Source organism: Lepisma saccharinum, chromosome 7 (genome assembly GCF_977018435.1).
Source record: "Lepisma saccharinum chromosome 7, izLepSacc3.1, whole genome shotgun sequence".
NCBI lineage: Eukaryota > Metazoa > Arthropoda > Insecta > Zygentoma > Lepismatidae > Lepisma > Lepisma saccharinum.
Genome location: NC_139235.1, coordinates 33,868,699 through 33,940,787, shown reverse-complemented (window position 1 = coordinate 33,940,787; position 72,089 = coordinate 33,868,699). Strand labels below are relative to the sequence as shown.

Below are 72,089 nucleotides of genomic sequence, written 5' to 3'. Positions count from 1 at the left end.
CAAAAAAAATATGATTTAACATATTGGTTCTGGTTAACAGTGACAAATCAGGCTGAATCAGGAGCTCACGTGATAGAGCAATGGCACAGTATGCCCGAGACCCAGGTTTTAAGTCCTGTTCAAGCATGCATTTTTTTATTTAAAATTCTACATAGTACATTTCTTGTGTTTGCTAAACTGTAAACCAAGGAATATATTGTATTTTTCTTAATTCTGTACAGTACTTGGAATTTTCCAATTTTTTTAAAAAAAGTACCATGATCATACTAAAAAATAACTCCAGGTTTTAAGTCCTGTTCAAGCACGCATTTTTTTTATTTAAAATTCTACATAGTATTTGCTAAACTGTAAACCAAGGAATATATTGTATTTTTCTTAATTCTGTACAGTACTTGGAATTTTCCATTTTTTTAAAAAAAAAAGTACCATGATCATACTAAAAAATAACTCCTTTAGTAATATATCTACATCTCCTTGGTGCCTGTGGCCTGTCAAAAATTAATATGGTGTATAAGCAGTGCTCAAAAAAGTTTTCTTCAAAGCTAGGTGCCAGCTCTGAAAATCAGGCGCCAGGAAACTACCTACTAGCAATTGTGCATAGTACAGTGTGTTTCAAAAGTCGCACAACCCAAATTTTGAAAATGTATATCATGAAAACCGTAAGAAGTATTTACACCAGGTTTTCTGCACTAAACTAATCATGTACGCTATCACTGGGTTAATAAATTTATGTTAGCATGTATCCAAATAAAAGCAATTACATTATTTTAAAAAATATTGTTAATTTGCTGAAAACATCTGAGAATTGATTTTCAACAATATATACCAACGTAGAAATTTTCAGCAAAAATGCAGGTTCGACCAGGACTCGAACACGGGTCTCTGATATACCGTGCCATTGCGAGCTACTGAGCCAGCGTGGCCTTGCCTGATTTTTTGCTGTTGCTGTTTTACCTGCATGGAATCTTCTCTGCCAGTGCTACCGCAACGGGATCTGTTGCCTTTGAAACGCAGTAGACTTCGACGTTGCCTGGTTCCTCCCAGCGTAGAGATGTCAATCCATTAAATTAGGCACACACAGGAAATGTACTACGTAGAAATTTTCAGCGAAAAATGTATTAACATCTCTACGCTGGGAGGAACCAGGCAATGTCGAAGTCTACTGTGTTTCAAAGGCAACAGATCCCGTTGCGGTAGCACTGGCAGAGAAGATTCCATGCAGGTAAAACAGCGACAGCGAGAAATCAGGCAAGGCCAGGCCGGCTCAGTAGCTCAGTGGTTAGAGAAATCGTACAGTATGCCAGAGACCCAGGTTCGAGTCCTGGTCGAGCTTGCATTTTCGCTGACAATTTATACGTAGTACATCTGTGTGTGCCTAATCTTCAATAATAATACCAACTCTTAACAATTTGTGGGTTCAGTTGTTGGTGTTTGACTAGTCGTAAAACAGTTGCTTTGTGAGGTACAGCAGAAGCAGGGGATTTTTCCTGGAAAACCTCTTGCACATGAGTGTAAGAATTAGTAGTAAAATAATCTTCAGCAATGCACACGTGCTGCTAAAGAGAATACACGATTCTGAATCAATTCAAAGAACAGGCATAGTAGCGTCGAAAGTGAGCGAAGAGAATTCAGTATAACCAGAGGCAGACTAGGATTCTCTCAAGACTCCAATTTCGGCACAAAATCTTGGTTTATGATTTTTCACGTAAATGTATAGCCAATCCTTATGCACATGTGGCGTGCGTCTGTTGACAATATTTCGACCTGCTAGCATTGCCATATATGTCCCAAAAATGGAACTTTTTCATTCAACCCATAAAATCGCCAATAAAGAACCCATCAAATGTTGCACATGTCCAATATTGGTCGCAAATGGCAGATTGACATGGCATCAGACATCTAATTATGACCCTTCTATAATTTCTTACGCAAAAGTGCATTTCTGGAAAAATTTTAACGTTGCCTTCCGCCAGTTATTAATTTATCTAAATTTTCTGTATGAAGAAAACTGATAATTTTAAGCATTGAAAAATATCTGAATGGATGAGACTTTATAAGGATGAAAACCCAGTGTAAATCTCTTAGGGTTTTCATGATATACATTTTCAAAGTTTGGGTTGTGCAAATTTTGAAACACTCTGTATAAGAAGCTGAGCATCACGATATTCAAGACATCGCTAAATCATTCGAGAAAACAGGAAATGGGGTGTTGGGGGAAAAAGGGTGAGAAATTATTACTGAATGTTCACAACATTGATTTTAAAAAGAAATCATTTGCTAACTTATGCTGTACTGCAATTTGAACTTAGAATCATCAAAGTTTCGTACATATTACAGCATAAGATCACAGTCACCAGGCTGAAATTTTTAGTCGCCCTGGCGACCGGGATTTTTCGAGCCCTGTGTATAAGTTTAGTTTTTTAGATGTTGTCTCATAGATGTTGTCTTTGATGGAGGAAACATTTTGTCCTTTTTCTCAGATCTGAAATTTAAGCCCAAGCTTCATCTCATCTTCATCTTAATTCTCCTTCATCCTTACATGAGTAGCTTATGCCGGCCAGATTTGATGCTCCTAGGATTATAATCCTCCATGCTTGTGGTGTTACTACTTAGGCATTTTGAGTACTGTATGCTTGTGGTAATGGTTCAATGCATGAAAAATGCACATGCATCATTTTCAAGAGCCAACAATACAACGAGATGAAAATTGAGCATATTAAAGAATTTCAACCACTGAAGAGACAGAAGTTTGCAAATACTTCTTGCAGTCGCATACAAAGATTTAAATAAGGTGCAAATTCATTTCTCCACATTACAAACTTAGTTCCATGCTCAATATTCACTGTTCTAAATGATTTGTTCATCCTCCTCTATTTCTTTTAATAATCATTACAGAATTGAACTTTTAATTGTCAATTACAATTGTATTACAGAATAAATGCTGATTACTCCTTCCCCCCGCTCTTCCTGGGATGCTTCTTAACAAAAGTGTATTCGCCTCAGATCAGAGGGGGTTATTAATCTGAAACTGATTCAAAAAGACATCTGGTTGAACTAATAATAGAAACTGTACTTTCATTGCCTGACTCCTTTGTTCACTCAATTTTTTGATGGAATTCACACATATTATTCTCAAGAACTGTCATTAAACTCATTATTTTCAGTGTTCTTGAAAAAGATGCATGCAAATCGTGCTAAAATAGTTGCAGTTTCACTTTTTGAGGACTGAATTTTGCAATGGAATTAACATTCAAATAGCACACATATCTTGTAAAATTACGAAAAGAAAATAATAATAAATAAATAAAATTACTTACACGTGGTTTAAAAGGTTCCTTTCTAAAACCGATGTTCCAAAGCCATAAGTAAAACTTGTATTTTTATTTAGTAATTTGCCAGCTTTGGTTATGCAGACCTTCAAGAAGTAAATTGTAAAATAGCAATGCTTCTGTTATTGCAGCTGTAGCTTTCCCCAAGTCATCATTATCATGGGCTTTAATTTTTTTCAGAACCTTGCCTTTTCCCGACCAGAAGCTGTGGTACACGCTCTGCAGGTGCTTGAAGTGCGAGAGCAGATGGAGCGTGCGGGCCAAGGTGTGGGGCCAGACATCGACCCTGCAGATCTTGAAGATGGGGAGAAGGCATTAATTAGAGAGATGTGCAATGTGAGTATTTCAGTATGTTTTGTGCAAAGGAATGTTCTGAAGTGTGATCAAGAATTTTGTTTTTACAGTAGACCAACTAGGAGAGAATGCATTCACCCTACATGAGTTCTGATGTTTATCTCCGGCCCCGTAACTAGATATTTTAGCACACTTGGTAGAATTGAGCACAGGCATTTTTTTTTGTGCAATTTTTATTATCTTCTTATAACATAGTTTGTGATATTCACATCCTACAAATTTTGAAATGAGGCAAAAAATTTAGCTTAGCATGTTTAAGAATATTGTCTAAAGAATATCTTGAAAACATACTACAGTGAAACTTCTATTTTACGTTTTTCAGGGGATCAAGCTGAAAAAAACTCAATATGCAGGAAAATGTAAAATCTAGGAAAATTTTGTAGCATTTTGCTCTGTTGGGACCATAAATATTGAATGTATAATGTAATACTGGGGAACATAAATTTGGGGTTTCACTGTAGTACTACAATTTTGTAAAACAGAAAATTCAAGCAGTGTGTTACCAGAATGTACGCCTACTAGTAAAAGAAGGAAAACTAATAATTCAATGTGCAGTACAAGGAGGTACCCAAAAAAACCCAGAATGTTGTCACCTTGTTTTATTTTGATCGTACATGTACATGTTGTAGGTATATTCAGGTAAGCATGTCTACTCTAGTCACCTTCAAAGTATTGCCCATGTGCTTTAATGCAATTGTCCCAACATTTTTCCCACTGTTGAATACAGTTTCGAAACTCCTCTGGCATAATATTCTTGAAGGTATTGTCAGTAATGTCTTTGATGTCATGGAATCGCTTCCCTTTCACATTCCTCTTCATCCGCGGGAACAAAAAAAAGTCACAGGATGCTAAATCGGGTGAGTATGGGGAATGGGGCACAAGCACCATGTTTTTCTTCTAAGAACTGTCGCACTGACATGGCCGTGTGGGCTGGGGCATTGTCATGGTGCAGTAACCACATTCCACTTCTCCACAGTTCTGGATGCTTCCGTCACACACTTTCACGCAATCTTCTCAAGACATTCAGGTAAAGTTGCTGGTTCACTGTTTGTCCTTGGGGAACAAATTCCCTGGGGACAATCCCATTCACACCAAAGAAACAAATCAACATTGTTTTCACATTGGATCGAACTTGACGTGCTTTCTTGGGATGTGGTGAATTTGGAGTCTTCCACTGGCTGGATGCTTGTTTTGATTCAGGATCGTATCCATAGCACCAGGACTCATCCCCAGTCACAATTCGTTTGAGAAAATTTGGGTCCTTGTGCAGTTCAGCCTTCAAGTCAAATTCAAATCATCAGTTAAAATGAGCTGGCAGGTACTCCAGGACAACTCCACTTCTTCAGAAATTTGCTGGATGGTCTTTCGACGATCTTCATAAATGGCACCTCGAACTTTTCCAATGTTTTCTTCATTTCTGCCTGTCGAAGGACGGCCAGGCCTTGGGAAGTCTTCAGTTGACATGTCGCCATCTTTGAACCGGGAAAACCACTCGTAGACTTGTGTCTTTCCCAAAGCAGCTTCATTAAAAGCTTGGCGAAGCATAACAACGGTCTCAGCAGTCGTTTTTCCCAACAAGAAACAAAATTTAACACAGGTCCTTTGCTCCTTGTGGTCTGCCATCTCAACAATCACTCAAAAATCGCCAGACTCTTGCCGCAACACCACAAACAATGCAACACTACGAACGAACCGCTCAGCACAGAATAATGCCAACTTGCAGATCGATGCAAGATATCCCATACTAATGACACCTAGCGGCACAAACCGTAACTACATCGGTAATCCGCGCAACATTATGATTCCGTTGTTTTTTTTTTTTTTTTTTGGGGGGGGGGGTACCTCCTCGTATATTCTGAGTATAAAAATTTGTAAATTAAAATTATTCAATTCTGCTCGAAAGATTAACATATTTTAAAGATTTATTCGTTGCCATTAAAAAAAAAAAAGCTTTGAATGGTTCACTAGGTCTCACTGCACTTTAAAACTGATCATGGTCGTATGTTTTACCAAAGCCTGACGGATACTGAGTGCACGGGCACTGTGTGCACAGCATCTATCGATTTTACCTCCAAGCATGAGGTGTTTTTCTTCAATATTTTTCTCATTCACCATAGCTAATTGTTCCAGAAAGAAAACCGATGTGAATAATGTACTCCATATTTTTCTGCAGGTTGTTTGGAAGAAACTGGAGGAAACCCCAACGCAGCGAAGATGACAAGTATATGAGAACAGGAATGAAGTAGGAAGCTCGGCATTCCCTATCGCATGTAATTCGGAAGAAGGAACTCCTGTTTAAGCTGCATGTAAAAGAAGTGAGCATCATTAAACCCTAAAGCCAAACTTAATAGACCATAGTATCAATTGGCCTTGGACAAGGTCCTTCGGTGAAGCAGTGAGGTGTATTTTCCTACCATGTTTTGTCACGAAATTATGCGAAATGAATACTGTATTTGTTTCAGGAGTTTGGTGGAAATTTTTACCAATATCCTCGTATATTGCAAGTTACTGCAAAATATATGCTGTCTTTGATTATGACAGATCATATTGAAATATGAAAGAATCAATTCTTGCAGGATATGCAAGAAACCAATCAACACTTTCGTGGAATAACTCTGAATTGGTCAAAAGACACAATTTTTATTACTTGATTGTGACTACTAAATACAAAACTTTACGATTTACAATTATATGATTACATAGGAATCTATTTAAAAAGCTTGAATTTCTCGCCACATATCATCAGCATCATAAGTAGGAAAACCAGATACCCAAATTTTCAAATCCACCTGGTTCTTCAGAGATTGAGAAAGGAAATGCAGTACCTTAGTTAAAAGCTTTAATTTCTCAAAAATCAGGAAGTCACGTCCACCTGGTTCGTCTCTCTGCCAGTGGCACTGACAGCTCAAGAATTCCTTAGTTTTAAGTTTTTAACCATTTTTAGCTGTGCAACACTTTTCTTTCTCAATCGATGAAGAACACAAAATTTGAATTGTTTTAAGGTGTGTGTCTGGACAGTAGTCTTTTACCCTACTTGTAACAGTGTGCAGTCATTCACAAAAGCTGAACAGAACCCCGGGTCTGAATCAAGATGTCTGTCAAACTTCATGATATACAGAGTTGTTCAAGGCCTTGTTTAGTTACAATTCTTAATAGCCACTGTTCCATAGTAGGCCTAAATATCGGAGAAAACATTGCATTTGTTCTTAAGTTTATATTCCACAGATGTATTTCTTTGAACCAAATGAAATCGTGTCGCTGCCAATGACCTTGTCTTCCGATCCACTTATTTTGCACATCTTCCTCTTGGCATTAGCAATTTGAAAAGTATTCATGAGCTTTCTAGTGCATTCCGCATGTTCTTTATAAAATGAGGCCTTAAAAATTTGAACTGCACTGGAAACCTATCAAGTACCCTGTATTTGACTATGGTCCCATTTGCCGATATTATCACATGAGTGTGTTTGTCAACAATGTGCAAAGTTTTACTCTTTTGACGAGTTTCAGCAGAACAAAATCTATTGGCAAAAACATGAAAATTTCCTCAAGAGAAGTAGAACAAAATAAGGCTAAACTACCTCCCACCACCAGTCATTAATTCCTGAAAGTACGAGATTTTCTTGAACGATCAGAGTTGTAGAATGAAGTGCAATTGTTTCTTTTGTAGTGCGAATGTATACACTATAAAATAGTAATTTTCTTTTTGTGGGAGGTAATGTTTTATGAAAGAACTCGCAGGTATCGTTTATTGTTGAGCTCCTAGATATTTATAGTAGTACAAAATGTATTTTAGGGTGGAGGCTAGTCCTTTATGACCTAAGTCTAATTTTTTTTTGTTAGACAATATGATAGTGGAAGCATGATTTATTTTTTTGTACAGCGTGTATATTAAATTAAGATACCCCAATTTTTTGTTTCCGGTTTCTGTTACTGTTACGTTGTATATAGTGTACAAAGATTTTTATTCATTTTGAAAGCTTTTTTTAGTTCATACTGTTAATTTGGAAGAAAGATATGTTGTCATTCATGTAACATTTACTAACATCATCACATTTTTTTATGCAGCAGATATATTGTGTAAAGTATATTAAAGAAAAGGTTAACAATTTGTTTTATATTGTGAAAGGTGTATATTATATTCAGATTTGAAATATTTTGTGAAGGATGAAATTTAATGAAAAATGTGTGTGTGTGTGCTATTGTATAAGAGAATTATTTTATATTAGCTGTAGTATGCTTAAACATTCCTACAACTGGACTACTTAACTATTTTTCTAGTATATATTTTTATGAATATTTGTAAAAGATAAAATAGGGTATACAGACAAATATAACTTTATATGACAGTGGTGAAAACCATGTTAGAAGTCCGTCCATTTTTTTCTGTTTCTCTAATCCTTAAAGCTTTTCTAGACTTTTATTGTATTTTTAATTAAGGCATTTTGAGCAAAGTCAAATTGTGTTTATTTATTAGAATTAATTATCTCCCCTACATACAAACTGAAAACTCCAGCATGAATGATGGTAGAGTATTCACAACTACCTCATCGATAATCTCTAAGAACTCTTATATTTTGCTATTCCTGGTGAACATTTCAAATAGTGTAGTGTCTAAATCGTGCCTTGGTAATTGGGATCCTGGGTTCGATTCCTGATTAACATTAACTATGCATAAAATAGATTTATCATGTGTGAACAAACCAATGATTGGCTGAAAAAGTGTGTAATACGTGTAAAATAAGAACATATTTTCGATAGCAAGGAAAGGCTCAGTTTACAAATATGGGTCCAGATTAGTATTTAGATTATACACCATGTGCTTTTAGTCTCATGGACATTGTAAGAAAACTTAACGAGAGCTTCCAAGTTAATTTTAATGAACCTCAATTCAACACATGCTAGATTACATTTTAAATAGGCTATATAAAGTATTAGTATTTAGCTAGCATATAAAAACAGGTGAACATTTTTTTTTATTTGGTACACTACAAAATACCTAATGCTAATAGAACTTTTCACATTGAACTCGAATATGTAACTAGCTCTTCTGCATCCACATTTTTTTGTGACCTAACTGAGGAAAAGATAAAGTTCTCCATGATCACTGCACCATGTACAATCTTGGCCATTTTTTGGGTGTCGTGATAAGCACCTTGCCTTGGTTGCCTTTCCGTTTGCCCACTTCATTAGAGGGTAGGTGAACCCCAGAGCAGCTTCTGCAGGAAATGTCCAACCTTGGATCACCCATCCTGGATTCCCTGCATGTTAACCAGATACCCTACCAAATAGACCACCTAGTTGAAATGTGAAGAAATTGTTATGTTACATACATTTGTGGCCTATTCATCATATCCAGAATATGAGGCTTATTGCTTTTGTTCTGTCGCATCTACAATATTCCTCTTGAGCATCTGGCAATGATGATTAAGCATTCTTACAGTCCACTTTCCCTGGTACCTCATTCTATGCTGAGATCCAGGGAACCCAGGATGGGTGATGTAAGGTCGAAACTTCTCCAGCATCACCATTGTCATGGAAGAAATTCCGGTAGCAATCCAAGAAATTTATTTCCAGGACATATTACAGTAGAACCCTGATTCCCAGATTTCACATTTTCCCGCATTATACATTCAATCTTGATGATCCCAACATGTTAATAAATTTTCCTTGATTATACATTTTCCCGTATTTTAATATTTATCAGCTTGGTCCCCAGAAAAACTTAAAATCGAGGTTCCACTGTACACCAAATTTTTTTGAAGAAAATTTCTTCCTCATTATGCAACTAGAAAGCCTTTAAACTTATATTGGAATTGTCAAATAGTCTCCACTGTGTTGTTTTAAATTCATGATCATCTTGTAACTGTTCTTGCAACAGAGTAATTATTTTTGCCGGAACAGAAATCTAGAAATTCTTCATGGAAGCTTCAGTGTCATACTGAAGTGTATGTAACCCTTTCAGTAGAACACCAAAATATGAGTCTGTTATTTGGATAATTTGTAGAGCAGCACCTCGAACCGATACAATTTTCAAGCATCAATATTGGTGGCAATCTATAAGAATAACAGTTAAAAGTTGTTCGAAGTATTGATTAATTTGTAAGTATTCCACATGAATTGTGTGTTTCAATTTACAAAGAATTTACTTGAAAATATTTAAGAACACCATCAAAATATTATGCAATATCAAATCACAAAATCCAGTTTTTCATTAAAGCTTCATCACATAAAAAATCTGACCACATATTTTACTCAGTGTGAAAAGTTCTAAAAGAACATCATCTCTGTTGGGTGTACTAAATCATAGTGACCAGTGTAATTATAAAATAATTTAATGATTTTTTTTTTCTGTACAGGCATTATTCTTGTACTTTCTAATCAAATGTACTCCATTCCATACAATTGTCAAAATATTTTTTTTTGCATTCATATATTTAAATGATTTCCTTGTTAAAAATCTAATAAATATATGCTGTGTACTAAATCCATTTATTGTTGACAATTCAGTTAAATGTAAGTTTGTAAAAGTATTTTTCAATTGTTATTAAATGTATATTTTATTATGAGTGGAAGAAGTGCGAGATATTTATTTGTCATTAAAATGACTTGTATCTTTGAACAATGAACTTTGGAAGGTAAAGTTAAAGACGTTTTATTACAAGGACCCTAGCAATAAGCATCTGCAATTATTCAATAACCAGATCTTTCATTTCCATATATTTGCATATTCAACATTCATTTTTCATAGAGGTGGAAGGATGAGAGAATTTTTGGCCATATCAATGAGGCATTGATATAAATACTGGTAACAGTAACATATTTCTGCTACTGATCCAATATAAAATTTTGAATGTCCTAGGTGTAATTTGATAGGTCTCTTCACCTCTATGTGGCAATACATTATTTAATTTGCTTTGATAAACTGTGAACATTTGTTTTACCGAATTAGGTTATGTGAATTATACCTTGATAGTCATATAAATATCAAAATGGAAGAATTTTTCACCGACTAACATGTTAAATATAGAAATACCAGCCATTTTAATAATGTGCCTTTAATAGCCAGCCATTAACCTTTACTCTCCCGATGATACCATATACGAGGGTCACTATTTATATTTTGAGCCTAACAATGAAAAAACAGGAATTTGGCATTGAAAACTGCTTTATTGTTTTTCGAAGTATTTTCCTTTATGGTCAATACACTTTTGCATTCGTTCGAACCATTTGTCAAAGCAGTTTTTCCAATCTTCTTGAGACACCTCCATAATATGGTTTTTGAACGCATCAACGGCGTCTTCCGCCGACGAAAATCGTTGTCCACGCAATTAATTCTTGGCATTCGGGAACAAGAAGAAGTCATTGGGTGCCAAATCAGGACTGTACGGCAGATGACCCATCAATTCGATTTTTTGACTGTTCATAAAGTCGGTTGTTAGACGAGATGTGTGACAGCTGGCATTGTCTTGATGAAGAATGATCCGACGGCGTTTGTTTGTTTTCTGTATTTGTCCGAAGACCTCTGGCAAACAAATTGTTGTGTACCATTCAGAGTTGACCGTTCTACATTCCTCTAAAGGCACAGTTGCCACATGACCAGTTTTCCCGAAAAAACAGGCGACCATTTGTTTCGATGTGCTTCGAGCACGAACAACTTTTGTTGGATTGGTTTCATCTTGAAACACCCATACAGTCGACTGTTGTTAACGTTCCGGCTCATATGCATATATCCATGATTCGTCACCTGTTACAATCTTATATACGTCTTTTGAAGCACCACGATTGTATTTATTGAGGATTTGTTTGCACCAATTGACGCGAGCGTCTTCTTGAGTTTTTGTCAAATTGTGTGGGATCCAATGAGAACATACCTTTCTCACAGCTAAATGATCATGTAATATTTTATATATGCTGGTGGAACTAATGCCTATGGTTGCCTCAATCTCACAGTATGTCACATGACGATCTTGCAGTATTAGGTTTTGCACAGCATCAATGTTTTCTTGAACAACTGATTTTGAACGACCTTCGCGAATCTCGTCGGTGAGCGAATGGCGGCCACGATTAAATTCGTTATACCAGCGTTTCACAGTGGCAAGGGATGGGGCTTCATCGCCAAATGTGGAAGTAAGTTGATCAATGCACTCTTGTCTTTATAATCCACGTTGAAAATCGTAAAAAATCATCGCACGAAAATGTTCACGAGTTAATTCCATTTTATTGTTGTCGCGCAATCTCCAAGGCAACATAAACAACACAAATCAAGCTATTGACAAAGCATTTGAAGTACATTATGGTCAATAAAGTTCAAATCGCTCTTAACTTCAATCAGTGTTGCAGAGGCTCAAAATATAAATAGTTGCCCCCATAGTGGTGATTACGAAATGAATGTGCTTTTTGGACCTTCATACTCTTATGTTTGGGTGGAAACTCTGACACAGGTCTGGAGCAAGCCTGGGAAATTCACATTGATGACAAACCTCTCTCCCCCCCCCCCCTCCCCAACATATCCATGCCACATTTCCGAACAGAGTTTCACATTTTGGCTCATTATTCAAGTTGTATGGCACCGAGGAACATGAAACATGTTTCATTCTCTTTGGAAACGTCCATTCTTTGCAGAGAATACTAAGGTGTGTGCATTCTCCCCAAAATAGCGGGAGAAGAGGGGGCAAACTCCTGATTTTTATGTTTTTTTCATTGAAATTTGGGGGTCGCGCCCCCCAAACCCCCTTCCTCGGTTCGGCATTCTGAATTGTACACGGTTGCATGCTCTGATGTTTTAGCTGCAAAACAAAACTTATCCGAAGTAGATTGCTCCCTTAGTGCCCGAGTTTAACAATTTTCCTCCAGAAATGCAAATTACGTATTTTTCGTAAAAAAAACCCTACATTTTGGCTTATAATTCAACTTGTATAGCACTCGAGAACATGAAACATGTTTCATTCTCTTGAGAAATGTCCATTCTTTGAAAATAATATTAAAGTTTGCACACCCTCCCCAAAATTCCGGGAGAAAAGGAGCAAACTCCTTATTTTTTTTTGATTGAAATTCGGGGGTCGTGCCCCCAAGCCCCCTTCCTCGGTCCGGCGTTCTGAATTGTACACGGTTGCATGCTCTGATGTTTTAGCTGCAAGACAAAACTTATCTGAAGTAGATTGCTCCCATAGTGCCTAAGTGCCCGAGTTATAACAATTTGCATCCAAAGAGTGTTCCGAATTTAAAATTCCCGCCAAGAAGCCCGGGCGAGAACGGGGGTATTTTCGTAAACCTGGTCGGGAGTAAAGGTTTACCAGGTGGCATTTGGACCAGAAATTTCTCCCTCCTCTCTGGTTGCTACTTATTGGCTCTTGGGAAGGGAAACTATACTACCTATAACATCCATTTACAATACTTACAAAGAGTACTTGCTGGACCCCCCCCCCCGTACATTTTTAGGTTATTAATGAGAGATGTGATGGAATCAACTGGTAAAATTGCCCAACCTATATATACTCTATAAGAAGATCATAATTTAAGGTTAAATTTTATTGTTTTCTTATATTTATAAGATGTGTGTGCATGGGCGTAACTTGGGGCCTAACTTTGGGTGGGGGGGCAGAATCAAACTAGAGACTTTGAGGAAATGGGGGAGAGAGTCAAACTTGTGACTTAACTGGGGGGGGGGCAGAATCAAACGAGACCTTGAGGAAAGGGGAGAGAACCAAACTTGTGACTTAACTTGGGGGGGGGGAGAATCAAACTAGAGACTTTGAGGAAAGGGGGGAGATAATCAAACTTGTGACTTAACTTGGGGGGGGGCAGAATCAAACTAGAGACTGAGGAATGGGGGGAGAGAATCAAACTTGTGACTTAACTTGGGGGGGAAGAATCACACTAGAGACATTGAGGAAAGGGGGGGAGAGAATCAAACTTGTGACTTAACTGGGGGGCAGAATCAAACTAGAGACTTTGAGGAAAGGAGGGAGAGAAACTTGTGACAACTTGGGGAGGGGGGGGGCAGAATCAAACTAGAGGCTTTGAGGAAATGGGGGAGAGAATCAAACTAGAGACTTTGAGGAAAGGGGGAGAGAATCAAACTTGTGACTTAACTTGGGGGGGGGGCAGAATCAAACGAGACCTTGAGGAAAGGGGAGAGAACCAAACTTGTGACTTAACTTGGGGGGGGGGGGGAGAATCAAACTAGAGACTTTGAGGAAAGGGGGGAGATAATCAAACTTGTGACTTAACTTGGGGGGGGGGCAGAATCAAACTAGAGACTGAGGAATGGGGGGAGAGAATCAAACTTGTGACTTAACTTGGGGGGGAAGAATCACACTAGAGACTTTGAGGAATGGGGGGAGAGAATCAAACTTGTGACTTAACTTCGGGTGGGGGCAGAATCAAACTAGAGACTTTGAGGAAAGGGGGGAGAATCAAACTTGTGACTTAACTTGGGGGGTGGGCAGAATCACACTAGAGACTTTGAGGAATGGGGGGAGAGAATCAAACTTGTGACTTAACTTTTGGTGGGGGGCAGAATCAAACTAGAGACTTTGAGGAAAGGGGGAGAGAATCAAACTTGTGACTTAACTTTGGGTGGGGGGCAGAATCAAACTAGAGACTTTGAGGAAAGGGGGGAGAATCAAACTTGTGACTTAACTTCGGGTGGGGGCAGAATCAAACTAGAGACCTTGAGGAAAGGGGAGAGAACCAAACTTGTGACTTAACTTGGGGGGGGGAGAATCAAACTAGAGACTTTGAGGAAAGGGGGGAGAATCAAACTTGTGACTTAACTTGGGGGGTGGGCAGAATCACACTAGAGACTTTGAGGAATGGGGGGAGAGAATCAAACTTGTGACTTAACTTTTGGTGGGGGGCAGAATCAAACTAGAGACTTTGAGGAAAGGGGGAGAGAATCAAACTTGTGACTTAACTTTGGGTGGGGGGCAGAATCAAACTAGAGACTTTGAGGAAAGGGGGGAGAATCAAACTTGTGACAACTTGCGGGGGGGAGAATCAAACTAGAGATTTTGAGGAAAGGGGGGAGAATCAAACTTGTGACAACTTGCGGGGGGGGGGGGAGAATCAAACTAGAGACTTTGAGGAAAGGGGGAGAGAATCAAACTTGTGACTTAACTTTGGGTGGGGGGCAGAATCAAACTAGAGACTTTGAGGAAAGGCAGTGACGTGCGGTGACGTCGACACTTGGGGTAGCAGTCAGTGGCGTGCTCAAGGGGGGGGGTTGGTGTGAGTCACACCCCTCCTCTCTTTAGGGCCAGTATTCCTTCAAAAAAGAAGAATGTCAATAACAGGAAAAGATTGCAAAATTATGAATGAGTACTAGAAAAAAGTACATGTAAACCCCACCCACATTCGAAAATAAAAAAACTGTTTGATTTGACTCTAAGCCGGAGATCCTGGGTTGGCCATTTGTGTTCTTTGTGTGTGTTCCTTCATCTATTTTGTTGTACCAAAGGTGGCGGAAAAGCGAAGTAAAATAAACCAATTTGAGCAATCAATCAATGATTTGATTTCATTTTTGTTACTTAGCGTCGCTTTTTTGTCACATTTGGTTAATTGTGAAGATGATACGATGAAACTGATGAAGGGACGAGCATAAGGAACGCCCATGCCCGGGTCGGGGTTCGAACCCGGAACGCCTGGTGTCGTAGCACGCTGTGATAACCACTCCCCCGCGCTTGGTTGATTTGGTGACAGGAAACAAAACACAACACACTTTTTTGTAGTTTCTTCAATGATATTCATTTGACTTTTTGAGTTCTGAGATACATTTTTCATTCCAAATTATTTCATTATTCACTGCAACACATAGGACAAGAATGCGCACTCATCACGGGTTCGAATCCTGGCCTGGATTGTTCATATGAGGTCCCTTCACCAATTTCATCATATCATCACTCAATCCTCATTTTCGCGATAACCAAATGTGGCAGAAGAGCGAAGTAAAATAAACCAAACCAACAACAATATGAACACGCGTTCTCTTGCCCAAATAAATACATCCGTATTTATGACTGTTACAGGCCAATATATTAGTATATTTAAATAAAACACTACTAAAACGAGTCAGAGAGAGCCTGAGCACATATTTGTAATTTAATCATTATATATTCCATATTTGAAAAAGAAAAAAAAAGAAAGAAAGCATAACATTATTGTCTGCACATAACACGTTCCCATTTTATAAATAATAAAACTACATCCCATATTATACATACACACATATTGTACAACGTGTAAAAGGTTGTGTAAATACAGAGAACATAAGTACTGTAGAAAATTTTACCCTGTGTTCTTTAGGATTTACAAAAAAAATATGAGAAACCAATCCCCTATCTGTCCTATAGGAGATAGACTGGGGGACCTGAAAGCCTGGGCTTTCAACCATTGCTGCGGGGGGCGTGGGGGCAAGGGAAGTAGAGGTAGAAATCTTCCTTTTCCTTGGGCCGGCCGTTTCTACCTGGAAACTGGCCTGGCTGAAGAAGAGCGAGCTAGGGTGCTTTGCCCGCGGAGAACACCGATGGACGAGAAGTGCGTGGAAAAGAAGGTGTTGCATATGAGCTGTGGTGGCTTTAATAAGACAATAAATATTGTGATTTGAATATAATTCGAGATGTGAGATTGATTGATCTATCTCTGCTAGACTAGCTACTCCTCAGTGCACGTCACTGAGGAAAGGGGGAGAGAATCAAACTTGTGACTTAACTTTGGGTGGGGGGCAGAATCAAACTAGAGACTTTGAGGAAAGGGGGAGAGAATCAAACTTGTGACTTAACTTGGGGGGGGCATAATCAATCTAGAGACTTTGAGGAAAGGTGGGAGAGAATCAAACTTGTGACAACTTGGGTGGGGGGGGGCAGAATCAAACTAGAGACTTTGAGGAAAGGGGGGAAAGAATCAAACTTGTGACAACTTTGGGGAGGGGCAGAATCAAAGTAGAGACATAACTCTGATCAGGCCCGTAGCTAGAATTGATCTCCAGGGGGGGGGGGGCTTGCAGGTTATCAGGGGGGCTTTGTAAACCAAGTCCAATTTTCAAAAGTTTAACAGTATTAAATTAAGGTAAATTATGGGGGGGGTCATTATGTTATATGAAATTTAGAAATATCATACATACACTACATTTTTTCTATATCTTTTAAAACATTGATTTTTGAAGTGTTGAATGCTACTGACATCATCCCTCGCTACACACCCCATACTGCTTTTGATGATATAGATATTTATATCACAAGAAAAAATGTACAATATTCAATCATAATGCCTACAGTACATTCCACCCCCGGCGAAAACAACGAAACTCCCCTTCGTTCCAAAAACCTGGGAGCTGTTGAACTTTGCCACAGATGCGGAGGGAATTTGCAGGATGTCATCAAATTGCCAGATTTATGTCTTAAGTGGGAGGTCGCAACAGAAGCAGCGAAAGTACTGATAAAGAAGCTTCCCTGTGAAAGAACCTTCTGGAGTCTAGAGAAGAGAATCTCCTAAATACTTGCCGCTACTTAAGACTTCTTCTTACAAATAAGATGAACAAATGTATTAGCTGTTGTTCATGTTCTGTAAATTTATCCTTCACCAAAGTTGTGAGCAAAATAATATCTGCTGCCTACATTTTCACTCTTCACTGCAAACAAATTACAGAAAATAGTTTTGCCTAATGTCAACGAGGCTGAAGTGCCAGGGGGGGCTGGCGGAAGTTCCAGGGGGGCTCAGCCCCCACTGGCCCCTACCTGGCTACGGGCCTGACACTGAGGAACAGAATCAAACTTTAGGGGGAGGGGGGAGAATTAATAAGTTTTCCATCACATAAAAATAGCATCCAGAACAATTTTGCTAAATAGCTTACATTTGTACAATCATAAAAATAATACACTGAAGTGTACTTTGCTATTCAGGTCCCAACTTTGAAATTTAATATCTGGAAATTTTTGGGAGGGCAAGTGCAGTTGCCCCTACCAAGTTACGCCTATGTTTGTGTGTGTGCAGCGAGAAGGATGATGAAATAAAAATGAAAGTAAACATATAAAATTATTACTTTTATATTTCACACTGAAATATGTAATATATAATAATTTCACTGGAGAAAAATATAACTTCTGTGAACATTTTTATGCATTCGCCCTTCTGGCTCTTTTCATTTTGTTTTCATGTGTGTGTGTACAAACAGGATCTTTGGTTTTGTAAAGTATATATATATTATAACACCATTAAGCCTTGTTTCTATGATTATGAAAAACTAAATATGCTGACCAAGGCAGTAATTTATTTTATTAAAAACATAAACTAAACGTAACGTTTCAACCTTCTAGCAAGGTCTTCATACATTCTGATGAAGACCTTGCTAGAAGGTTGAAACGTTACGTTTAGTTTATGTTTTTAATAAAATAAATTACTGCCTTGGTCAGCATATTTAGTTTATATATATATATATATATATATATATATATATATATATATATATATATATATATATATATATATATATAAGTATCAGGTGCTCTTTCAAAGGCAAGACCATTGCATTCCTAAAGGAAGATTTGCAATTTTATATTGGTTATTGATATAAACAAAAAATTGCCATGAAAATAGGCAGCTGGGGAGAATTGCGCTGGTGCCACATGTGGGAAAAGCAAAGTGAGAACGGGACAAAAGTTGCTGGTACCCGCGCACTGTGTACCAATGTCAACCGGGCTGTTTTGCCTAGTTCGAACATCCGACTGAGCTCTCCGGGCACTTTTGTGTCATCCCTGACCTGTCGAGCAAGTACTGTCAGTTTATTAAATTAAGCACACACAGGAGATGTACTACTTGGATTTTTCAGCAAAAAATGCAGGCCTGGCATGAAACAGGTAAAACAGCGACAGCGAAAAATCTGGCAAGGCCAGGCCAGCTCGGTAGCTCAGTGGTAGAGCAATGGCACGATATGCCAGAGACCCAGGTTCGAGTCCTGGTCGAGCTGTCAGTTTGTATCACGGATTACAATGACCAACTATACAATGAGATTTCTCATTCTCTTAAGCCTCTGAACATAGTGTCGTGCTCCGGCGTGGCAACAGTGTGGACTTCTGCAACTTGCCCAATTTCATGGTCATGCATTTAATTACAGAAGTTGAAAATGTCCTGGCATGGGGACCCTGACCTCTACCAGGCGCGTCCCTCGGGTGGCGGATGAGGGATCCCACCAGATATGGTGGGGTGGTCCGAATATAGAATAAGGACCCGTGGACCAACAGGGAGCCCAGTGCCTGGGGGCTTAATACTGGGCCACCCTCTCTCTAGGGGTTAAAATATAGAGAGCCGGCCCGGAGGGCGAAGACCAACGGTTCCAGAGGCGGAAGAGGATCATAGAGAAAATCCCAACGGCAATGGAAGCGGAAGAGTTACGACCTTAGTGGCCAATATGAGCCACTAAGAAGCGGATTGGATATCTCCGTCAAATATCCAAAACCAACTGCTGCCTTGCAGGGGTGTGGGAACACCAAAGGATATGGGAGAAAACCCTGAAAATAAAAATCAGCCTGGTCGTTGGGCTAATCCCCCACACCAGACTAAAACTAGCGGATTCAGAGAAATAAAGGTAGCCTCGGAAAGGATGGATTTAGTAGAAGACGACAAGCAAGGAAATGGAATATCCGAATTGGAACTTGGAATATTAAAACAATTAATGGAAAAGAAGTGGAGATTGTAGGAGAAATGGAAAAGTATAAACTAGCAGTACTAGGACTAAGTGAAGTAAGGAAGAAAGGCAGTGGTATAATGTGCCTTGAAAGAGGATATGTGCTGAGATATGTTGGAGTAGGTAGAGGAAGAAGAGCTAAGGAGGGAGTTGGAATAATAGTTAATGAGCAAATGGAAGAAAGGGTGGAATCATGGGAACCAGTGAATTCAAGGATAATAGTAGTTAGACTGGAAATGGAAGAAAGAATAACAATAATACAAGTTTATGCCCCGACAAATGATCAGGACATATTGGAGAAAGAAGTTTTCTATACTCAATTACAAAGAGTAGTGAATAAAGAGAATGAAGAGAATAGGAAGGTAATATTGATGGGAGATCTTAATGGTAGAACTGGAAACAATAGGATAAGGTCACATGGTTGTATGGGACCATATGGAGGGGAAAGTATGACAAATGAAAATGGACAAAGATTAATAGAATTCTGTGTAGAGAACCAATTGCTACAAGGAAACTCCTTTTTCCAGCATAAGAAAATTCATAAAATCACTTATGAAGCTGAGGGAAGGGAGGCAAAGAGTATAATAGACTACATAATTTACGCAAGAGCACTTCGATATGCCTTTATGGATGTAAAGGTAATTCGAGGTGCTGAATTGAGTACTGACCACAGACTGCTAATAGCTATAACAAGATTTAAGAGGAATAATAGAGAAAGAGATAGGAAGTTTGAAAAGATACAAGTAAAGCAGCTGGCTAAGGAAGAGAAGAGAAAACAGTATAAGGAATTAGTAGAAGAAAGGTTGAATGAATTGGAAATAAGAGAAATGGAAATTGACAGTATGTGGGAAAAATTTAAGGAAGTGATACTGTATGCAGCAATTGAAGTATGTGGCAAAGTTAGGGTGAATACAAAAAGGAAAAGAACTAATTGGTGGACGGATGAAGTAAAGAGGAAAGTGAAAGAGAAAAAGAAAGCATGGAAGAATTACCTAGAATTAAGATCAGAGGAACATAGGTTAATATATGTGCAAAAAAGAAATGAGAGTAAATTGGCTGTAGAGGAGGCAAAGCGAAAATCATGGGAGAAGTTTGGAAATGATATTGAAGAAAGTTTTGTAGAGCATAGAAAGCAGTTCTGGAATATGGTCAAAAGTCTGAAAGGAAAATGGGGAAAAGCAGCAAGAGCTATAAGAAATAAGGAAAATGTATTAGTCATAGGAAGGGAGAATGTGATGGAGGAATGGAGAAAATACTATGAAGAAAAGTTCAAGGATAGGACAAATGAGCAAGAACAAGATGAGGAGCAGGAACAGGAACAGGAGGAGGATGAGAGAATAAGAAACAGAGAAGAGGAGGAGCATGTAGAAGAAGATATGATGATAACAGAGAATGAAGTGAGAGAAGTAATTAAACGGATACGAATTGGGAAAGCAGCAGGATGGGATGGAATAGCACCAGAACTTATAAAATATGGAGGACCAAGAATGGCTGAAATACTACTGAATATATTAAGGGAAGTATGGAGAACTAAGACTATACCAGAAGAGTGGAAAAGGAACATAATTGTGCCAGTACACAAGAAAGGGAGTAATAAGGAATGTGATAATTATAGAGCAATATGTCTATCATCAGTGGTATATAAGATGTATACGAATATATTGGAAAGGAGGCTGAGAAAAATCATAGAGGGAAAACTTGAAGAGGAACAAGCTGGATTTAGACCTGGGAGACAGACTCAAGATCACATTTTTATATTAAGAACAATGATGGGGAAAATGCTGGACAAAAATAAAAGAATATACCTAGCATTTCTAGATTTGAAAGCGGCATTTGACTCTGTACCTAGAAAATATCTGTGGGAGGCATTAGAAAGTAAGGAAGTACCTAAGGAACTTATTAAAGCAATAAGAAGTGTATATAAGGATGTAAAAGGAATAGTAAGAATAGAAGGAAACGAGTCTAAGGAATTTCAAATAGGAAAAGGAATTAAACAGGGAGATAGTCTCAGTCCTTTACTTTTCATTAATGTAATGGATGAAATAACTAAAATTTGCAAAAGAAGAACCCCAAGAGTACAAATAGGATATTGGAATATGAGAGTAGTACAACTGCAAGTACTGCTATATGCTGATGATATAGTCTTAATTGCTAGTAGTGAAGAGAATCTACAGAGGAGCGTAATAGAATGGGGAGAAGAACTTGCGAGAAAAGGGATGAAGATTAATATCAAGAAAAGTAAAGTTATGCAGGTGGCAAAAGGAGAAAAAGATCATGAAATAGCAATTAGATATGGAAACGAGAACTTGGAAGAAGTAGATGAATATGAATATTTAGGAACCATCATAACAAGTGATGGTAGGTGTGATGAAGAAATCCTAAATAGGAAAAGAAAAGCAAATACAGTATATTATCAGTTCAGTAAAACAATAATGGGAAAGAAAGAAGTGGCAGTAAAGACAAAAATGCAGCTATACAAATCAGTATTGGTCCCTACATTAACATATGGAATGGAAAGTTTACCACTTCAAGATAAACATCTGAGTAAAATTCAGGCTAGTGAAATGAAATACCTGAGAAGAGCTGTTAATAAGACTAGGAGAGATAAAGTGAGGAATGAAAGAATAAGAAGAGAGGTGGAACAGGAGTCGCTAGAGAAAACAATTGAAAAAAGACAGCTAAAGTGGTGGGGACATGTATTCAGAATGAATGAAGACAAAAAGGTAAAGCAAATTCTAGAAGTAAAGGTGCAAGGTAGGAGAGGTAAAGGAAGACCAAGGATAATGTTTGAAGACAGAATGGAAAAGATTGGAAGAGAAAGGAATAAGACAATAAGTATGATGAAGAGAATGATGGGAAACAGACAGGAATGGAGGAGATGGATCGAGGCAACCAACCCTACGCTATGATGGCAGAAAGGGATTAGAGGAAGTAAGTAAGTAAGTAAGCTGAAAATGTATCCTTTGACATTGTGCATTCATCTTTGTCTACTATTATTATTATCTTAACTACTAGAGGTTCATCATCATAGTTCACACTTCGATTCCCAGCATTAGCATACACAGGATTATTTTTCGGAGGGGGCTGTCATTGTAAGCGCAGACATTGCATTATCTACATTTTAGGGTGGCAGGAGAAACAATAAAATATTTCGTAATTACCATTTTATACTTTGTTTTAAAAGTTGTTGAAAGACAAAAATGTTACCCGGGGTTTATTTTAAAGGCAGTTTGCATTAGCCAATTTAGTTTTTCCCAAGTACTTCGATTTTCTCAAAATACAGAAAGTTCTCTTCACTCTTTACCATTACGAATAATTTCTTTCGAATATCAAACACTATATGAAATATTCTTGTGACAGACGTGAAATATACCACTTTTCTCATGATTGCCATGTTGTTTCTGTCTACATTTGACCTGTGTAAACTATGTTTGCATGTAGACAACACATGTAGATATAGGCTCATGTATGAGGCTTGGTAAACCTGTCGTGTTGTGAAAGACCACTCTCGTAAACTGAAGCATGAGCAGCAGCACTGTAGTGTTGTAGGAGGGAGTTAGCGAGGCAGGAGTCTTCATCGGTCGAGTTCGTACAGGAGGAAGCCTCTATGCGATTCATGTGAGTCCCTGCATGGTATTTTTAACCTCTCAATGTAAGGGGCTCCCCCCTCCTCTGGTGCTAATGGCTTTGAGGTCCAGTGTGCAGGCATTACGCTCGTGCTGTAGAGCATTCGCTGCCTTCCACAAATGCAAGCAAACTTCTCAAGCCTGACTTGTAGTCTACAGCACATCACCGATTCCATGAGGAATTCAATAAAATAAAAGTCTAGAATTTTGAATATCAGTGAGATTATTAGAAAATATTAGACAGACCCATGACTCAATCCTGAGTCATTTCATGTCATGTGAAATCACCCAATTTTAAATTAATTGGTTACTTGACCATTTTGTTAATATTTTATATTTTCATCATAGGTGGTCTTGCTACTGACCTGCTCAAAAATATTTTTTTAAAAAAAAAATCTGCCGCCATCTTGGATTTCTGCTCATTTTTCATCACTGCGGGAAGCAAAAATGACCGTTTACAAGGGTTTTGAAAAAAGGTTGCTGTGTGATTTCTATTGCAGATGGAATGTTCTAGTTTTCACTGCCTGAAAGTAGAGATTCTGGCCTTTCAGAAAATGTATATATATATATATATGTAAGGTAAGAATTAAGTAACTGCGACTTTAATAAGTTTCAATATAGTCATCGTAACGGGAAATTTTGCCAATTTTATAGGTCTGTAAAATCAAAAGGGCTTGAAATCACAGGATGGAATTATTTTTGCAAGAACTATGAGTGGAAGGCTTTTCAGCCATGGTGAAACAAATCCGGGGTTGTAAGCCCTTCTGTCGGATTTTTAGTTCCGAAATACGAAAATTTCCAAAATTTGTGAATTTCAAGGTCAAATATCTCTAAAGGGGGACCTGCTAAAAATAAGAAATTTTGGCCATGGCTACTCCTACTAGTACTTAGTAAGACCTGTGAATTTCATTTTGGGGTTCACACCGATGTTCATGTTACAGGCTGTCAAATATCTCAAAAAATGACATCGTGAAAACATAATAATAAATAGGCTTAAAGTGACCTTATTTCCATTATTTTATTATCTGTAACACCATTAAGCCTTGTTTCCATGATTATAAAAAAATAAATATGCTGATCAAGGCAGTAATTTATTTTATTAAAAACGTAAACTAAACATAACGTTTCAACCTTCTAGCAAGGTCTTCTTCAGACTCTGTATCAAGTACAAGAGTAACAAGATACAAAAACAGGGCATTATATATGTGTATATATGTATACAGTATGTGTTTTGTGTATATATAATGACCTGTTTTTGTATCTTGTTAATTTTGTACTTGATACAGAGTTTGAAGAAGACCTTGCTAGAAGGTTGAAATGTGACGTTTAGCTAGTTTATGTTTTTAATAAAATAAATTACTGCCTTGGTCAGCATATTTATTTTTTATAATCTATTAATTTTATAAGGGTAAACAGAAATTAAAATAGATAAACTGATTATTTTGTGTTAGGCCAGTTAGGCCATATGCATTTCTACCCATTATCACATTGCAACTTTTCTTACAATTGTTCTAAAATTATATTTCAATCAATATTATTCAGGATATGCTATAAAATAACTATTACTCTAACTAAAAAAATAAACTTCTTTTCTTAATCAACAAGCATCTATAAGATAACCCATTTCTTCCTATGTGCTTAGTGACAGTTTTGTGTTTTTTTATTTAAAGGTGAAGGTAGTCGGAATGTGCATGGGCTGACAGGCACAGACAGGCATGAAGCAGATTCTTGCAAGTTGTGACAAACTAAAACAAGATATTGTAGCCAGCTAATCACTGTGTTGTCAACCTTCAGAGAGTAAACATGTGTTCTTTAAATACTTGCTAGATAGTTTTTAAAAACACCATGAGGATAATCATGGAGTGCTCTGTAGACTGTTATGTTGGTGAGAGTTGTGAAAATGATTTCTATGGAATTTCCTCAGATATAACTGAATCAGAACTTTTTCCAACATTTGTTTGGAAAATCATGTTGTGATCCATTTTCATTCCATAAAAAAGTCATTACAAAAAACTTGAGAGAAGTAACTGTGTAAAAAGTGGCACATGTTAAAACTTACACCAGGAAAGTCTGTCTGTTCTTAATACCGTAAAAAACTTGCCAGCAGTAATGAGACTGATAATAGTGGTGAAGAAGCCCCTTTCACAGCTCCTGAGATAGTTGTGGGATCTTTAAATGAAGCAGCTGGAATATTATGAGTTTCACCTATCAAAATCAGGAAACTTAGAGATAAGAAAAAACATTTTGGAGTGAGGCATACAGTGAAAAAGTTTTCTAGTGCAATAAAACAGAAACTGAGTCACTCGTTTAATGAACAGTATGAGTTGGAAGACGAAGAAAATAATATGAAAAGATTACATGTAGCTGCAAAAGATATAGAATATTTAACACTGTCACGGTATCTAGTGGCATGTGAAAGTCAGTTCGATATAAATTATTTTTGTTTATTGATTCATTTTATGTTCAAATATAAAAGTGTGAGGTTCTTTATTTTGTGGATAAATTTGTATCCGAGCCAGACGTCGGGAGTTGGGGGACGTGTTTTTCCTGAGTGTCAGCCGAGCTGTCATTGCTTTGAAGATGACATATTTGCACCAACACGGAGAAATGGAAAGATTATTTTCGTCGAGACCGGGCTTCAAATCACAGCGGGGAGCAAACCCATTCTTCACGGATGACCAGAAAAATCAGCTGGAGCCCAAGCCTGCAAGGATCGAAGACGCGTCGGTGACCGCGCTTCAAGACAATGGACACAGGTCATTCGCATCTCCTCCGAAAGCGAAGCCAAGCTACTTGAGCGTGCTTTTCAACGGACGAATTTGAATCGCTTATAAATATACGGTACTACCATTCCAGACACAGTTTTGACCCGGATTTCATAGAGAGAGCAGCTCCGTGCTACACTCTCGCGTGATTATTGTTTTGTGTCCGTGAACTTTGTTTCCTTACGTACCGTGAGCGAATTGCAGATAGAGAGTTACCAGTGTGCGCCTTATTTTGGTGAAGATTACGCGGTGATTTGTTTTTGCCAAGCGTGGACTACATAATAATGGAGGGCTAAAGAAGATAGAGAAGGGAGTCCGTCGACTCCCCTGACGCCTGCAACGACGCCGAAGCCAGTCAGACGACGCCAAAACCAAACACTGCCCAAAGCCCGAAGGACGACTCCAGATCGACGTTCCAATCGAAGCCCGTTACCAGAGAGAGAGAGAGAGAGAAGGACGTTCCCAGATCGACGTCCCAATCGAACCCCGTTACCAAGAGAGAGATGATTGCAGATCGACGCCCAATTGATGCCCGACGCTGGAGAGATTCCTGACCGGCGCGTGACCACGTACACCCGACGCCAGGGAGTCGTAACGTAACGAAATGGAACGGTATTTTCAATTACGGTTTCCGTTACGTTACAACCAGAAACAGAATAACTTTTTTCGTGAACAGAAACGTTACCTCAGGTATATGAACATTACGTTACAGGTGTGCATAACGGTACCGAACCATAACTGATCTTTAAAGAAGTAGGTCTTCACGTGACACTTTAACGTTACATCCATTGCCGGCAACCAGTAACGTTACAGGGTAAGAAAGAGGTTCGTCACGTATTGACTAGTAACTTTAGTGTGTGTGGAAAGTGATAGTAACGTTACAATTAACCAGTAACTTAATTGAGGTCACTACTGAAAAAACGTTACACTCCTTTTTTCAAAGCAACAACGTTATTTATAGCTGGTATCATACAGACGTTCCGATGTGCAATACCGTGTCCGATGCCGTGTTCCGGAGAGAATAACATAGGTCTCTCGTATAATTGTGCTCGTTACTTTTGTAACGTTACAGTTCTTTTCCTCCACAAAAGTCTGTTTCGAAAAAGTGATACACATATCCGTTACGAATAGCAAATACCGTTATCGAAGGCGTTTTCGAAGAAGCCTCATAATTATGATCGGCAGCATACTAACATTACAGTACTTTGACCCCTTGAAAGTCACTAAGTTATAATACGTATTTTCGTTTTGGATGTCAGTGAAAAAATTAAATTGTAAAACAAAACGTTTGAAAACATCCGTAAACAAGATTCGGCGTGACAAAAGTTCTGGTTATTGGAATTTACTTATTAACTATGTATTTATCACAAATATATTTCTTTTCTGCATACTTAATCGCTTTATGTGAATTTGTTCTAATTTGATTATTTATGCAAGATGAATTTTAACATGTACGTTCACTTTATACGATAGCAAAGCAAACGTTTGTTGAGGGAAAACGTTTATATCTATCTATCTCATCTCTCTCTCTCTCTCTCTCTCTCTCTCTCTCTCTCTCTCTCTCTCTCTCTCTCTCTCTCTCTGTTTACATGTGTTACATCATTTTTTTAAAAAAAAAATACAGTTGTTTGGCGATGAGAATGATTCGTGCTTAGATTAAGTTGCTGAAGGACGAAACATAAAGGACCAACCATGGTCGAGCCAAAAAATCATCCGTGCCAATCGTTCGTCCACCTAAGCGAGAGGCAAGCTTTCTCCTATCGGAAGACCAAAAATAATTGCTTGTTGCGCGACCTTGAGAAGGCGAACCGAACTGATAGCAGCAGCACCACGCAAAATCGGAAAATCTAAATCCTGAAACTTTGTACACGTGACTTTCGATCACGAAGCATCCGAGTAGACAACGCCTTGGGGCGATATGAAAGGCACTTTTGGCAAGTAGAAAATGCGTAGAAACGAAATGTTAGATGGAATTGTTGTACGAAACAAACGAAACCGCGTTTGTGCAACTGGTCTGTAGCTAGACAGGGCCATTGGACTCTCAAGAAGGCAAGAATTGTATGGAAACTGATTCTTAAAACTAAGCGAATAAAATGACAGTATATTTTATCATTTACAAGGGCCCTCATCCGCTTACAATTTTGAAAATTACTTTCAGTAATTCTTGTCTTCTTGGACAGGAGGTGCATTAAACTTTTTGGTGTAGAAACAGACAGAATGCCCGCCTACCTACCACGTTCGAAAGAAGGTCATAGACAGACAAGAAAGTAATTTTCAAGAACGCAAGAACGGCAGTCGACATGGATATTGAGCAACGTGTGACTGAGAAATACAATCGGAACAAAGGACAAGATTATTCAAGAAACAGTAATTTTATAAAACTTCCTATAATTAACTCAAACTCAGTTCATCCTTTTATCCTCTTTTGTTTGTTATACTTTTGTATTATTCATGTTTTATATCGCTTTTCTGCCACTTGTAGATAATCGCGACTATGAAGATGAATGATGATCATATTAAATCTATGAAGGGATGTTATAAAAAAAAACAGCCATGCCCAGATGTCTACTCGAACTTGAAATGTTTGGTACGTACCGAGTGTATGAATGGATTACTAAACGACTTCGGCCTTCGAGGCTACGGTTTCAGTTGCAACATGCAGTATAATTACGTTTCTACTACTCTGAATTGACCAAAGCATGTGGTATGTATCCTTCATTTTACTTAAAAAGCCCCCTTTATACATGAGATACTACAAATAGTTTCAGGCATACCCTTGAATTCTGATTGCCTGGCACTTTTTTTTTTTAACTAAGTAATGAAGTGACGTTTATATTCATATTAGGCCTACGACTAGCTCGAACTAAAAACTCTTGTGAAATACTGTGTATATGTTATCCTTGTGAAGTGAGGAACTTCATATTTTGCTAAGAAAATATGTATGAAAAATTATATTTGTAGCTACTACTTGAAGAATTCAAATTATTATTATGATGGAATTTCAACTTACGTACAATCTGCATATAATGTGTTATCGGAGAGGAGTTTTTGTCTCGCAGTCAATTTATTTTTAGTTGAGGAACTCGAGAGTAAGCTGGAAATATATAATGACCCACGTTGTGGTGTGCTGTTCGATTAATCAGAATTGGAGTGAGAGAAATCTGTAGTTAAGTTCATTCAACACGTCAATTTGTAACTGTGAATGCAAGTTTTCTTTGATTTAGCAGGAAATCAGTCTGCTATTGTTGTAAGTAATAAATGGAAATATATATATTTTCTGCTCGAGTAGGAATCCGCAGCCGTTATCCAATCAATCAGTTTCTCTGTGTGAAACTTCTGTCTAGGAAAGCTACATACAATTTGCTTTTAATAACAGCAGCTTCAAAATAACCTATCCATTCTTGTCATGCCAAGTAATGTTTGATTTTGATTTGTTATATTTAAATTTGGTTTTATGCCAGTTTTGGCTAATCGCGAAGACGAGGATGGGTGATGAAATGGCAAAATTGATGAAAGGACATCACAAAGAAAATAATGCACAGGCTGTGATCCGAACTCGGAACCTGTGGCGTCGTATTGCACTGTGCTAACCACTCCGCCACGGAGCTCTGCAAAATAATGTTTGACCATACATTGTTCATGAAATAAAAACATAACATATACAGTGGCTCACATTAGTAATCAAATACGTAGCATCTTGCTGCATTCCTTCACAATATTTGAAAATTAACAACATGTACATAAATATAAACGATGGTGAAATATTTATACGCATTTCTTAAAGTTATATGTAACTTTTTTTAAAAAAATTTGGGTGCGTCAGCACTTAGGCTATTTTGCACCCGCCACGTTATACGGGGTGCAGCCCCTTACCATAACAAATAACATAACTGTAATGTCGCATAACTGAAATATTAAAATATTCTGACTTAGGTTAAAAGCTGAGGCTGTAAAGAGGCACTCAGCGCATATGACAGAAAGCAGGAGAACACACAGAATTATACTGGCCATAGGGCCAGTCGCCAGAGTCTCGTTAGTCTGGAAAGAGCAGTCCAGGGCGTACTACGTGGAATGAAGTTGAGGATTGGATGTAATACGTGGAAGGTCACCCCTTACACCCCTGTTACGTTTAAATATTTGAAAATAGTTATTTATGTTTGGGTGTGAAAAAAGAGATCACTTTAATATTCAGACAAATCGTGAAAGCCTTCTGTTTCTGTTAAGCTACGTTTCCATTCTGACAAGTTCCAGACCCATGACGCGCAACATGTGCAGGCGCATGTTGCGCGTCATTCAGTGCACTGTTTCCAATTCAAAACTACTTCTGCAAAATACGCCTACAACAGCACCGGAGTGCAGGACTTGAGTGTAGCGTTGTTCCATTGTGCTTTAGAGTAGTCACTGTTTCTTCTCTTGTATTGTAATAATTTGGTAGTGATTTAACTTGTGTAAAGATGAACAATACAACTATGGCGGGTTTTGTGGTTATGGCAGGCGCGTACCATGAACTTGTAAAAATAAGAGGCGAAAACGACCTAGATGGTGGATTAGAAGTTTTCTAGCGAAAAGAAATTCGGAAGGAGCATATAACTCGTTGATGAGAGACTTACGTCTTCAAAGTGGATACGAAAACTTTGTAAGAATGACTGTAAGTGATTTTGCATTGTTATTAAATCTTGTTGGACCACAGATTGTAGTCGCGTCGTCTGTTTCTACTCTAGTGCGCATGCCCCAGGAACTTGCTGCAGGCTGTTTCCATTGTCCGCGGCGCATGTTGTGCGTCTTAATTGTTGGGGCAATTTTGTCCCCGGCACTTGCGCCGCGGCATGTTGCAGACAATTTCCATTTCAACAAATGCTTGGCACATGCAGCGTCGCATGCCGCGCGTCATGTTGCGCGGCAAATTTGTGGTAATAGAAACGAGGCTTTACATCGTTTTTTTTTACTGGTCAACTACAGTGCGGGGAAGGAACAATTGATGCTACTTCCTGACTACATTTGTTACCAGTAGCTGCATTGCTCCCTGACTGAAGTACGAGAAAAATGGGTAACAAAAACAAAAATACAACATTTGACGAATGGCAGCTATTTATTTTTACCGTACCTAACCAAAGGGTACAGGGAAATTGAAAATGTTAAGTAGTATATGTAAGCGTACCGTGGGTGATGCAATAAAACGTAATGACAAGCAAAATGAGGTAGATTCCGTATCTCAGAAAATTCAACCAAGAGAAATAGGAGACTGAAATGAAGGAGCTTCAGTATAAAAAATCAAGACCCTTTCCTCATCCCGACCCCCTTTCCAAACCAAGAGCTCCGAAAGCAGCTGTGCAACTTGGAGTAGGCATTGGGACTGCTGTACGGTTCAGTAGCGTTTCGTCCGAAAGCGAAATTTCTAGAAAAATGCTACAGTTCGTCTGCGACGGTTTAATGAGTTGCGTTTTGTTCGATCCTGGCTGATGATGAGTCACACCTTGACTAACCACTGGCAGCGATGGAATTGGTGACTAGTATACCTCGGTTTACAACTTTTAAAACTACATTGCATAGACAGCGGAGTGCAGACTCAAGACAAATTGTCGAGAGAGAGGTCCCGGGTTCGATACCCGGTGGACGCACAAGTGGTTCGGATCCCACTTTAAACTGTAGGTCCAATCCCTATTAGCCTTAATGTGCATAAAGTGGACTTAAAACAACAAATCAAATCAAAACAAATCGTCGAGAGGAAGTGAACTTGGATCTAGAAATTTTAGTCATGGCTGATGGCAACACTTTCTTACTATCTGTCAACTACGAAGGTGAGATTTGCAATTTCCAGAGGGAAAGAAATATTAAAACAAAAAAATATATATTTTCTTCGATGGAGCATTTAAGAGTGTTAGCAAGAGTTTGCTTCATTAAACACTATTAGGATGGTAGCCCTCGGACGAAACGCTACTTGGTCAGGTAACCGTAAGTTGCCTGTTCCTGGAATTCGGACGCGAAACGCTGCGCCAGGTGCTGTACACCTGGCGGTTCAGAAAGCGAAGATGAGCATGAGCGACGAATGCTGAAACTGACGAAGGGACACTCACAGAGAACACTCATGTGCAGATCGGGATTCGAAACCGGGACCCCTGGCGTCGTAGTGCGCTGTGCTAACCACTCTGCCACGTAATATTTTTTATTTACTCATTTATAGCTACTTCCTTTTAAACTAACTAACTAACTCTCTAGCTTTCTTAAACCCGAAGGTTCATGGCTGCAGCAACACAGGCCTTCCATCTGTCCCTATATTGAGCAAGATCTATATACTCTTTTCCATCCCTACCGATTTCCTTTAGGTCCATGTCAACGTTGTCCCTCCATCTTCGTCTTGGCCTTCCTACAGGTCTCCTACCATCAGGTTTCCCAACAAGAATCCTGTAAACTCCTCTTTCCTCTCCCATTCGTGCCACATGGCCTGCCCACCTAAGTCTTCTTGATTTAATTATTCTAATAACATCTGGACATGAATACAAATTATGTAGTTCTAAATTATGTAACCTTCTCCACTCACCTGTCTCCTCATCCCTTTTAGGTCCAAATATTTTCCTAAGAACCTTATTTTCAAATACTCTCAATTTATGTTCCTCTTTCAATGTAAGGGACCAAGTTTCACACCCATTTAATACGAGCACTACATACAAAATTACTGTTTTGTATATTTTAACTTTTAGTTTCTTAGTTATTAAACTAGAAGACAAAAGTTTATGAAGAGAGAAGTAACTTGCATTTCCTGAATTAAGCCTACTCTTTATTTCCTCTTTAATATAATTTTCATTGGTTAATATTACTCCTAAGTATTTGAATTTGGAAACTGGTTCAAACGAGTTGTTATCAATAATTATATTTTGATTATTACCTAACACTTGGTTTCGGCCTGTAAGCATATATTTAGTTTTCTCTTTGTTAACTTCCAAACCTATGTCTTTAGCAGTTTTGAAAAGTATTTTAGCATTATTCTTAATTGTATTTATATCATCCCCTAATAAGTCTACATCATCTGCATATGCTAACAACTGAGTCACACCATTTAATTTTAGTCCTTCGTTAGTTTCTGTTACCTTCCTGACAGCATATTCTAAGGCAAAATTAAAGAGCAATGGATATAATGCATCTCCTTGTTTTAACCCATCATGAATTGTAAATTTGTCAGACACATAAATACCCACACGAATTTTACTTTCTGTTTCACTGGTGCATACTTGTATCATATTAACAAGCTTCTTAGGTATTCCAAATTCGACTAATATATTATATAATTTATCTCTTTTGACCGAATCATATGCTTTTTTGAAATCAATGAATACCTGATGGACATTTTGATTATATTCCCACTTTATTCAAGTGACTTCCTTTTACCTACGCTAAAAAAAGAAATTTTAAAAAATGAATATTAGTCTTTTTTTCAACATGTCCATTGAGAATGTAAATGATCTGTCCCTTTTTTATTTTGTCAGGAAACCTTTAAAGTTTGACATTATAGTTCTTGGACTTTTGTCGCCATTGCACTGAAAGTTTACATCATTGCAAAGGTTGATATATCTATCTACCAGATAGAACACTGGAATTGAATGAGATTAGGTAGTTGTTCTGTAATGGAGATAACACAATTCCATTATAACTTTGTCATTCGGTAAAATAATCGATTACTTTGATTTCACTATTATTCAAAATGTATCTATCTGTTAAAAGCAAAAGTAAGAACCGAAGTCCACCATACCAGCAACACTACTACTTCTAAGCAGCTCCCACAATTGACTGAGGTTAGAATGAAAGTTTGTCTTGTTTTAACCTTTTGACGCCCAAGACCTTTTTCACAAGTAAGCCTCTGGGTACCGAGCCGATTTTGAGCAAAATGCAGAGTTTCAATTAAATAAGTGTAGATCGGAAGCTAATTGTCCTAGAGAGATGAGTGATATACCGTTGTACGCGGAATGAACCAGAGATTCAGACTATATGAAATTTTTGCAAATATGTGGCGAGGGGGAGGGGGCTAACTCTCAAAATTCCAAAATTTCGGGATAAAAATTGTGTTCCCCCACCCTCCCCTCAAGCATGTTCATGCAATAATTAACATATATTATTATAGCTAAAATGCAATTGCGCGATATATATAATTTTTGGTTGACTTTCCTTTTCCAGGTGGTTCGTGCCCTTGCCTTTTTTTCGGACATTCATGCAAAGGTTCTATTTTTATTTCGCGTCTACCACTTTCGGTTAATCGCGATGATAAAGGATGTGATAGGTGATGGAAGTGGTATAAAGACAAATGACCCATCCATATTTTCTAATCCGACATTAGACTTCGCAGTGTATTACGCTAACTAATTTGCCACGGGATCGGCTTCTTCGTGTTTGTCTACTCATCAAATGATTGATTAGTTATTCAAACTATATAGGTAGGAAAGCTATATAACATAACGAAACAGAAAAAAAATCCACTTGACGTCTTCTAGTACTATCATCAGCCTACAATTTCATGCTCTCAAATCCACACAGAAAACTTCTTGTGGCATTAGTTTTACGGAATGGCCTTGGGGAATAAAGATCGCCCATTTCCTGGTTCAGCTCGAAACAATCAGGTGCCTTATCGAAGCTGCTGTTGAGCACGCAGGGTTTCTAACCTACTTCGCCGTAATTCAGTTGTTGTATGTATTGTAGAGCCAACCGCAGATTAAATAGGAGGAAAAATACTTTTTCCGACGGAAAATAAGTTGGCAATGCTACGAACACTGAGGCATTCTTGATAAGACGCCTGAGGAGGGTCGAGAAAACTTTGCTGAAAAAGCGCAACCCCAGTATCGAAGGTCATGCTACACGTGGATTGGCAACTTTCGGGAGCATGCTGTCTGTCTACACAATTCTACCCAAATACCTGTTTGAAAATGAATCTTCTGCTCGCATTTTATTTTTCAAATGTAGTTCTGACATTGTAGTCATTTTGCAATTATTTTTATTTGTTCTTATTTTGCTTTGCTTTTGTCACTTTTATAATTAATCGAAACTATGAAGATGGATGATAAATAGATGAAATTGATGAAGAGACACCTAAAAAAGATATTTACAGACCAGGACTCGAACCCGGGACCTAAAGTGGATAGGTTGGGGGGGGGGGGAGACCGTCAATAACTCCCGGTCACGAACTGGCTTATAATGTTTGTAATTTCTCAGGAGTATTTTTTGTTCTGTTCATGCATAATGCCTGCTTTCGGAAACTTAATTTATAAGTGACACACTTCGTTCGGTGGGGACAAGCCACGAATTGTTTGAGAGGAGGGACAAATCTCATTCATATACTAGATACAATCATGGACTATACTTGAAATGGCCTCCCCGATGGCGCAGTGGTTGCGTCGTCGCCTAGTAATCAAGGGGTCCCGGGTTCGATACCCGGTGGAGGCACAAGTGGTTCGGATTCCACTTCAAACTGAAGGTTCAGTCCCGATTGGCCTTACTGTGCATAAAGTGGACTCAAAACACCAAATCAATCAATCATATACTTGAAAAATGACGTGCTAAACACTACTTTCGGAGATCAGATGGACATGGCAATTTTGATATACAAGATGCACTTTTTCTACTTAGATTGTTTATGTCCAAATTGTATCCTAATAGATAATCTCGCAACAACGCAAAATGTTTAAATTGACTCGAATTCACAATGACTCATATACAGTGTGTTTATAAATGAACGGTGCGGCTTCAAAAATTAATAATAAATCTATTTATTACCTTACACGGACAAAACTTACACCGTAATCAGCAGCAACTGTCCAAGTTTATATAACTTTTTTTAAAATTGGTATAAAGATAGAAATCGAGAGGGGGCAATTGCCCCTCTGTGCCCCCTTGCAGGTGCTCTTGCCGTCTGGAAGAAATAGTGCACGAAAGACGTGAAAACTAAATCCATCTTGAGTATCCTTTTGTCTTGCTACTCTTAGATTCTGCAACCTTTCTTTCTATAGTCCAATGTTTGCCTTCCTTACCTCCTAGAATTGATTTCTGTACAAGTTTGAGGGCTAATCTACCCTGCCCCCTGTGGTTGTGCCACAACACCTTCTTCCGCCGTTGTTCCTTTGTGAACTTTCATCGGCTTCAAAATACTTCATTTTCTTCAAGAGCATAATATCGTTTAATAACCGGCGATATGATTCCTCTACCCTAAATTTCTGGAATAAAGTATAATAATATAAGGGCATGGAAATCTGGAAGGGGGGCGAGGATGGCCACCTCTCCCCTTTAGAAAACGAATGTCAGCTAAAAGTATATATTTCACACGTATAATTTGATTTGTCATACTAATTTACATTAATTATTATAATGGGGATGCAGGAATGCGATAATTTCGAATTCAAGTGGTGTTTCTTGAGGGGGCAACACTATTATCGGGTTAATATGCAATTGCATATGGCATATTTCTCTGATGTCCATGACGAGGGGGGCATTTTACCCCTCCCCTTGCACCCCGTGCGCACGCCTATTGCTACTCCTTTCTACACTAGTTGGAAGCTTTATTCAGTTTCGAGCCAAAAATGTAATTTAATATCAAATGAGGGTTGTTAAACGTCCACGAACCCATAAATTCTAATGGGTTCTATTGGGTTCCGCAACAAGACTGGAAACTTTTTTATCGCACAGTTTAAATTCGGTCCAAGTTGCGTATTCTTTCATTTCAATATGGAACTTAGACCGTCTTTTAAATTGATCCGGAAAGAAGGTCCCTTTGCCGTATTTCAATTGATCAGGAGAAAAGGTCCCTGGAACGATCTGAAATACATAAAAAGGCTCTTTACGGTCCAGATCCATTTATGCTTGCTAATATTCCCTGCTGAACCGGAATTGAATTGATGTAAAATTCCTGACCCTTTAACAACCCTGGTTGAAATCCATTTGTTTCCAAACAACCATATTTTTCACGGCTATTTCACATTAATCCCATACGATATACTGAGTTATTTTTCGCAATGTTCCAATGAAAGGTAAGAGATTTTGGCTATTCCTTTTTCTTCCGTGATGTTAAATAGATTATATTCGTCACGCGCCTATAACGTTACTAGCTAACATTTGTGAATTGTTCTTTCCTTGTAACGTTAACATCTACCATACTGAATTTATTTACGTTCCTTATGTAGATGGTATGTACCCAACTGCATTTTGTTCCGTTCCGCTACAGTGGTTTACATTTTGTTACATTCCTATGTAACGTTAATTAACCATATTGCCTTTCACTTCATTCCGTTACGGAGGATTGCATTCATTACGTTCCTATGTATACCGTTATTTACTACCATGTTGCATTTCGTTACGTTTTTTTGTAACGCTAGTATATACCATATTGCATTTCGTTACTACGTTCCTTGTAACTTGTAACGGTAGTATATACCATATTGCATATTACGTTATGTTCCAATGTGCTCATTTCGTTCCGTTCCTTTATAACGTTAATATCTACCACAATACATTTTGTTACGTTCCTTGTAACGTCAGTCTATAACATATTGCATTTCGTTACGTTACATGGGTACCAGCAGTGGAACCATACTTTTCCTCCTACAAAATGGAACGTACCGTGTAACGCAAATTGGGTACGTTACGACTCCCTGCCCGACGCTAGTGACAAGAGGAACGCCCGAAGTGCTAAGGAAGTGGAAGTACACCATATCGTCGCAATTATTCTTCGTCGCGATCGACCTCGGAGAACAATTTCGCCACAAAGGAACCGTGTGGAAGTCCCGCGTCCAGGAGGGATGGACGACCACGCAATGTAGCAGAGTCCGGTAGAATATACTTCAGAGGGTCAATGTCCATGTAAACGTGCATTGTTAGTATCAACACCGTACTGTTAACGCCGAAGTCTCATTTATTTGCAAAGTTACTCAGGAAACCCCGAACCTAATTTCCATGTCTGATAATTTTTTGATATTGTTGTGAAAAATCGTCATTTCATGTCCAGATGTTCTAATTTAATTGCCTGCATTCAGCGTTAGAAGCTCCATTTCATTTCTTTAATATTTAGTGTAAATTGTCAAAGTGTGCTCCAATTTTTTGTGTAACCGACCGCCCCGTCGCGCCGTTTAACTTGTCAATACGTGACTGATGAGTGCTTTTTAATTGTGGAAAGAGTAATTTTTATTGCAAGGTCGTGCGCATGAAGTAGTATTATTAGTTGCATAGTGGTTATTAATGTAATTTTTGCTCGCGCCGACGATTGATTAGTGTATTCCGGCAGCTGGAGCCAATTAAGTTTTTGCATCACTATGTAATTGTGTAGTTGTTATCATTGGACGAGAGAGGCTTATGTATATTACCCCCGTCCGAGAAACTTGTTAAATGTCGTGCTTACGACTGGATGCATACGTTCCTTCGAACGAAAGATTTAACCACGCCGACCCAATTGTCTTAGTTAACCGCTTTCCGAGGGCTGGCACTTAAGTTAATTTAAAAGAGCACAGGAGCTGGCAGACAAATGCCCTAACTTCACATAAAGGTTTAAAAATTAAAAGGAATGATATGTTAATGAGATCCATGATTTGTATCTATACTTTGCATGTAAAAATACCTCAGAGGTGTGAAAGAGAGAAGAGTGAATGTTGTGAGCGTTTGAGGAGGCTTTGTAAACAGTTGTTGATTGCAATGTTTTTTTTTTGTTGTTGTTGTTACAATATATATTCACTTTTTACCGTTCGTCAGTGTTGTTATTTGACGTTTTTCAGGTATCAGATATTATGCTATTAGTGTTTTATGATTGTTGGAATCTACATATCAAAGGTAAACAAAACAGTGTAACATTTGAAGGTATTTATCCCCGCCTAGCAATAGTATTTCAATAAACGACCGTCTCAGTACCGAACTTGAAAACCTGGACCGAGAGTCACGACCGGTTTCCCGTACACATAACGACGTTTGGCCCCGTGCCGGGGTATGATTGACACGTCATTTCGGGGGCCGTGAGTGCACTCGTTACAACACAGAGTCTAAAAGAAAGGATTAAAAGTTGCACATCTAAGAGTGAAAGAATTAAAGTCATCAGTGTAGCCACCAAGAGCTGGTCAAAAACAGAAACAGCACAGGAACTTGGTGTGAGCGAGTATCTGGTGAAGAGAACACGAGAACTTGTGGAAAAATATGGAGTCATTCCTGAAGTGAATTTGATAAAACAGGGCAGAAAAGTGCCAAAAGAAACTAAGGACTTGGTAGTAAAATTTTACAACAGTGACGAAGTAAGCAGAATGTGCCCCAGGATGAAAGATACAAAGTCCATTCGTTTGGAGGATGGAAGCAAGGAATTGAAACAGAAAAGACTGTGCCTATCTAATTTGAAAGAGCTCTACCAAATGTTTAAACAAGAGCACCCATCATTAAAATTAGGATTTTCTAAATTCTCTGAGTTGAGACCTAAGTGGTGCATTCTGGCTGGAGCTAATGGCGCTCATTCTGTGTGTGTGTGTGTGTGTGTGTCAATCATCAAAATGTCAAGTTGATGGCTTCAGCAGCAAGGATTAATGACTGGAAATCTCTGCTTCAAAAAGTAGTGTGTGATGTAAACAATGAGCTGTGCATGATAAGTGAGTGTCCCAATTGCCCTGATACACAAGACTGAAAATTACATGAACTGAATCCTGATTTGGACAAATCTGATGATGACAATGAGAAAAAAATTACTTACAAACAATGGATAACAACAGATCTTTGCAATTTGATCACTGTTGTAGAAACAATTTCAGAGTTTAAAGAAAATTTAGCTTGGAAGTTACTGCAATTAAAAAGTCACCACTTTATTGCTCAGAGTAAATCAGAATTTTGCAAAAGAACGAAAGAAAATCTTTCTCCGGATGAATGTGTAGTGATTGGTGATTTCTCTGAAAACTTCACATTTGTTGTACAAGATGAAATCCAGAGTTACCACTGCATTAACGCTCAAGCTACTGTCCACCCCTTTTGTGTCTACTTTAAGACTAATTCTTCAGATGATCTATGCATCAAAAGTTTTTGTATTATAAGTGACTGCATTGTACACAACACAACTGCTGTTTACGCTTTCCAAAAGCAGATAATTCCATTTGTTCAAACGTTCATCCCAAATCTGAAGAAAATTTATTATTTCTCAGATGGCTCAGGAGCCCAATATAAGAACAGAAATATTTTTTCTAACTTATATAAGCATAAACAGGACTTCCGTGTGGCTGCTGAGTGGCATTTTTTTGCCACAAGCCATGGCAAGGGTCCTTGTGATGGGATTGGTGGAACGGTAAAAAGACTTGTGTCAAAGGCAAGTCTGCAGCGACCAACTGAGGGCCATATTCTTACACCAAAGGACATGTATGAGTTTTGTGTGGAAAATATTAAAGACATAAACTTCATCATGGTGACTGAAAGTGACATAAAAAATGAGCAAGGGTTTCTGAATGACCGCTTCAATGAAGTTCATAGATTTGAAGGAACAAGAGATCACCATTGCTACATCAGCGGCGTAGTGCCCACGTAAGGCTTGTAAGTCCACCTTACAAGTTGAAATTATTGAAGAAAACTCATTTCATTCCCGTATTTATCGCTTGAACACACACAGAAATATCAGACTGCAAGTAGAACTTTTAACGGAACAATTGAGGACTTGTTTTGATTCGAGTTGTTTCTCTTTAAGGCTTCTTCAGAGGACTTACGTGTAGGTGAATGGAAGAAATGATTTGGACTCGCCCATGGCGGGTGTGTTTGCTTACGTAGTATCTTTTCAACCAATGAGAGGGCACCCCGATTCTGAGCCAGATGTAAGGCGCATTACCAGTGGGTGCTAACTGGCGAGAATATCTGTCCCCGGGCAGGCGAAGCTTACGCTGGCATGGTTGCCGCTGAGTATGACTCATATGCTTGCCACGGTCGCAAGAGAACAAAGAAATTCGACTCCCGTGTTGTTTCAACAATGCTTGACGGGAGGTGTAACAAAACGGGTGTCATTTTTAATGTGTAAACTAACTATTAAGTTCACAAAGGAGATGGTTTAATGTTGGATATTACCTCCATTAGAAGCAGCGAAGTTAACAATAAAAGAGGAATGTCTGGCAATCCTAGATCCGGCAGCGCTCGCAAAGTTTGGCGCGTGCATCCCAGTTGCCCGTAATGTTAAAGCATGCGCGTAATACTTAGCGTTATGATTTACAGAATTATTTTGACCTTTTCCTTTCACTAAGTTGCTTGATATGCTTTTCAAAATGTGCGCAAATATCGTAACCATGATAATGAGTAATGTTCTCGAATGCATTTGCATTTGCAAATTGTATTCTACGCATTTCCCACAATAAGAATAAAAATATGACATGACCTTTCCAGAAGAAGAGTTTGTGTCCTAAACTAAGCTGTATGCAAGATTTTTCAATTGCTGCCAGTTGAAAGTTGAGCTACAGGTAATTTATTCTGAAGCCGAATATCGAGTAAAGAGTGTGTTTGAACTTCATGAGTACTTGCGTGCTACCCATTTGAATGAAGCTGTTGAACAAGTGTAGAAACTAACAGAATTGTTCCTCACTGTTCCTGCCTCAAGCTCGTCGGTGGAAAGGTCGTTTTCTGCACTGCAGAGGATTCATACATTTCAACGCAGCACACAGACTCAGGCAAGGAAATCTGACTTGGGACTGATATCCATCGAAAAGGAGCTGCCAAAGACATTGACCAGAAACTCCCGATTCCACGACGACGTGTTCAGACTAAAGGATCGTCGGATCGAGTTACAGTATAAATGAGAATTTTCATTAAGTAATACACATGCTATTATTGTTAACATAGAGTGTGTGCATTTTGTGTTTGAAATTGAGTATGCCCATACATGGCTTAGATTCAAATAGATTCTATTTAGTTAAAATGTTTTTGGGTTTTCTTTATCCAATATTCAGGTCAGGTTTATCTAAGGAAGCCTTACACCTTTCATAGAATCACGCTACGCCACTGTGCTACATACCCAAGGACTCTTCAACTCTTCTCATTAGTAGAATATCTGCATCATTTCAAATTAATCATGTAGAGTTCAGAATTGATGACTCACCACGAATGTTTCATTTTAATGAAATAATTAAAAATGACAATGTCGTTTGCATTTACAATAACAGGTGGTATGTAGGTAAAGTAATTGAAATGTCAAAAGAAAACAATGATGTTAAAGTGATGTTCTTCAATCCTGGTGGACCATCAACGAGCTTTACTTTACAAAGAAATGATGTTGCTTGGGTGAAGTTGAACAATATAATTGATGTTCTGACACCATGTGACTTCACCACTGTTACTGGGAGAACATACATTACTCAACAGAAAAACACACAACTGTCACTAAAGTTACAAACACATAAGAAGAAATAGTCCATTGATCAATCATCTCCGTGCCAATCAGGGTTTTCGGGGCCACGCACCAGTCCGATATTTTTTTTTATCTTTTTTCCATGGCTCCATGGATTGAGACACAGACAAGATCCCCTGTAACTTTGAGGTCCTTGTGCAGGTAGTGTATATATATATATATATATATATATATATATATATATATATATATATATATATATATATATATTGATGTAATGTTGTATTATGTGTAGTGATATATGGAATTGTAAATGTCATTGTGATGTAATATATTGAATTGTAAACTGTGTATATCACAATGGTATATGTAACTGGGATACAAGAAAATAGAGGAAGAACTTGAATACATATACTCTGAAGCGTTTAAATGCTTGTCATATTTTACAGGTAGCTTATGTTATATTTCGCATACAATTGTTATGTACCAGAGTGGATGTATTGAGTAAGGTTTGATAGTATTGGATATTCATAAACCTTTAAGAAACACGTGCATGCAGCTTGTATATACTTACTGACATAATAGTACTCTTGTTTGTTTACTAACATTTGTCTTCTCAATTCAAAAAGGGATTTTGATTTGATTTGATTTTTATTAACAAAAACACACTAAGTATATATTGAAATATATCAACTAGTAACTAACTAGTTTATATATTTTAATTTTTGTTTACCCTTATAAAATTAGGCCTCCCCGATGGCGCAGTGGTAGTGTCGTTGCCTTGTAATAAAGGGGTCCCGGGTTCGATTCCATGTGGAGGCACATAGTGGTTCGAATCCCACTTTAAACTGTAGGTCCAGTCCCGATCAGCCTTACTGTGAATAAAGTGGACTTAAAACAACAAATCAATCCAATCCTTATAAAATTACTAGATTATAAAATAATATAATATAATTCACAAATTTTGGAAATTTTCGTATTTCGGAACTAAAAATCCGACAGAAGGGCTTACAACCCCGGATTTGTTTCACCATGGCTGAAAAGCCTTCCACTCATAGTTCTTGCAAAAATAATTCCATCCTGTGATTTCAAGCCCTTTTGATTTTACAGACCTATAAAATTGGCAAAATTTCCCGTTACGATGACTATATTGAAACCTATTAAAGTCGCAGTTACTTAATTCTTACCTTACATATATATACATTTTCTGAAAGGCCAGAATCTCTACTTTCAGGCAGTGAAAACCAGAACATTCCATCTGTAATAGAAATCACACAGCAACCTTTTTTCAAAACCCTTGTAAACGGTCATTTTTGCTTCCCGCAGTGATGAAAAATGAGCAGAAATCCAAGATGGCGGCAGATTTTTTTTAAAAATTTTTTTTTTTTGAGCAGGTCACTAGCAAGACCACCTATGGTGATAATATAAAAAATTAACAAAATGGTCAAGCAACCACCTCTGGGTGATTTGACTCCACTTTAACCTACGAGGTAGAAAAGTGTTATAAGGAAGGTTGAAGATCAAGTGTGGTTGAACGGTTTCTCCATGAATATTACTAATAAAAACTCTTTATTCTTTCAATTGCAGTTTAATAGAACTTAATGGAAGTCATTTGGCTTGCATGAGCAATTTTGTTGCAGGTCTGTTAAAGCAGATAGGCCCTGAGCCATCTAGATTCCATCTGGAGGTACACACTGACACTTCGATCCACAAGGTTGAGATGCTTGAGGCGTTTCATCTTCTCTTGACAATCCAAACTGATTCCTAATTCTGTCATTTTCCGATCGCAGCTTGCAGTGTTCTTTCTGCAGGTCGCGGTATTTCTTCTCCCAAGTTTCGATCAAGTCCAAGAGCTCCTTACGTTCTTTGCTGACCGCTTCCACACCCTCTGGCAAACCCAGCTGCGCCCTCGCTTCGTTCAACTGGTGCGTTAGTTCCTCGCACCGGTGCTCCGCGCCCTTCCTGACTTGCTGCGCTTCCTGCAGCGTGCCCTGCGTTGCTTTCAGCAGGCCAAGTAGAGGAGACATATCGGCCAGCCTGCTTTCAAACTTCTTCTTGACCTTCTGGATGTCGCTGTTGAACTCTTGAGTCTTGCGACAGTTCTCCTGCATCAGCATGTCTATCTGCTTCGCTTGCTTTTCCGCTCTCTGCTCGGCAGCGAGGTACTTCATCTTGTACTCGTCCAACTGGGCACTCTGCTTCCTGTGAACGCTTCGCAGCTGCTCCAGTTCCGTCTCGACATTCGCCAAGCTCCGTCCGTTTTCCACACCCGTCTGGCACGCGCACCTGCTCTCACCTGGACTCTCCTCTCCCTGAAGTCTCTTCACTGTATCGTTCGCGATGCCCAGCTGGTACTCCAAATCCTCGGACGTTTTCTTGAGATCCTCGTGCTTCTTCTGCAACGTCACCAGCTCGTTCGTCCTTAGCATCATTCCACGTTGAAGCTTCTCGTTCATCGCCTTCATCTTTTGGCACGTGTTGGGTTTCTCGCATCCATCGGGATTAATGGCTGAGCAGTTGTCGAGCGAACACAACAGCAGATTCTTCTCTGATTCCAACTTCTCCCGGTCGTCCTGCAGTTCGAGGAATTGTCGATGAAGCCCCATGAGTTCATTTTGTAGCTCCTTCAGCTTATTCTCCTGCTCAACGACACTCTCCACCTTCATGTTCAAACTTTCGTTCTCCATTTGCAAGCACTGTATTTCGTTCTGGGCCTGCAGAAACTTTCTTCGTAAGTTTTCATTGCTTTCATCTTTCTCCAGAAGCCTCTCTTGAATTGTGTACCTCGCCTGCTCCAGCTCTTCATTTTCTGCTGACAGTTTCTTCTGGATACCGTAACTTTCATCAAGACGCCTCTTCAGAGATTTAACAACCTGGCATTTATCTTTCTTCTTCTCCTTCCCCTTGGGACAGTTGCAAGTTGTTTGAAGAGGATTGTTAGGCGGAGCCGAAGAGGGCCTGTCCATTTTTTTCCTTTAAAGAAATAGTAACATCAGTAATAATCAAACTGGTACATATACTGTACGTACATGTAAGGAGTGTCCACGTATCATTCTCGCAGTACACGCTTGAAACTGCGTGCTAACGATTCCCCAATGCCTTGAAACTCAATCATTCAATTTGTGGAGTTTTATCCTTATTTGCATCGAGGGCCCTTTTCTAGCCCAGGCATGGGGAATTGTTAGTAATGGGCGAATGTCTCATCTGGATGAGCATTTTCTGAGCTCACCCATCTTTCTCTTCCTTTCCCTGTCCGCTTGTTTTCCGTTTATGGTCTTCTCCGAACGAAGGGTCGAGGATGTGTATAAGGTCTGCTTATTTCTTAATTGGAATATGTTTCTTTGCTTGGGATTTTGAAACGGTATTCAATGTTCGACTGAATGTTCATCTCCATGTTTTTATCATAGGCACGCCGCTGCTCTGGCCACTTTGCCAGGGAGGCAGACATGAATATGTAACTGAGTTTTTAAGTCCACTTTATGCACAGATAGGTTAATTGGGACTGAACCTACGGTTTAAAGTGGAATCCCAATCACTACGTGTCTTCACGGTGTATCGAACTCGGGGCCTCTTGATTACAAGTTACGACTTTAACATTACGCCATCGGGGAAGCTCTGACTGATTATGTAACGCTGGTGGACAATTTGTGTGGTAATATTTATGCTTCCCACTGTACGTTGGTATGAACAAGCAGAGACGCACCTTCAAAGTGCTTATGTATGGCACTGAAGTACAAATATGTTGAACTACGGTTGACATTAAAACAAGCAAAAGAAGCTCCATACTACATATTATGGTCATATTCAGCGAGCATGCTGCATTCTCAACAGAAACAACCCTTTCTGTGAAATGGAGCTTTCAAAAGCACCTGTTCTTACTTTTCCATTTACACGTGAAACGTTTTTCACGGCACACGATTGAAATGAATGACGTCATATCAGGACAAATGTCCTCAACTGGAGTTAAGAGGTTATCCAATTAACCAGACAATTTGCAAAAGCTTCGAATGACAGCTTCATATCACTTGTCTGAAGAATTGCTTGCTACTCATGGATTTTAATGGGACATGCACGCTGCGTTATTATTATTAACATTGTATTATTATACCAGACAAAAATATAATTTTCATAATCCCAAAGTTCGGCTAACTGGATACCAAAAAGGACCATTACACAGGCATCCAGTTATACAAATAGTTATAAAAATTTTGAGAGAACTACGGTCTTTAAAAGTAAGGTGAAAAAATTGCTATTATTATTATTATATTCAGTTAAAGAATTTCAGGAATTAAATAAATTTATAAAATAAATTTAGATTGTATACACTGTATAATATTGTACTTTTGAAACAATAGTGCTATTTAATATGAACTTAAAGATATAATTTGTTTTGTTGATTTTACATTGTATTATACAACTGTTATACTTGGAGGCACATAGTGGTTCGGATCCCACTTTAAACTGTAGGTCCAGTCCCAATTAGCCTTACTGTGCATAAAGTGGACTTAAAACACCAACTCAAATAAACTGTTACATTATTATGAAAAAACATAGTGCCCAATTGATGTGCGATGTCAACATATTGTATTTTGTAATGTACATGCACCAATGCCCCTTAGGTATGAAAAATTCTCAGTAAACAACAAAACAATTAATACTATTACCATTACCTTTTAGTCCTAGAGCCAGGAAGGTGGTTTTATATGAAGCAAATTACAGGCAGTTCGATTCTATATTGATTGGATTTAAACGTAAGCCATGACACTTTCTTGATTTTGGATAGTTTTTTGCTTTTATGACGTCATCAAAATAGCGGATGCTCAGTAATAAAATTTGAGACACGATTTTTTAAAAAAAAATTATTTTCGCCTTCTATTAGAATAAAACTTAGCACGAAGTCATGTAATATTCTTTAAAAATTCTCTAAGGAAGACGTTTTAGTCTGCAGAAAAATTGTACAATATGAAATAGGCAGAGGCGGTCATCGGGAGATGATGATGCACTTCTCAGCAAATATTAACAAAGGTATCGATCGTTTTGAACACCGAACAAGGGCAAAAGAACGGCTAAACTGTGAACATATTGTGAAGCAGTTTGCTTACGACAAAGCACGCAAATGAAAGTTGTTGCAAATAATTACGTTGTGCTGAATTTACTATCTTATTTACATTTTGAATCTTGTTTGTTCGATACGTATTAAATGTACACTCACTGCCAATAAAAATGGAACACCTACATACTGAAATGCGTTGTGTGTGTTGCCTAACTTTACGGCGACAAGTGGGTTTCAACAGCAAATTTTCATTGGTAATGTCTACCATCGCCGTAGAATGGGGCAACAAACATAACGCGATATTTGTGGATATAGGTCAGGTGCGTATATTCTAGGCTATCGCCGAAGCCCAGATCAAATACAGAAAATAATCGACTATCAAATGTGACTGATGCTTCACTCTCAAACAACTACCGCGGGAAAAAATGATAGTATAAAACCCGCGACTCCTGTGCACCGTACTCCCGCGTGGAGAGGAGCGGGAGAGTGGACCATGCTTCCTTATGGCCTGCGCGGGGATTTTTCGTCCAAGGTTTGTTTTCCTTGCGCTCGCTCTATACATGGGGATGGACTCCTTTCCTTTAAAACTACCACCAGCCTTCAGCGGTTAAATTCTTCCCGGACCAGCGCCTGGAGGCGGTCGGTGACGTATTTGTAGTGGCTCTCTTCGTTTTACAACGGCGGTAAAACCTTACAGCGATGCCAATGCGCTAACCAGCATGGGATTTTCCCAGGTAAGAGAAATTTTGAAACTAAACTACTATTACAGGAACGGGAAAAGAGTGTCTGGCTTGTGACAGGGAATTTGTCCTCTAGGCCAAAACAACACTGTCCCATCGAACACATGCAGAACTCACAGGCCGCTGACATTCAACCAACAAACCACGCTTTACGATGTTTTCAACCCCTCTGCTGCTTTGTTTATGACTGGCCGGAGATGACAAAGGGCATTTTGCGAGTGGAAATCGCGTTGAAGGAAGTTTAAGAAAATTAGGTTTCTTACTGTGTGGATTTTCTGAAGTGTATTGAGTGCGTGTATATGCAGGCCTCTGGCATCGAAAAGAAGAGAAGAATGGATTTGATTTGTTATTTTGCGTTGCTCTTCTGTCACTTTAGCTAATCGCGACGATGAGAATGAGTGACGATACGATGGAATTCATGAAGGTTCATTCACAAGGAATACCCATGTCCATGCCTGCGCCCTCTGCCGTCATAGTGCGCTGTGCTAATAACCATTTTACCACAGAGGTTGCCAAGAGAATAATGGTGTTCCTTTCCAAATTAAATATTCAAGGTAAGAAGTTTGTTATACGCTTATACATTATTCTCGCACGTAGGCCTACATAAATATTTCACAATAAGGGCCTCTATATTTTATAAATAACCATGAAATATTTGAAATGTTTTCCTTATTGTTTTTATATTAATGAAACAGTGTTATTTTTATAATTATTAGTAAATTGTAATGTATGAATTTTTATCGCAATGTCGCATCACCTTAATATCCAAGAAATTGAACGAAAAAGAGCCTCCCATTTGAACATTATAATAAAAAGAGATAGCCCAGGTTTTAAACCCAGCATACGCCACTGATGTAGGTGTCCCATTTTTATTGCCGGTGAGTGTACATTCATTAGATGTTATTTTCTTTCGATAAAGATCGGCCACACAATGTGAATTTTCCTAGCTTTAATCTGTTTTGTTAACCTAAACAGGGACTTTAAAACATTACGGGGGTGGGCAGGAACGTAGCTAGAATTGATCTCAAGGGGGGGGGAGGCTCACGGGTTATCAGTGGGGGGCTTTCTAAACCAAGTCCATTTTTTAAAAGTTTAACAGTATTGAATGAAGGTAAATTATGTGTGTGGGGGGAGCACTTAAAATATAGCTTCAAGTGTCAATTGACTGCTACTGATATCATCCCATACTACAGACTCCACACTATTTTTGATGATGCAGATATTTATATCACACAAGAAAAATGGATAGTATTCAGTCATAGTTCCTAGCGTACATTCCACCCCTCGGCCGAAACAATAAAACTCCCCTTCGTTCCATGTTGACCTTTGACGTAGATACCGAGCAAATTTGCATGATGACGTCTCAATGTTACAGGTTTCTGTCTAAACGGAAGGTCGCAACTCGCAACAGGTACAGGTACAGATAAAGAAGCTCCCCTATGAAGGAACTTTCTAAAGTGTAGAGAAGAGAATGTTCTAAATACAGTGTGTCCGAGAAAAAATATACCAATAAAGAATTTAAATAACTCAACAATCGTTAACGATAGAAATGTCAAACGACGTTTATTTGGAAGAGGGAAGAAAGGAATTGCTTTTACCACCAGAAGGGAAAAAATCGTAACATAATTAAGCGCATGCGCGGCTTTGTTCGTGAGTAGTCTGTACAATGGCGCCGTTTACTGTTCGTCAGAAAGTTGAGTGATGCTTTTGGTTTGCAGAATTGAAGTCTCCTGTAACGGTACAAGAAAGAGTTCGGCAACAATATGGACAGGAAGCACCAGAACGTCATTACATTGTTAAATGGCATAAACAATTGCTGGAAACAGGGTCTTTGTTGAGGAAGAAAGGTAGTGGTCGGAAGCGTGTGAGCGAGGATAAAGTGGTTGCAGTTTAGGAAGCTTTCCAGAGAAGCCCGCGTAAATCTATGAGACGTGCTAGTTCTTAACTTCAAATTCCACGTTCTAATGTGCATGATATCGTACATAAAAGGTTAGAGCCTACAAGTTACAGCTTGTTCAGAAACTAAAGTGCAGTGATAAACCCGCTAGGTTTGATTATGCTAGTGAAGTGCTGTGCTATCACGCATTGATGACGACAATGAATTCCTGACACGCGTAACATTTTCAGATGAGGCTACCTTCCACATTTCCGGAAAAGTGCATAGGCATAACTGTAGAATATGGGGTGAGCAGAATCCCCATGCAGTTGTTGAACATGAACGCGACAGTCCCAAGTTGAATGTGTGGTGTGGTTTGACACGAGATTCCGTAATTGGGCCCTTTTTCTTTGAGAAAGCTACAGTTACAGGTGCAAGTTACCTGCAAATGTTGCAACAGTATGCTGTACCTCGTATACCTCATGGGCACATGTTTCTGCAGGATGCCCCCCCCCACATTATGCCCGTTGTGTTACTAACTTCCTTAATAACAATTTCGCTGGTAATTGGATTGGGAGGGGTGGACCCATTAAATGGCTATCACGGTCACCAGACTTGAATCCTTTCGACTTTTTCCTTTGGGGTTATGTGAAGACTATGGTTTACCAAACACCTGTGCAAGACCTCAATGATCTCCGTGAAAGAATTATCGATGCATGTGGCTCCGTCACTCATCAAATGTTGAAGAACACTTGGATGGAGGTTGAGTACCGCCTTGATGTTTGTCGCGCCACCAAAGGAGCACACATTGAGATCTACTAAGGTGAATTTTTTCTCTTGTTCTTTGGTTAAAACAATTCTATGATTTTCTCTTCCAAATGAACGTTATTTGACATTTCTGTCGTTAACGATTGTTGAGTTATTTAAATTCTTTATTGGTATATTTTTTCTCGGACACTACTTGTCGTTATTTAGACTTCTTATAAACAAGATGAACGAATGTAATAACTGCTGTTCATGTTCTGTGAATTTATCCTTCACCCAAGTTGTGAACAAAATAATATCTGCTGTCTACATGATCACTCTTCACTGCAAACAAATTACACAAAATAGTTTTACCTATTGTCAAGGGAGCTGACGGCAGTGCCAGGAGGAGCTGACGAAAGTTCCAGGAGGGGGCTGAGCCCCCCTGGTCCCTGCCTGGTTACGGGCCTTGTGGGGGAGTAAAATCATGACAAGCGCCTGAGCCCGCAAAACCACACTAAGATTCAAGCCATTGCTCTACACTCTATGTCGGTAATCTTTGGAGCAAGGCGGTAGAAGAGGAGAGTGGGCGGAGCAAAAGCAGTATGTGCTGCAGGAAATGGCTGGTAGACACGTTTTCTCCTCCATGCACTCACTCACCTTCTCACACGTTCATTGTTCAAACTCAATCACAAGTCCTGCTTGCGCAGAGGACTTGTTTTCGTTCGCTTGCTCAGGGGCGGCTTACGGGCCGTCCTCGAGGCGGTGTCACACAGGGGTGAGTAGAGTAGCGCAAGAACATTAATTTTGATTACATAAGTGTGGTCATTTGTTTAAAAAAGAAGTGTTACATTACAAGCAAGATATTTCATATCGGAAACAGAAACACGAGATGGAGATAAATGAATTTCAAAAAAGAAACATAGATGGCAGCACAAGGTGAAAAAATGTAAATAAATTGTTGAAGGACAAATATCGATTAGTTAAAGTAAAAGTATGATAGAATTATGTAGAAAAGATGAAAGCAATGTATAGAAATGATATAGTAGATAGAGAGGAAAATATAAATGGTTTCCATCATTCAACAAGTTAATGCCTATAGTCAATTGTTAGGCACGCATAAAGAAGTACTCAACAAAGTACAAATGTAGGGACGCCAGGAGCAAAGGTCAGAATACCTTTGGTCTTCATTGTTAGAATCCCATCGAGGAGGATTTTCTCTTTTTGTAATTTACTGCTGCATAAATGCAGCAATTTAAACTAAAAGGAGTTTTAAAGAGACGTAATTATTCCGAGTATCATAGCGGTTTCTCGAAAGGACAGAAAATTTAGAAAAAAAAGGCTTTGCTGGAGTCGGCCAAAGTTCCAGAAAGTAATGTAGGAAATACCTGGATTTAGCACGGATTCTGGAGCTGAGACGCCTTGCAATCATGTGATTGCAGCAGCTTAGCGGCCTGTTCTGTCATAGCTCGTCAATTTCGCGCTTCAACCTCGGCAGATAGGCACTCCATATGGCCAGTGTTGGCTCTACGCTGCTGCAGATGGAGCCACCTGGGTGCGAACCACAAGAGACCGCCACTAGAAAGAGAACGACACACTGCTGATAACTAGACCTCGGATTTTACGTTTCTATCCTATCTTTTGCTTTGCAGGTAAATCAGAAATAATAAGTTGCGTCATTAAGAAACGCAACAACTGACGAAGTTGACTAGTGCCTAAAATAACCTATTTTGCTTGTTAGAGCCTATTTTAGGTTTATCCGCCTAAATAAAACCTTTTTTTAGGTCTTTACATATATTTTTAGGTTTTGCACAATTTTTTCATCACACAGAGGCATTTGCTCTGTTTGGTGATGAAAAAATTCAATGACTAACTTGTTTCACACATACTCTATGTCGAATTCCCTCCCTCCAATCCCGGAATTCAAGGAATTCCCCTTGAGCAGCCATCCTGGTATTGTACAGCAAATTATACATACGTAATTCATTCCTCATATTAGCAAGTAATTTTTGCTAACAACACAAGTATAGTATTAGCATAATTTATGGATAGTTTTGAAAACGATGTATACAAATGAAAATTTGGCTAGAAAATTAATATTTTTTTTGCTACGTGTACCTAATAAAATTTCTAACTGTTATTTTGAAATTTTGTTTTTAACGATTGTACCTAATCAGTATTTTTCAGGAATTTTGAACCATTTTGAGTTTTTTGGAACCTACTTCAGGTTTTTTCGAGCCTATTTTAAGATTTTTAGAACCTATTTTAGGGTTTTTCGAGCCTATTTTAAGATTTTTAGAACCTATTTTAGGGTTTTTAGAGCCTATTTTAAAATTTTTAGAACCTATTTTAGGGTTTTTAGAGCTTATTTTAAAATTTTTAGAACCTATTTTAGGGTTTTTAGAGCCTATTTTAAGATTTTTAGAACCTATTTTAGGGTTTTTAGAGCCTATTTTAAGATTTTTAGAACCTATTTTAGGGTTTTTAGAGCCTATTTTAAGATTTTTAGAACCTATTTTAGGGTTTTTAGAGCCTATTTTAAAATTTTAAGAACCTATTTTAGGGTTTTTAGATCCTACTTTAAGATTTTTAGAGCCTATTTTAGGGTTTTTAGAGCCTATTTTAAGATTTTCAGAACCTATTTTAGGGTTTTTAGAGCCTATTTTAAGATTTTAGAGCCTATTTTAGGGTTTTTAGAGCCTATTTTAGGAACGTAAAAGCACACTTTTTAGAACCTAAAAATCCGGGGCCTACTGATAACATAGTGCAGGACAGCGGTTCTTAATGTTACAACAAACCTCCCTTCAGTGGCGTGCCCAAGAGCGGTGGTCCTAAAGAAAAGAACGTCAAAGGCAGGAAAATATAGCAAAATGAGAGCTGATTACTAAAAATGTGCATGACTGGGCACGCAACTGCCTCCCTTAAATATATTTTGTTTCTCTGGACACCCCCTCCAGCCGCACGCACAGATACATGGCTTAAACTCAATAATTGAAAATACTGGTTTCAAGTTGTTCATCAATGGTCTTGTATTACAATTACTCAAATCATTAAAATTAGGACTGGGGTATCGGGAAGTATCGTTTGAAATTCATCTACCGATACCAGCCGATACTTTTCCGGCAGTTTGGTCTTTCACGGGGTCCGCAAAACACTTTCGTGGAGTCTCATTATCCTAGAAATTATGCAAAGTACAAACTTTATTTTGCAACAATTTTTGCACGAGAAACTGTATTTTGAGATTACATAACATCTATTTTAATATTCTGATGCAATTCTTGAATATTCTAAAGCAAATTTCTTGTTAAATTGATGCATATAATTGAAGAATATTTACACACCAATATTGATCAAAATTTTGAACAAATTTTAATTATTGCAATTTTCAAATATCGGTATCGGTTCAAACTGGTATCGGTTCAGCCCTAATTATAATACTCGTATTTTATTATTGGGCCTCCAAGTTAACGTATTGGAAACGTTATCAAGGGGTCCCGGGTTCGATACCCAGTAGAGTTGTTTTTAAGGCCACTTTACGCATGAAAAGGCTAATCAGGACTGGATGTACAGTTTAAAGTGGGATCCTTAAAACCATGTCCCTCCACCGGGTATTGAACCCGGAACTCCGTGATTACAGGGCAAGGACGTTACCACTACGCCATCGAGAAGGCGCGATACCCAATGAAAGCACACAGTAGTGCAGATCCTACTTTAAACTGTAGGTCCAGTCCCGGTTAGGTTTTCTGCCAAGCTTATCTGCGCTTAGAAATACGTGGGATAATTCATAAGTCATGGCAACTATTTTTTTCTCGCGAACAGGGGACAACACGAAAAATCTAAGATATACGTTTGAAAGTGTATGGAATGATCCTTCGAATGAAGCCACCAGATGAAGTCTGGATGCAGGAGACTCTCGTAGGGAAGAAGCAGAACACAGGACATTGGACAACAGTGTTTTATTGTGGCATGAACAACAATTACAGAAGACTACACTGTTTAACAACCTTCAGAGTATTTACACAAATTATCCACTGTCCGTTGCCAGCGATGGTGCAGGCGCTGAATACCATCCGCTGCACGTGCAGCACTAACGTGTGCTACCTCTCCCCAAAATACTGTTACGATCTCTTTTATGTTGGCAATTCGTTTCCCACGCAATGGCTTCTTCCCTTTGGGATTGAGATCATAGCCATATGGACTTAGATCAGGAGAATAAGGTGGGTGTGGAAGAACCTTCCATCCCCACCGCTGTAAGCGACGTTTAACAATGTCCGCCTTGTGAGCTGTCGCGTTCTCGTGTAGGAAAATTCTCGAACACTGTCACTCACCGACTGAACTTGCGTGCATGCTTACTGCCCCACTGTTGTTCACATACACCATCTGGTGTCTTCTTTCTAAAGCCCATTCCATACACTTTCAAACGTATATCTTAGATTTTTCGTGTTGTCCCCTGTTCGCGAGAAAAATAATAGTTGCAATGACTTATGACTTAACCCACTTATGTAATTTAAAATGGCGTATTTTTTATTAAGAATTTAAAAAAATATATATAAACACACTAATGAAAACAATAAAAATATTGTCACGTTTTGACCTCTTGCAAGCTGTGGTTTTTCATTGATTGGTTTACTTTTCTGGCACTTTTGGCTAATCGCGAAGATGTGGCAGAGTGATGACATAATACAATTGATGAAGGGATAGACACAAAGAACACCCATGCCCAGGCCGGGTTTCGATTCCGAGACCCCTGTGATAACCACTTTGACATACCATGGAGGTCGGATACATATTCTTGTTGCTTGCAAAGTTATCACACATATGCGTTGTTTTTATTTTTCTATGTGATCAGTGGAAAGTGTATTTGGATTACAATGATGCCGTCTATAATGTATACCTAAAATACATGTTTTGATTAGCACGTTACTAAAAAATCCTGATAATGACAAAGTTGTCTGGCAAACTTTCCTTCCATATTTCTCTATCTGTTGAGTTCGAAAATGCCACGGCTAATTCTTATTCCATCTTTCATGATTTTTGTATTACTGCTAAGGTGTAAAACATTATATTCGATAAAAAAAACTAATATCATAATTCCTTTACATATTGGCTGATAAATAGATTAGAAATTCGTCATCTAAAACTCACTATTCTTGTCGTCGGACTGCTCTTCCAGTTTGGCTCACCAGGAGCCGCCACTGTCCTTCCTAATAAACTAACGTGGTCTTCGATCTGAGTTAGTCGTTCCTTGGAACAACAACTGTAAGTGAGCGAGCTCAAGTGAACTGTCTTCCGAAAAAGGATCTGCCACAACATTTCGATAACGTTCTTATTTTAAATTTTAGGAATTTGCCAGGAATTACAGATATAACTCGACCAGCAAGCTCCCTTGCAAAAAGTTTATCCAACAAAAATTGCAAGAAATGTGGATATTACCCAATGTAGTTTTCCTTTCAAGTATACAGATTGTAAAATATAATTATGGCGAGCATTCACACTTCATCATCTCATGTAGGAAAGTACGTTCAGGCCGCAACAGAAGCTATTAAGAGTTATGAGTAACGGATTTTTTAAACAAATATATTACTTGCTAGTACCACTACGATTTAAATATTATAATAAATTTTAGCTTCAACAACAATGTGTGAACGTACTGACATCTAGCGGCAGAATATGTAACCATGTGGACCGTGATTCGTTTGATTTGATTTGGTTTATCTTGCTTCGCTTTTCTGCCAGTTTTGGCTAATCGTACAGATGATGATGAGTGATAATACATTAAAATTGATGAAGGGACAGTCGCAAAAAGCGCCCATGTCCAGGTCGGTATTCGAACGCGAGACCCCACGAAGGTCGGCTCTAGCAAACTGTAGAACAGATTTAATTGTTAAATCGGTTTATTAAACAATTAAATTGAAATTGATTTTGCATCCTCATTTCGACTTTCCCCCACACAATTATGGTCCCTTATCATATAAGGCTTATATGATGGGCTATGGAGAAAGTTATTAAGGACAAAGGAGTCGATAAATATGAACAATTATTTGTCGGAATGTCACACCTGGATATTCGTAATTGGAAAGTGTTGTACAGTGAGATCCATAAGTATTATCGTGCAAATTGTCCATGACTATTTTCATTATTTTTCTCTCACATCCTATGTGTTTATAGGCGATGGATTTCTATGTATGCTGGTGCAAAGTTGTCAACAGCTTGTTTTGAATTTTCTTTTAATTTTTGAAGCTCTTATTGGGTCAAATAAAGTGCACGAACATGGTGATGGACAATTTGCACGGTAATACTCATGGATCCCACTGTACACGTGATTAGTGGTCGTTCAATCGAGTGCTATATTGTGAGAATTGTGGTTTTTAGCTTAACATTTCAATTGGAATGAATAGAGAATATAGTATAAGCGATTGTGTGTTGCAAGTTTCCCTATATTCCAACATAGCAAGCATATATGTAGGTACTTCATTAAGAGTAATTTATCATCTTAGCAAATTCATTATTTTTATGGCCATTTATCGAACTCAGCACGTCGATTTCATTACGAAATGGCTATTTTTGTTCTTGAAGCAAAACGAAAGTTATTTTTTGTAGATTAGTGTTGTCGTCATTATATCCCTGGAGAGACATACTCGATGTATCAGACAACTGTTATTCCTTCATTTTTAGATTTCATATCATTAATTCATTGAAATATGAGGATGTAGCAGGTGCTGTGCTTGAAGTTAGAAGACAGCATCGAAATCTAGAGACAATGGCTGAGGAACTGGGTTGGAGAAGAACAGAACTTGATGCCTCAAAGAGAAATTCAGAAATAAGGATTTACAGAGTTATGACGGCGAACGGTGCACGCCACGCGGCCATGATGTAGACCAACATAAACGTTTTCAGTTTAGCTTTTCATTCATACCCATTTTGTTCAGCTGAATTATATAAAACTTGAGTACTGTATGTTCAAATAGGGAACAAGATTAGCTTTCATGCACTTTTTTTTAATGATGTTTAGCATAGACCGACCTTCAGCGAAAAGCTTTCGCGCACCTTCCCGTCCATCCGTTCAACTCGGGCCATAAGGAAGCATCCACTCAACCCCCTCCCCTCCACGCGGGAGTACGATACACAGGACACACGGTTCTGCGCAGGTCCTTTTTGCGTGTGGTTCCGCTATAGCATGTCAAATGTGAATACCCTCCTTTCCCTATGCCTCTCTGCTATTTTCTTTTCTGGCATCGTCACTGTTGATGTCGATAATGTATCGCTTCTGTCGTGGTCTCTTATTTCTGAAACTCTAATTTCTCTATGAACAAATCGCAAGATGATTCACTACAAGATGTAAAGCCGTGTCTAATGCAACCTCAATCCGAACAAGGAATCATCAAGGTTCTTATAAAACGAGTAATCAAGGTTCCTAAAGGTAGGAGACTTACACTGCCAAAAAGCACACTCTTCGTTGGACGTTCCAGAATGAGAAGCATTGTTGAACACTGTCTTGGAAATGAGAAAGAAGTTGAGCTCTATTGTTTCGTATTCATGGTAACAGCTCCATAACCAGTTTATGAAAGTACTCTAGGATGTAAAGTTTCTTGCTTGTGTGTTAACAAAGTATAGTATCCAAAATACAATGTAAATCAAGACATAACTATACAATATTATGAACCAAGAAAGTGAGTGATGCAAGCATTTTCTCCTCTAGGTCTCAGATGTGAATGCACCGCAAAAGGAAACAATGAGGGTGCCTAACTCCACATAAGAAAACAACCACGAAACAAAAACGATCTCCTCTGCATCTTAGTCTGGTTCACTTGCCCACAAACTACTTAAAAAGTCGCTGGAGCTACCATAAATCTTGGATATAGTCAAACTTTTGATACGTCCTGGTTATGCACCGTAACATAGACCAGCATTCGAGAACAGCAAACCAGCTGGTGTCCCATTTTAACGGTTGTACAGCGATCACCTCAACTTCACATCTATCAAGAGAACTACAACAGTGAAGACGTTTGCAAAGTCATAACGTCATCTTCACACCCTTCAAGTATGTTTAGCAACGCTGAAATCGCAGCTAAGCTCGAAGAAAAAAGTAAACAATTTTTTACTCCTGATGAGAATTCGAAAATACAATGTACAGGAACAATTAACGTCGAGCAAAGACTACAATGTACATTACTTGCATTTCTTATTTAGGCACTATAGGCTTGCATCTTGAAACCATTACTCTTCCTGTGAAAACAGCAACTTGTGTATTTGAAATAACATCGTTTGCCTGAAACTTTACCTTCTTCACAGCAGAAGGAATAAGATTTTTTAGTAGTGGCAACTATTTACTTTCTAGACACATAGCATATATACATGGTTCTAAGTTTTACAGGCCTTTGATGTAGTCCCCAGTGTTGCGTACAAAGTGTTGCTAGCGATGTGGAAGCCGTTGGATGCCGTTGGCAATGCCTAATCTGTTGATAGTGTGAAGTGAGCGAAATAACTGGCATTTTTACAACTACCAATATTTTAATCAATTCGAAAATTAGGTAAAATTTCAGTAACCACCAAACGTCTCTAATTCCCTTATTTTCTTATTTTTCACATTGATACTTACGTATTATGCATTCCTAAGGATTCGGTTTTTCCACGCAAATAATCTCAATTTTAGACATATCGAGTAATTTTGTTTTTGTTCGCTTTCGCTTGCGTTACACGCGATATGGCAGAGAAATCTTGTCCATGATCAGTGGTTATGCAGTGTTGCAACCTTCTTCATAGAAAAATACCTACTTTCGTGTTACTGATTTTGTATTTCTTTCCAGGTTCGAAAAACGCACGAACCATGCACGGATAGCCCCACGAACGATTGATAAATAGCCCCACGACGTATGCACGGCAAGGTTAGGTTAGGTTCTGTTAGGTTAGGCAAACATAGTTAAAATTGTTGTTTTTTTAAATTAGAAAAATTGAAGATAATTTATTTCAATATAACATATAATCTGGATTTTTGGACATTCCAATTCCTTCACAATTCCATGGTGAATTACAAATTCTACTGGATCTTCAACGCCGTGCAATTTCACCACGCATCCTGTGCACGCCATGTTGTCGCAAGTTCGTAATCAGAAATGATGAACAGTAAAGTACGTTTATTTACGTTCTACAACTGTTACGCAGTTACAAAACCGCGTATTTGGAAACACTGACCGGTTGTTACGTCATGAAATGCACGCAAAAATTTGGTTCACGTAGTAGACGGACATCAAGGGAACAGCTTTCGTGCATCGGAGTGACATTAATGTCGAAAATTACATGATTTACCGGCAAAAAAAAAATCAGCGAGGGGAAAACACACTTCCAATACCTTCCTAAAGTATAAATAAACTCATTTCGGTAAGTACTTGCTCCTGTAAAATTGAAGAAATACGTTTTGCGGAAACGAAAATTTTACCATAATGTTCAGCTACGTACATGTATACCCAACGACATTTACAATATTGGAAGGACAGAATATTTAAAAATTGTTGATTCAACGGAAGGTGAGGGTGTAGTAGACGGTAACAGTTAGATATAGTGAAAACACATTTCTTCAAATTTACAGGAGAAATGACGGGAAAGTACTTACGGAATTGAGTTCCTGTGGATTTTGGAAGCTGGGAATAGTGTCTTTTCCATTCGTGCAACTTATTCGGTCGGTAAATAATGTCATTTTCGATATTAATGTATCTCCCTTGCACGATAGCTCGTGCCACCATTACCGTCGACTACGCGAATCAAATCTTCCTTGCGTTCGAATATGTAACCCCCTGTCAGTGCAGCAACCACGTGTGAGCGTTTTTTTTTTTAAATTTAATTTTCTGTTTGCCTAACCTAACTGAACCTAACCTAACCTTCCGTTAATGGTTTGTGGATCAATTTTCGCTTGAAAACCTTTTGTAAATAGTTTGTGCGGCATTTTTCGGTTCATAAGTTTGGAAACATGCATATCAGCTGACGACACTGCATATCAACTGACGATAGACAACGTGAGTCAAGATTTCCCCGCCATATTGTGTGTAACGAAAGCGAATTAGCAACGACCAATAAATACTTGTAATGTGAAAAATTACGCTTTTTTTAGTGAAAAAAACAATCCCAAGTTGAAAAATGTTCCGATATGCATATAAGGTAAGTACAAATGTAAATAATTCGGAAATAAACAAGTTAAATGTATTTTCACTATAACTGGTACCAAAGTTCAACTACGTACGTACATGTATACTCAACGACATTTACAATATTGGAAGGACAGAATATTTAAAGATTGTTGATTCAACGGAAGGTGAGGGTGAAGTGGTGTAGTGGTTAGAGTTCTCGATTGGGCTGCTAGTGGTCCCAGGTTCGTTCCTCCTTACGGGGTGTTCTCTTTTTTTCAATTCTCCTTTTATTAATCAAGAGCATGCCGACATTATTTGTAATAGCAGTGTATAGTGGCTACATTGTTCTGCATCTGGATTTTTTTTAAAAACATTACGAAGTAAATGAATTGGCACACGTTCAAAGGGATATTTTCATGTATAAGATCGTGAATTCGTAACGAACCTTGAAGTTCGTGGGATCTTAAAATACCTAGAAGGTTAACCAGTTAATTGATGGGGTGATGTAAACTACTCATCATTCATCCTCTTGATGAGACCACTCGTCATTGACATGACGAGTTATCGCTTGGCATGCGAAAGGTACAAATTACACAAAGGAATTAAACTACTGAAAAGACAATGGTCACTCGTTGTGTTTTGTGAACCGTTGAACCTGTATCATGGCTGGGTGTAGGATAATTACCTGTCTAACTGAAGTCTCTTAGCTGAATGAAAATAGCGAAGTCCTCTGTAAGCTTCTCTCCTATTTGTTGACCAGAGCGTTGTTCTACTCCTCACCTACTGACTTGCTGACCACCTTCTCTCTCTCCACTCAATCTCCAAAGTCAGTCACCTCTCAGCTTGTCTCACCTCTATATTCCCTGGCCATCGAGCTCTTCCTCGATGCCGAATCGCCGAATCGTGTGATTATCATAATTGCTACCATGCAAACCGCTGACACCATAACCAGAAGTTACCTGTTTCCTGAATGCTCAGGAGGTTTGCATGGCACAATACAATGCATTGTAAACATGCCTAAGAGGCTTGAGACAGCTGAGAAAAACAAGTGAATGCCTTGGTCAACATGAAGCGTTCAGAGAGACTTAATAAAATAAACATACAAACTTAGGGATTGTTACGTTCGCCCCGACTGAGAAAAATTTTCTCCTTTGAAAATTTAAAAGTCAAATCGCAAAGCTTGACATGACTCAGGTTCGCCAATTCCATATATTTTCTTAAAAAACCAAATATACAAAAGAAATCCACCATAACTGTCTGTTGTTTGCCGTATCCCGAAAAATAAAGAAAATTTTTATTCCCTAAACATTATAACGAATAATACCATTAATACTAACAAATTCGTATGTTTATACGATGTAAAAACAATAATATGTACTATTATAAGACTAGAAATCACAAAAGTTCGTGTCGTTAAGCGATAAAACTCTTAATGTACCACATTTGTGCGTACGTAATGTTTATTATGTAGAATTGCTCATCCGCCAGCGCTTAGTCAATATTCTGTGATGCCTCGCCAAGCGGTAACTACTCTGTGTCGTCAGCGAGGCAAATGGCTGGCTGGAGCGTCTTCGCAAAACAAAACATAGCTCCCACTGTTTCTTAAGATTGGAGCCCGTAAATACGCTCCAAACCCGGACAAGGGTACACACGTAAGTCTATAAAATGTGAATAGTCACATTCGTCCTAAATAGGCATGTAAAATATTGACACAATATATATCTCACTGTTTTGTCTGTGTGAAAGCCTGATTATATCAAAGTGTAGAATGTTTTACGAACTACGTAGCCAGTTCAGTCCTAACATCTTTGAATATATGAACTTGCACGGCTATGTTGCACATTCCAATGTATTATAATACAATATTCAATGCATATAATTGGTTACACTGATAACTGTCGCTGGTAATACATAACTTATAGCGTTCAATTTTCTTTTCTACGTTAATCTGTACACTGTATACATATATATGGCTTGGTGAATACCTTTGTATGACTGCACACAAAAAAAAAAATCTTGCAAGTGTCAAAAACTATGTTCTCGAGTTATAAATATCAAAAAATGTTCTGCGAACAAATGTGTCGCTTTCGATATTCCATGTCGGTGAGAAAAAAAAAAATAACAATAATAACTGCATGCGACAAACATATGCATAAAATATTGGCACTAAAGCATGCTTTCTAAAATGTTGGAAAGTGCTGTAATTATGTTATTTATTGCTTGCATGTCCGTTTATTATTCAAAGTGCAAAATTTCATCTTAAAAAAAATTATGCACTAATTGATGCTAGCACTGGTCAATTGACACCACTGGCGCTTGTCGCTTCCTTGTAGTATAATGTAAACTTGAATGCATATAAAACTGGTTCTCATGCATGGCACAAAACTGAAAATGTGTATAAGGGCTATGGAAAAGTATTGTTTCCCATAATGCATGTTAGATGACCAAATAGATACACATGATAGGAGCTCGCATGTGTATGTGTAGAAACACTGTAGCACAATTCTGTAATTATTGTTTGTGACCGGAACTGCTGTTTGTAGAATGTATGTTTTCTATGCTTCTTCTTCTTTCTGGATTGCTTGTCGTCTTGACTGCATTGGGGCAATGTAAAAAATGTGGTAAATTACCCGTAGAACTTGGGAGATAGGGAAAAGTTGTTGTTCGAACTGCAAACAGTGTGGAGGGAAATTTTATCTAGCTCCATCACTAGGTGTCGTTGATAATGTATAGTCCGCTATACTGGGAAATGTATGGTTGATTACATCCTTCCTGTAAAAGGTAGTCTCCGTGTAGTAATAATCAGAAATGTCTGCATGTCTCCCTCGTAGAATGGTGATGAATCTTTCTATGTAGTAATAGCCTGTCTGCGAATGTCCGTCATCAAAATGCCCATGGATGGTGTAGGCATTGCTTGTCCATGGCGTTCCGTATAGACAGGTTAGGTTAAATAAAGGAAAAATTATGACAAAGAAAGGAAATAGTGAAGGATAGGAAATGTATAATTCAAGTTCATGCAAGTACCCAATACCAACTTATTTCCATTGCCTTTTCTTTAAAATCAAATTAAATTGTCTCATCAAAATAAAATAACTTAAATAAATAAATAAAATAATTGCCATAACTCTTTGAAAATAAATAAGGAAAATTTAAATAAAATATCCAACCGTAATTAAAATATTAATGTCCATGATTAATGTGTTGCCTTAACCTATTAATTATTACTGCGCTGCTCTAAATGAATCTGTTTCGCAAGCTGATGATGCTTAAAAAAATAATATCCTAGGGTTGCGGTTAATAACACATTCCAAATAACAAAAACTAATATATACATGGGCAAAGGGTTTAGGACTAATTCCTGAAATGAGATGCTCTTACTAATTGATTGATGAAGTTGCTTTAAGGCAAGTTCAAGCGGAGTCCATTGGGGAATAGTGAAATCAGATAAATTCTTGGGGATATTAAGTAATAATTCAATTTCTTTCATTTTTACTTGTTCGAAAGCTAAAATTCTTGTATGTAAAATTTGTTGATCCACAATAATCTGCGAAAAATCCTGATAATTAAAAAATATAGATTGTCCTTCGGTAAGCTGAATTGATCTGTGCGTGTTCAAATTATTATTTAAATTCTGAATAACAATAAATTGACCTGAACCTGATATTAAAATACCATTACGTGTCCTAATAAACTGAAATAATTTATTGTCATTAATAGACTTCACTTCAAAATTACAAAATGTAGAATAAATAAACAAAGGTAAGTGTTGCAAGCATGTTCTAAATTCTGTTTAAATGTAAAAAATTATTATGTTGTAAACCCTTAAAATAAATATATAAAATTTGAGTTGCGCAAATCAAGCTATTAGAGTGTGAAAGGTTGCTTTGACAAGCCTCTAATGGCCTCCTAATAAACAATAGGCCGGTGCAATTTGCCGTGGTTCATAGATATGCAATGTAAGACAAAATTTCAGTAAATGCTACTTCTGAGTTTCGTTGAAACTCCAGGTGGTAACAAAATATAGCATCAGGGAATTAAAAAGGTGATATTCAAATTTTAAACACAATAAAAATAATGAAAAACTTTCTCAATTTCAAATTTTCTTTAAACAAAAGAAATTTAACCACTCAAAACTTCTTTAGTCCGCCGTATACCTCAAATCACTTGGTCGTGTAAACAGACCCGCCGCGAAAAGGTATACTTGACTCATATAAGAATAGATAGAGAATAGTTATGCAATATATTAAAATATAAATACAAATTAATAGTTATTACCTACTGTACTAACATTAACCTGAAGTTAATCAGTAAGAAGTAATGAATTTATTGCTGCATTGTCGAATAAGGTGCAAATTGGGTAAGTGAGCTAAATTTCCTAATAATAAATTCTCAAATTCAACATTTGTGGTAAACCACTCTGTTTAAATTTGGAAAGGCTAACGATGGCGTGGCGACGTTTGCTGCACATGCCTGTGCCAATCACCGAGGCTTAGCCTGGGCATGTTGCTGACAATTTTTGATTACTCTATGTGCATAAAGTGCTAAAAATTGCCCTTTTGTAAAATTTCCCTGATTTTATCGAAATTTCGTTTGACTTTATCCAGATTTAAACCAAATGTACGTCAATTTCCCAAAAAAAAATTACTTACTATAAATATCTCTATGAAAAACGGGAAAATTTTGCGAGAAAAAACGCAAAAATTCGTCTTGTTGTTCCTATGTAAAATTATTGGTCGTGATTAGTCTAAAGTGCATAAATGCGACGTTTTATGGCAAAAGTTATTTATATAACAAAAATTATCCCTAACATTGTTGACATGAAGTTCTATCGTGAACATCAAATTCTAATGGCTATATGCGGAACTAAACTGATCCCCTAAAATTTTTAATGGATGAACGCCCCTGGTTGTTGTAATCTCCATGCTAAGTGTTTTCTAAGCTTCCAGCGTGTTCAAAGTACTCGGGAGAGAGCTTCCGTGCGGAGAAAGGAATTCGCTGACAAAGTTCCTGCAAAGTTGCATTTTCGTTGTCGCTTGGAAGGACTGAACTAATTTCTCTACAGCGACAGGCGTGATCGGCGACTTCGGGTAAGTTCGGGTTCCGTTCGGGATAGCGAAAAATCGTTGCTTTGGGTAACAAGCAAAGGTGACAAACCAACATGCGGAGGAGGAAAATGCAAGCTCTGATTCGCTGATACATTGAGTGACGCGTGAATGTATACAAAACTTTAACTTACTACGAACAAAGTCTAGTAAGCGCTGCGAGAATCGAAATGGAAGTCAAGGACTTTTGAAAATTACATCATAGGCGGAATGGAAAGGGAAAAAATATCGTCGCGCTTGCGACAGTGTGTTACTAGAACACTTCCGTGCTTGTACAATAACAAAACTTGGAAAGCTGCTAGCAAACTAAATGACTAATAAACCTTGCATAAGGTACAATTAAACGTAAAAAATGAATTATACTTAAAATTTGAATCGTAATGAATATAAAAATTCTAGGCGAACATGAAGTCGTAAAAAAATATGGTCTGTAAACGAAACAACAGGTTCGGGAACCTGAAAATTTGGCTTACTTTCTGCTTTTAAAGTAACACTTGAAACTTTCTCGACTTTTACTGGTGACTGATACGCAAATGACTCTTTAACTTTTACAACTGGCTGAACACAGGGTGAAATAGGCAATTCACTTTCCATTTTGCGGCTGTTTTGAACAAAATTAGGATCCTGGCTTACGGCAAATTTCTGAACTCTATCTTTAACGGATAAAATATTCTTCGGCAAATCTATACTGTCGTCTTTAGTGACTAAACTATTTCTGGATACATCTTGAACTTCTTGTTGTACCCTAGGTTGAATAATAATGGACTGAGGCAGGGGTGGGGGAATTGGCGGGTGACTCGTTTTAAATGGTACCACTTGAACAATCGGTGCAACATCGTCGTAAATCTGGTCAATGGTCGGTGAATCATTATTAAGTTTGCTTAACTGTAATTCGTTGGTACACTCATGGTCATAAGTAATAGATTTCTTGCGTTGACATTGAAAATAACAGATTATGAAAATTATAAAAATACTAATAATAAATGTTGTTAATAATAAAATTGTAATTATATTATAAGGATAGTCAAAGGACTTGTTCAACAGATAAATAAAATTAGAAGCTTTTACGTATGGAAGAAATCCGTTTAAAATAACTAAAATCGCAATGATTTTCATGTTGCTTAGGCAATCAAAACAAACAGTTCTTCAAAGCTAATACGTACTTTAAGCCTGCCTAGTCTAATTAGTAAATATTTTAACTCAACTTTTAATTATTTCTGACTCTAGGCTCAATTTATCTGCGTAATTTATTTATTTAATATAATTTATTTATTCTCTAAATTTATTAGCACTGTTTAACTTATCTTATTTAATTTCAGGTGTTAACTTTATGTTTAAATACTTGAAATCAATCGAACCGTACTGAGGTACAAGGTAAGGAAAAAATTGAGACTGATTTACTCCTGACTACCTGAAATAAAATAATAATTATTATTTATGCAATCTTTAAATGCATTAAAATACTAACATCACTAAAACTTGAAGAATCTTTAATTCTCTCTACTCATTCTAAAATATGCTTAGCATATTATTGTGGCAAAGTTAGAAACTAAAACCGTTGTGGGTTAATCATTATCATTCTGCGATGGCAGAATTGATTTCCAGGATTTTGGTCATGATCCAATATCCGAAGGAAAATACTTGTTATTGGAGCGCAAAAAAAAATCTTGACGTCGACGTCTACATATTCATATAGTATAAATATTCTCATAACTGGCGCTTTAAAATAAACTTTGCTAATATAATCATATACCTTCTTCTGAAGAGTAACTATAAAATTCTAGTGATATATTCGCTGAGCTAGTATTATTACATACTGCAAAAAAAACTTTTGTGCCTAAAGCACATTATTAAATAATAAGTCTGTTTTTAATTGTTAATATTATTAGTGCTATTCTATGATAAATTATTATTATTATGTCATGCAAGTGAGATTAAAATGTTAAACCTGTTACTTATATGAATTTTCAATTTTAGTGACCATTATCCGTGCGTGAGTCCGCGTTGTCCTCTTGATGATCTTCATCTTCACCTGCCAAATTCTCTTCACCTTCACCGTCATCTGGCGCATAATATTTTTTGAGTCTCTGGACGGCAATAGAGTCCACTACTGTCTTTCCGCGCTTGTTTTGGAATTCCACCAGGTATGTATTCGGATTCTCTTCTCGAATAACTGTGGCTGGGCCTTTATAAATACCTGAAAAGCACCGTGCAGTTCCAATTTTCTGGGTGCTGTCAAAAATTAATACTTGATCGCCTGGTTGAAACTTGATCTGTTTCCTCTTCTGATCATAATATTTCTTCACTTCAACATGTCGTTTTGCTAAGTTATCCGTAGCATTGGTTCTTGCTTTCTCCAATACTCGGAACCGTACATCATTCTCCACATTTTCACAGCTTGGTGTGTGCAATGCAAGCTCCCAGGGCAAAGTAGGTTGGAATCCATGTACTAAAAAGAATGGGCTATATCGCAAATTCTGATTCCTGGTAGTGTTATAACTAAATACACTTGGCTGTAAATATTGGACCCAATCAGTGTGTTTTGAGTTAACATAACACTTCATTATACTCTGCAATACCCCGTGGATAGGTTCAGAAAGGCCTATAGAATTATGCAAACCGACTGGTGAAAACTTGATGGTGATTCCCAATTTATTGCCAAGTTCCTGGAAAAGCTTAGATTTAAATGCAGATCCGCGATCGGTGTAAATATCCTGTGGGGCTCCGTAGCGTAACACGATCTCTTCATACACAAATTCTGCTGCTGTACTGGCCGTGCAATCCGCAACTGGTTTGGCGATTAAATAGCGCGTCCCAAAATCTGTGGCAGCGATTATGTATCGATGACGAAGATTGGATGAAGGAGGATATGGACCTGAAAAGTCCAGGCAAATCCGCTGAAATGGCTTCTGTGCGGGAAAAGTGCACAGTTCTCCTGCTGGTAGACCTGGACGGCGTTTATTCTGCTGGCATGTAATACATTCCCTAATTTTCCTCTGTATAAATAACTTCATATTTGGAAAATAAATTCGTGGTAATGCAACGTTGTAACATTTGGTAAATCCAAGATGAGAACCTCCTATGGGTGAAGCGTGGAGTGTCTCAATCACAGAATCACGTAATGTCATTGGAATGCATAATAATTTCTTGGTAGTAGCTCCTAATTTCTGCTGTCTATATAATAATCCATCTTCCAACACATGATGATAGACCTGCCTCTGGATATATAAAGGTAATGTTCCATCGTCCCTGTCTGGGTCCTCCAAAACTTTAATAATTGGGCCAAAAAATGAATCCTGTCTCTGATGTTCCGCGACATCTGTGGTTGCATCAAATAAAGTAAGTGTCCTGGGTTCGGGAATGTCCTCTTTAGTGTTGCCATCCTCTACGTTTTCTCCACATTCTCTGCTAAGGGGATCGGCGATATTCTCCGTAGTTTTAACATGGATCGGAGTAAATGAAAAATCCTCCAAAAGGTTACTCCATCGAAGAAGCTTTGAGCTCAAATTACGGGATGTCCTAATGTACGTAATTGCTTTGTTGTCCGTGTATAAATCAAAATGGCGCCCAACAAGATAAAATCTAAATGATTTGAAAGGATATAAAATTGCTGTTAATTCTTGCTCAATAACACTCAATCTTTTTTCAGTGTCGGTCAACGTTCTACTGCAGTACGCACATGGCAAGTACTCTCCTTCTGCATTGGGCTGCATTAATACGCCACTGACCGCATGAGATGAAGCATCGGTGAAAACCTTGGTGTTCTTCGCTGGATCGTACGGTAACAAAACAGGTGCAGTAATTAGAGCTTCCTTTAATTTCTCAAATGCTTGATTGTTGTTCAGGACCCCATGTAAATTTCTTGCCCTTACGAATTAAACCCTGTAATGGTGATGCAATATCAGAAAAATTCTTGACATATTTCCTCACGTAGCTGCAAAGACCTAAAAACATTTTAACCTTCTTTGTGGTGGTGGGAACCTTATAATTCTTAATGGATAACAGTATTCTATCACTTATACGATAGCCATATTTGCCCACATTGTGGCCCAAGGCAATTGTCTCATAGTATCCAAATGAACATTTAGGTACAGCCAATTTCAATCCGGCAGATCGTAAACATTGAAACATTTTCTCTAAATTCACCAACATATCCTTAAATGTATTGGCAAAAACAAACATGTCATCGATATAAAAGGCAAAATTATTGTCATTCATACCCGCTGTAGCGAGCTGAACACATCGGGTCATTGCCGCAGGAGAAGTCACATGTCCCATAGGTGTAAAGTTCATCGCAAATTGTCCCCTGGCTGGTATAGTAAAGGCAGTGTACTTTTTCGATTCTTCTGCTAATGGTATTTGAAAAAATCCTTGTTTCAAATCAGCACTACAGTAATAGCTCTTACCGGCAATATTGTGCAATATCTCTGAGATGTTTCCTATAGAAACTGCATCGAAAACAGACCTAGCATTAAGTAATCGGAAATCCTGCACCATGCGATAAGCTCCTGATTTCTTCTTGACAAGAAAAACTGGTGAATTGTAGGGTGATGTCGTAGGACTGATGACCCCTGCTTCTAGCAAGTTGTCAATTTGCTGGTTAATTTCCTTACGCAGGTGAACTGGTATAGGGTAAGCTGGGACGTGAAATTCCGAATCGTCCTTTAACTTTATACGATGCGTATAATTAGTGGCACAACCAATGTCCTGCTCGGACCAAGAAAATACATCTAGATACTTCTCTAATAATTGTCTAAGTTGCAACTTCTGATCGGGTTCTAATGCTGGATTTATGTCAAATTTAGTAATGTGCACTGGTTTTGTCACGGTGCCAGTCTCCTTGGTCACCATAACGTTAGGTACTCCGTCATCTGTAGTATGACGCGAAGCTGGTACTGGATTTTGCCATGCCTCTGCGGTACCTAAGCGTGCCCCTTTCCTAATTTTAATTTTGTAAGAATTTGGATTCGTAATCCAAATTAAAAATGACTCTGGATTTACAATGGCTCGAGGCACCATTAAGCCTGTGTCCATTTGAAACTGTAAATCTGGTTCCAAATAAGTTAAATTTTGATTATTAGAATTTGTCAATTTGACAGGAATACACAAATGAGATCTAGGTTTGATTCTAATTTGTCTGGAAGTTACAAATTCCGGCACATATAAATCCCTGATCAGACTAGCAACTTTTATGGAAACGTCAAAGGTTTTTCTGTGTTCCATCCTTAACTGGTTCCGCGGAGGAGTACCAAATCTCCTCAATGTAAGTCGATGTTGATCAAAATCCAAATTTGCCTTATGAGCTCTTAAAAAATCATTTCCTAGGATTGTCCCATGTTCAAAATTTGGAATCATCCGAAAAGGATGGGTAAAATTGCGGCCGTTTATTGCAAAAGTTAATAGGAAAATCTCTTTAATTTCAATTTGTTCTTTTGCTACTCCCCTTATGGCCGTATGAATTTTAAAATGTTTGGCGGTTGAAGGAATGCCTCGATCACTGGTAACTGATACTTGGCTTCCGGAATCCACAAGAAACCTCTGACGTTGTCCCCCTAACACTGCGTTAATGTAAATTAATTCCTCATAGGGGAAAGTAGAGACTGCTATTTGTTTGCCAACGAAATCTGCGCATACGTCTCTTCTATGGGCAGTCACTGTTCGTTTAAAGCCTCCGTGTTCTGAAAACAAGTGGCTGCTGTGTGGTTAGGGTAATTACAAATTGAGCAGCGTGGTCTCCCCCTTTGCTCTTCCCTGTTTTCCTGGTCTCGCCCTGCTGAAGACGAGGAACCCCGCGAGTTCTGTCCACGGAAGTTTCCACGTCCTCGCCATTGTTGGGTATTGCCATATCGCCTATTGCGATCTGAGTTGTTACCATTATTATTACGTCCATTCCTGTACCCCCTATTGTATTGTCGTCTATTATTATTACCCCGATAGGAGCCTCTATAATTATTCCCTGACTGATAGCCTCAATGTCTAAAGTGGGTCTCGATTGCGCAGACTCAGCAGCAGCCAGATTGTTACTCTGCAGTAAAATCTGCTGCTGTTGCGGAAAAGTTGGTGTATTATGCAAAGGAGAGAATAAACTATCCCTTTGATCTTCGTACCTCAGTTCTTTCAGCATGCGCTGCCTCATCAAGAACTGAAGTTTTTCAAAGGATATTAAATCCTTAAGTAACCCATGCACGAACTCATACTCTTTATGGTGGATATCTTTCATGTAATCCACCTGTAATCCTAATATGATCTGTTTGATCTGTTGTTGAACACTCATTTTGGGGTCTGCCTTGAGTAAAAGTAATTGTTTGTCCCGAACATAATTCGTAACTGGCTCAGTTTCCTTGTGTAATCTATATCGAATTTGTTCCTCGATCTGGAGTTGATCCAAGGACCC

At 38.2% G+C, this 72,089-nt stretch overlaps 2 protein-coding genes and 1 non-coding gene across 3 annotated transcripts in view; 2 read left to right on the top strand and 1 right to left on the bottom strand.

Moving 5' to 3' along the window:
• Window positions 1-8,190, top strand: part of Ccdc85 (coiled-coil domain-containing protein 85) — a 25,053-nt gene extending 16,863 nt beyond the window's left edge. The window contains exons 5-6 of the mRNA XM_083125154.1: window positions 3,510-3,665; window positions 5,857-8,190. Of these exons, the coding sequence (XP_082981280.1) occupies window positions 3,510-3,665; window positions 5,857-5,901 (201 nt within the window). The 3' untranslated portion in view covers window positions 5,902-8,190. The remainder of the gene's footprint in view (window positions 1-3,509; window positions 3,666-5,856) is intronic.
• Window positions 8,191-18,574: 10,384 nt separating this feature from the next.
• Window positions 18,575-18,645, top strand: TRNAI-GAU (transfer RNA isoleucine (anticodon GAU)). Its single transcript has one exon. It is a non-coding gene; the product is annotated as a tRNA-Ile (tRNA).
• A 25,003-nt stretch (window positions 18,646-43,648) lies between these two features.
• On the bottom strand, window positions 43,649-57,954 carry LOC145990183 (uncharacterized). The gene is made up of 3 exons (XM_083125844.1): window positions 57,906-57,954; window positions 51,861-52,050; window positions 43,649-45,032 (listed from the first exon to the last, which is right to left on the bottom strand). The coding sequence occupies exons 2-3, from the start codon at window positions 51,902-51,904 to the stop codon at window positions 43,730-43,732; spliced, it is 1,347 nt and encodes a 448-aa protein (XP_082981970.1). The 5' UTR covers window positions 51,905-52,050; window positions 57,906-57,954; the 3' UTR covers window positions 43,649-43,729.
• Between the last annotated feature and the right edge of the window lie 14,135 nt (window positions 57,955-72,089).

Coding starts and splice junctions, on each gene's coding strand:
- LOC145990183 (XM_083125844.1), bottom strand. CDS start 51,904: ATGATTGCAAGGCGTCTCAGCTCCAGAATCCGTGCTAAATCCAG. Junction 45,033..51,860: donor AGAATCCGTGCTAAATCCAG/GTATTTCCTACA, acceptor ATTTCTTTAAAG/GAAAAAAATGGACAGGCCCT.